Genomic DNA, 72,089 nt, shown 5'->3' with positions numbered 1-72,089 from the left:
TGGCTTTAATCATCATTTTAAGTATATGGTAGGGGAAAGTGTGCTTTGATTAAATATACATCATACCAGTGATGCTGCAAGGTTGAAAGTTACTAGTTTGTACATGACAAGACAGTAAGAGAAAAAAGCAATCCTTTGAAACAAAGTTTTAAAAATATATGTTCACAGTGGTTTGTATCAACAGTATGCATTTTATGACAATAACTTGTACAGATTGAGCACCCTAGGGCTCTCTTTATATCCTAAAGAAAACAAATTTGCATTATTCTTGGGTTGTACCGAATTTAAAATAGATCAAATGCACACTTACCCCCTAGACAGGATAAAACTGTCCTGGGGTTGTACTGCTTTAATACCATCCTTTGCTTTAATACCATTGTTTGCAAAGAAAACCCAGAGAATTAAAAAACAAACAAAACATTTTTTTTCTTGGGAGTGGAGAGTCTTTTATTTGCTGTTATAATTAGCAAATATCATTCATTAAGTCAAAAATGGAAAGAAGCATGCCCACAAACACTATTTGAGCAAAGCTGACCAATATACATTACGATTTAAAAAGTGAAAGACCGTATACTATATGTTACAAGTCCCAATTAAGCAGTGTCAAAATGACACCTGTTTCTTTGCTTGCTTTGTGATCATACCCCTTGGAGGTGTTAAAGGGGCTCCTGGCATTCCGCTTCTTTTTCTCTGCAGGCTTTAAAATCTGAAAAGAACAAATTAGTGCTTTGTCCACACTCAGCACGGCACCTCCATTGTCAAACTCTCCACAATAATCAGTTGCAGAAGACAGAGTGACCAACTGCCCCTTTGCAAAAAATTCATACCATTTTCAACCACCTGATGGGCTCTACATATAAGATCCAAATTATGCTGATGGAGAAATTTGGCAACCACTTCAGCACCAAATGTGAAGGACAACTCCTCTGTCATTTTCACCCCAGCCTAAGACATCTTTACCTGGGTCAGACACAAAAGATCACAAAGAAGACCTTGATCTGGTATATCAGTTGGCCCGCACAGTTCTCGGGATCTGCTCCATAGATTGAAGACATGGGGACAAACTTCCATGACAGCAGAATGTTTTCTCATCCACAACGGCTGCTAACAGTAAACAGTTAAAGCAGTCTATGAAAGTTTTCCGTAGTGTAATGTGTATCTTCTTTTACATTCATCATAAAAATCCATACATTGCTATTGATACTGACACACTCATGGTTTCCTCTGAGAAGAAAAAATTCTTGGGATATTTGATTTTCTTTAGCCAATAAGAGGCAGATATTCTCCAAAGACTGCTTCTCCCTGTCCCCAAGAAATAGATAATTGCTTTCTGGTGGGAAACCACCATACTCCAAAAGTCGAAGCAAATCATAGTATTACCTGTGGGTATCACCGCTATTTTTAGCGGTGCTTCAAGTTCTCGAAGGATGGGCTGACTGAGAAAGATTCTCTTGGGACTTTAAGCACAGTTCTCTGATTTCATTGTCTTGTAGCTGGACATTCCTTGCCTAGCTTGGACCCTCTAACTTCCAACAGCCATTGGATGAGGCTGTTGATGTTGAGTTTATTTGTATCTGCCATCGTTGTCCCACTGCCCACCTTCCCGTAGGTGTGGCCTTGCACCCAGGATTCACAATCTCCTTTCCCACAGCCAAGAGCACAGAGGCGGGCCCCGGCGGTGTAGCAGAAACTGTTGGTGGGTCCCCCCTAACCGCCCGCACCCCCCTGCTTCCTCTTTCTCTCCCCACTGGAACCATGAGGCAGAATTGTGTTTTTAAACCATAAAATAATATGCACAGTATGACAAAAGAAATTATAGTGGGAATATTGAAATACAGTTATCAAAATATTTTAAAATTATATGATTCAATAATCTATATACTTTTAAAATTAACACATCAAATAACAGTGTGTAAATGAAACCTGGGGGATTTCCCTGGAGATCCACTGGTTAAGACTCTGCACTTCCAATATAGTTCCATCCCTGGTAAGGGAACTAAGATCCCACATGCCGTCAGGCAGGGCCAAAAAAATAAAATAAAATAAAATGAAACCCAGCCTCCCTACTGTGGCCCACAAGGCCCTGCAGGATCTGGCTCAGGCTGCCCTCGCCAGCTGCATCTGGAACTGCTGTCCCTCAGACTCACAGTGTCCAGTCATCCCACCCTCAAGAACATTGGCCTTGATGTTCCCACTGCCTTGGAAATTTCCCCTCCACACATTCCCCACCCCATCATCACCCACAATTCCCAATTCACACGGACGGTCCCTTCCCGTCATTCACGTCTTGGTATAAAATTCTCCCGCTCTGAAAGTTTCCCTGGCCAGCCTGAGGTCCACTAGGTCCTGTCCTGCTCCACACGGTACCTCATTCTTTTCCTTTATAATACTTATAATTATACAATTTTATTTTGTGTAATTATAATTTGTGCAATTATAATTATTGCAAATTTATAATAATCTGTAGAATGTATTTTTATTTGTTTATTTACTTAGTGTGCATCTCCCCTCACGAAGGCATAGACCACATCCGTCCTTCTCTTGTGTACCTCGCACCTAGGACAGGGCTTACTACTTGGTAGGTGCATACATATTTTGTTAAATGAATGAATGCAGTGGTCCCACCCTGTGGATTAGAGAAGCTGGTTCCACGAGATAGGTAGGTACCTCAGAAAGAATCTATTGCATATGTAGGCATCAGCACAATACCTGGCACACAACAGGTGCATAACAAATGGTAGGTATGATTTTTATGTCTCTCTGAGTTTCCCCCTGCATGACCTTCTGCTTATTCTTCTCCATCCATAATCCACATCCTAAGTCTAGTTCCATCCAAAATGAAGGCATGGGTCTTGCCATGGACCTCCTGGACCCCTCCCATCCTGCCTGCCTAACCCACAAGGCCAATCTACCTCTTTCCTCCCAAAACTCACCTCAAGTAGTTCCCCTACTTGGTTTTCAAGGACCCCAGAAGCATGGGGGTGGAAACATTCTACTGAAATGCTGGAGACATTCCATCATGCAAGCATAAAAAAGCCTGGTGGAGTTCCTCAGGCCTGAGGGGAGGGGTCTTCATCACCCCTCAGGGGAGACATCATCTTTGCAATCAGGTGTGACTTTGGTGGCGTGGCCAAGGGGCAGGGCCAACCAGCCCCTTCTCCTCAGGAGGCCGAGAAGGAGGTGAGAGTCTCAGGAAGGAGGGATAGTGGTGGGGCTCCCCGGTCTCGGAGGGCAGAAGGAGGAGAGAAGTGTGCCTGAGTCTAGTGACGGGGCCCAGGAAGGGGCACACCTGGGTCATTGACATCAGTCCCACGTAAACTGACTGTTAATCGTGATTTGGGGATCCGTCATCTGAATGCAGGTGGGGTAGCTGTGTGAAGCCACATAGGAGGCAGTCAAATAAATGTGTGCTTGTTTCAACTCACGTCCCTCCCGACTGGTCTGTTCTCCCCTAATTAGGGAACTGCCGCAGCCTAGCAGGGACTTGGTGCCTAGCTTCACCCATCCAATGTTATCCCCCAACATGTACCACTGCTCCATCCAGACAGGTGCCCCCCATTTGAAGACAAGTCTCGTGAGTTCCCCAGCTGCTGGCCTTCTTTCACTCTGGCCACTGTTTTCCATTCACCCACTCTTTCCATTTTGTTGAGTTGTCTAGTCTGTGCCAGACACAGCTAGGCATTAAGGAGACAGATAGAATGTCTGCTCTTAAAGAGCTCAAAGTCTGTGTGGATAGATAAGAAAACTGACAATACAAACAAGGTAGTAAGTCCTGCAAGGGAGGCCAGAGGAATGAATGAATTAGTGAATTAGTGAGTAAGTCTGGGTACCTGGACGTACCTCAGTCTACTCAATCCTGTAGCCCCCGCGCATGGTGTGACGAGCCTTATGTCCACCTTATCAGTGGATAGGAGCAGACAGGTCTAGGACTGAATTCCCAAGGCCATGCCCCTCTCTTAAAAGGATACATGTGAGATGTCTAAGGCAGAGACCTGGGGAAAGTGGGATCCTTAAAAGGTTTCTCCTTTTCTATGAACAATAAGGAATTTTTCTCTTGATCAGTACAAACCCCTTTTCTTTCTTTAAACTAGCTTTTGAAAAATTCATCATTGATTGATTCAACAAATATTTATTAAGCATTTAGTATGCGCTAAGTACAAATCCAGGTGCTGGGGATAGAAACAAAAGGGACCAAAGCAAAGGTCCCTGTTCTTGTGGAGCTTATATTCTAGTGAGAGGAGACAGATAAAATAAGTCAAATTCTGGCTGAGATGAGATGGTGGTAAGTGCTATGAGAGAATACAAAGCAGGGAAGGAGGGGGCAGTGTTCCAGGTGGAAACTGCAGTTTTCAATAGGATGGTCAGGCAGGCTGAATGAAAAGCTGACACCTCTGTAAAGAGTTGAAGGAGGTAAAGGAGTGAGCCCAGAGGACATGGGGCAAGGGAGAGGAAGAGTGCTCCAGCCAGAGGGGAGCGGTGAGTGCAGGGACCCGGAAATCAGGGGCAAAGGGGGGCCAGGACTGTAAGAGCAGAAGGGGCAGAATGGCTGGAGGTGAGGGTGGAGAAGCAGGCAGGGGTCAGATAATATGGGTCCTTCTAGGCCCCTGTGGAGGATTCTGCATTTAGGCTAAAAGTGTTAGGAAGCCATTAGAAGGTTTCCAGCAGAGAATTGCTTTAACTCACGTTTAGCAACGTGATATACATTTTATGTGTCCACGTGACTGAATCTGGGCATGCCCAGATAGCTGGCTCAACATTTCTCAGTGCGTCTGGGAAGATGTTTCCAGATGAGATTAGCATTTGAATCAGTAGACTGAGTATAGCAGATTGCCCTCCCCAATGTGAATGGGTATCAACCAATCCAATGAGGGCCTGAATAGAGCAAAAATGCAGAAGAAGGGAGAATTCGGTTTCTGCATGACTGTCTAGGCTGGGACGTTGGTCTTCTGCGCTCAGGCTGGGAATCACACCATTGGCTCTCCTAGTTCTCAGACCTTCAGGCTGCGACCACACCATTGGCTTTCCTGGGTCTCAGCTTGCGGATAGCCGATCACGGGACTTCTAAGCCTTCATAACTGCATGAGTCAGTAGCCAATTCCATACCCTTATCATACATGCAGACGTACATACATACATACATATATACATACTGTTCTCTAGAGAAACCCTGACTAATACATCCGTCTGGAATGGTGTGTTGAGAATGGATTGAAGGGGTCCAAGGACAGGAGTAGGACAACAGTTATCGGGTGATTGCAATAATTCTAGTGAAAAAGGAGATCGCCTGCCCCAGAATGATAGCTGTGGAGGTGATGGAAGTGGTCAGATTCTGGATCTGTTTTGAAGAGAACCCATAGGATTTTGCTGACAGGTCAAATATAGGGTATGAAAGAAAGAGCAGTGTCGAGGATGAAAACGTCAAGGTTTTCTGCTGGAGGACCCGGAAGGAGGACTCGACATGAATCAGAACAAGCAGGCTTGGTGGGGGAAGGTCAGGAGCTCAGGCTTGATTAGGGCAAGTATGACATGCCGAGCGGAGATGTCAGGTAGGCAATGGGATGTGTGTCTGGAGTTCCGGGGAGAGTCCTGGCTGGAGAGAAAAGCTTGGGTCATCAGAACGTGGATGGAACCTAAACCCATGTGACTGGGTGAGTCAGCCAGGGAGTGAGTGGGGATAGAGAGAAGGAGAGGCGCATGACTAAGCCCTGGACCCACCAGTGTTCAGAGATCAGGTTAAGGGAAACCAGGAAGTGTGGGGATCCTGGGAGCCTCGTGGAGAAATGTTGAAAGGAAGAGGAAGAGATCAACTGCATCAAATTGTGGGAGAGGGCTTGATTGCATATACACAAAATATCCAGAGCAGGTAAATCAATAAAGGCAAAGAGGAGATTTGGTGGCTGCCAGGGATTAGGGGAGTGGGGAGTGGCTGTTGACTGGGTATAGGGTTTTCTTTTGGGGTGACGAAAATGTCTTGAAACTCGACAGAGATGGTGGTTGCACGACATTGCGAATGTGTTAAATGCCATTGAATTTTACTGTAAAATGATTATTTTATGTTATGTGAATTTCACATCAATAAAAAAAGTTCTGTGAGAGATCAAGTGTGCTCACATTGGGAAATGACTGGTGGATTTTAGAAGTGTGGAGGTCTTGGGTGGTCTAGACAGGAGTTATTTGGGGGGCTGTAGAGCAAAAACCTAAGGAGAGTAAATTAAAGGGAGAATGGACACGTGAGGGCTGCCAGAGGGCCACAGCACTCCCAGGAGATTTTTACCCCTCCACCCAGGGCCAAGGCAAGGATCGCGTTTTTTCCTTCTGTCCTTTTATTCATTAACCTCAAGGCTCCCTCCCCTCTGGAATCTGGTTTGACCTTGGCATCAGCAGATTCCTTATACTTTTTTTCTTTCCTGCTAACTCCTTCATGCATTTAAAATGATGGTTTTTTCCAGCTTCACAAATTCGGTGGGTATCCAGTGGTGCCTCACTGTGGTTTTTCATATGTAAACATATATTGTATGTGTACACCTTGATATTGTCAATACAAACTGTCACTTGCCATGGGCACTTGCCATCGAGCTCTACAAGGATTAAATCATGAGCTGCTGCAGCCACTGACTTTCAACACCTCTTGAAAGGGGTTTCAGGGTGGAGGCAGAGATGAGGCCCTCTGTGCTCTGGGAAGAACTAGCAGAACAGGTCTTCAGATAGTTAGATATTTTCAGGAGACAGTTTTATGAGCCCAATTCCTTGTATCTCCTCATATCTAGAAAAGCCACTAAAATCCTTCGTGGTGATGTCTGCTCCTCGTGACTAGCAGAAACCTTCCTTCCGCAAAAGTATGTGCTTGATTGCATGCACTCCACCTTCACCAGAATCACATATATACTGACCTTCCCTCCACCTCTTTGGAGCAGTTTCTCAGAGCTATCTGAAATGCTGTCTCCCGGGCTGTCGTCCTCATTTTGCCCCAAATAAAGCTTAACTCACGACTCTCACATTGTGCATTTTTTTAAGTTGGCAATATACATGTATGTAAATATGTATTTTATAAGTATATAATGTGTATATATAAAATGTATTTAAAAAATATTTTTATCTAGTGTTTTTTTTAGGTATTTTAATGTAGGAAGAGTTCAGGATATTTTATACACAACTTGCTTGGACACAAATTTCCCCTGCATTTTTTCAACCTACTTTTACAGTGAAATATAACACACGCAGAGGAGTGTACAAATACATATCACATACACTGTACAAAATGTGCTTGCGGTGCATCAGAGGTCCCTGAGTGTTCTTTCCTACCATAACCCTCTTCTCTCCTGAAGGTAACAACAATCCTGATTTTTATGGAGATCAGTTCCTTATTTTTACAGAGGTCTGAGATATTGTGATTTATAAGAAATATATATCTGGTCATTCAGATGACCAACATAATTTCTCCATATATAATTTTGTCTCTGTCCACAGTTTCTGGCTCGTAGCTCCTCAAACGCTTGGAATTTCCTAAGTGTGAGAGTGATGAAAAGTGTCTTGTGTTAGTGAAGTGACGGAAGCACTAAGGGTAGAGGCTGTTTGTCAGGAGAACCAACCAACTTTCATTCCCACCCTGTGGGGAGGGGAGAGGGGCTGGAGGTAGAATAAATGGAATGCATCACCAATTATCAATGATTTAATCAGTCATGCCTCTATAATAGAGCCACCGTACAAAACCTAAAAGGACAGAGTTTGGAGAGCTTCCTGGTTGGTGAATATGAGTGGATGGGAGGCAAATTGGCCAACAGAGGGCATGGAATCTCTGTGCCCCTTCCCACTTACCCTGTGCTTGAAAACCGAGTCCCCTAAGACAGAGTTCCCCTGATGAGTTCAGGATTAACCTCTCTACCCAAAACTTTATTCCCTTTCTTGTCCAACCCCTATTCCCCTCAGGATTGAGAACTATCAAAGAAAAGGGGGATTGAAATTGAGCAGGGCCCTGCAGGGCCTTCCTGGTTATAAAAGTCCCTCTGTGTCTCCTGCTTCTTGTTTGTGGAAAAAGGCTTTGGTTTCCTAGGCCTTCCTTGAGTTCCAAAGAGCAGACTCAAGCAGTTACTAATTAGGGAAGTGAGGCAATGCAGAAACAGAGGGAAAGCAGTCAAGAAACAATAGTTCAGCAACAAAACAGAGACTTAGTTCCTCCTCAAGGGATATATATATATAACAATCTGATGCATATCTTTGAGTTGTTCTGCAAAAATGAAGCTCCCACCCTGCCCCCTCTTCCCCTGCTCATCACAGTGATGACGACTACTTGCTGACCACAAGCATGTGGACCCCAGACTGGTTGGCACCAGGAGGTGGATGATTAAGATTCCTGAAACACCACCCTGTTACCTCACCTCCCACCCATCAGAAAAAGTCATGCATGCTGCAGCCCTCACCCCAAACGTTGCCTTTAAAAACCCTTCCCTGGGGCTTCCGTGGCACAAGAAGCAGCTAACACAGATAACAACCTGGCTTGTGACTGGCCTCTAAAGTGAGGGGCGGGGGGACCGAAGCCTTCACCTGTGGAGTCTGATGCTAACTCCAGGTAGACAGCGTCAGAATTGAGTTGAACTCTAGGACACCCAGTTGGTGTCTGAGAATCGTTTTTTAGTGTGGGGCACACCCCTCACCCCCACCATGTTGGTATAAAAAAAGGAACAAAGAATGTCACTCATCCTCCAGTTATACAAAGGGTTAAATCACTACCTAGGGCAGTTGTCCAGTGACTGTGCACCCTGAGGAGAATTCAGAATGGAAAAAACAGGTGAGGCATCCTGTGCTTTGGATGAACAGGATGAGGCCCCAGATAGTTAAGAACAGGCTCCTAGACAGCTAAGAGGCATATATCTCAGGAAGAATTTCAGTGAGCCCAGATTCTTGCATCTTCCCATACACAGAAGAGCACTAAACTCATCGACCCTGAGATACTGTTTGTGATCAGTGGTAACCTTTCACCAAGATGTATGCTTCGCTACATGTTTTCCTAGACAAAAACATTCATGTATATGCTGGTTCCTCCCCCACCTCTTCAGAGCAGCTTCTCAGAGTTACTGAGAGGCTGTTTCTCAGGCCATCATCCTCGGTAAGATCCTGAGTAAAACGCAACTCACAGCTCTTAGGTTGTGTGGCGTTTCTTTTCAGCAGGCACTGGAAATGGGTCTCAGACCACCAAAAAAAGGTCACTTACAAATTGGCACTTGCCATCTACCTCTATAAGTATTAAATCATGAGCTGTTGCAGCTGCTGACTTTCAACACCCCCTGAAAAGAATTCAGGGTGGAGAGCAGAAATGAGGCCCTCTGTGCTCTGGAAAAGCTAGCAGAACAGGTCTTCAGATAGTTCGATATTTTCAGGAGACAGTTTTATGAGCCCAATTCTTGTATTTCTTCATGTCTAGAAAAGCACTAAAATCCTTCATGGTGATGTCTGCTCCTCGTGACTAGCAGAAACCTTCCGCAAAAAATATGTGCTTGATTGCAAGCACTCCCCCTTCACCAGAATCACGTATATACTGACCTTCCCCTCTACCTCTTTGGAGCAGTTTCTCAGAGCTATCTGAAATGCTGTCTCCAGGGCTATAGTCCTCATTTTGCCCCAAATAAAGCTTAACTCACAACTCTCACATTGTGTATTTTTTTTAAGTCAGCACCCCTAATTTGCATAGCTATACCATCTAGTTAATTTCACCTGTTCATGAAATTTACGTACACGGAGTCCTTGTGTATGTTTTCTCCTGTGTCTGGCTATTTTGTCAATACTAGGTGGAATATTTAAACCACATTGTAGCATGAGGAATTTTCATTATTCTGTGGTATTCCATTATATCTATCTATCTATCTATCTATCTTATCTATCTATCTATCTATCATCTATCTATCTATCTGGAGAGAAAGAGAGAGAGAGGAATATGGGACCCTGGAAAGAGTGAGTCTGACCATTCCTCTAAGGAATTTTGTTGTAAAGGAAAAGAAAAATGGGCAGTTTCTAGAGGGGCTGATGGGGCCAAGAGAGGATTTTTTTCTTTCCCTGCTTTTCCTTTTTTTAAAGATTGGAGGAGAAACAGCATGGAAATCTCTCTTTCAAGAAAGATCCAAAAGAGAAAGAAAAACTGATAATGCAAGAGAAAAAGGGAAGCTGAAGCAATGCCTTTGAGTTGATGAGAGGGGATGGTACATATTGGGACATGTGTGGAGGGGATGCCTGAGCCAGGAACAAGAACAATTTGTCCATCTGTCAACTTAAAGAAAAACACACAATGTGAGTTAAGTTTTATTCAGGATTTACTAAGGATTATTAGCCTGGGAGATAGCATCTCCGATAGCTCTGAGAAACTGCTCCAAAGAGGCAGGGGGGAGGCTAGTTTATATGTGATTTTTGTTGTTGTTAGGGAATACTTGCAGTCAGAATACATCTTGGTAAAAGATTACTGCTTGGGCTTCCCTGGTGGCGCAGTGGTTGGGAGTCCACCTGCCGATGCAGGGGACACGGGTTCGTGCCCCGGTGCGGGAGAGGACCCCCCTTTCCTTGGGCCTGTGAGCCATGGCCGCTGAGCCTGCGCGTCCAGAGCCTGTTTTCCGCAACGGGAGAGGCCACAAAAGATTACTGCTCATCACAAAGAACAGGTATCTCAAGTTAATGGTATAGTGCTTTTCTACGTACGGAGGATGCAAAAAGCAGGGTCATTAAAATTCTTCTGAAATGCATCAAACTATCTAAGTACCTGTTTGTCCAAAGCACAGAACATCCTGTTACCACCTTTAATTTCCTCTGTCTGAAGCACAGAGGGCTTCATCCTGTTATTGCCATAATGTCTTTGTCTGAAGCACCAAGTGCGCTGTCAGCGGCCTGCAGCGGGTTAATCTTTGTAAACTTGGATGGATGAGTGAGATGCTCTTTGCTCTTTTGCCTTGCACATCCTTTCAGGGAGCAAAGCAGACTGTACAGTCATAGATGCAGGTAGAGTGGTGGATGCTCTGGGGGTGCTTGTAGAGGTTCTCTTCTGATTGATTGACTTGTCTCAGAAAAACAGGAAATGAGGTCACCAGCTGAAGATGAGGATTGGGGGGGAGGTCATGGGGTTTTAGGAGTGAGAAGATGTGAAAGTGCCACTTAGCAGACTGGGAAACGAAATTATAGGGAGAATATGGGTGATTTCTGGATAGCATCCAGGGCCCACTTCAAGCTGGGCCCTGAACTTACAGTGAGATGTATCAGCCTGGTTTCATGATCCCTGCAGTGGCGTTTCTGCCTCATAAGCCCTGGGCAAGCAGGGGGAGCAATGGATTAGCCAGGTTCAGCTAAGCAAGTCTGAGGAAATGAGAGAGCCCGTGAAAGTGCCATGGAATTTAAAGTGGGTTAAAGGGTGTGAGAGCATGAGGTAAGTGGCAGACAGCAAAGCACATTGGGTGAAATGGATTGTAGAGTCTGGAGGGTTACAAGGACTGTTAGGGCCGAGGTCCTGGAGAGAATGAAGTGGAAGGTAGGAAGAAGTGGTTGGAGAATGGGATGCTTGAAATTATGGAGGATTGGGGGTTCCTGGTTGCTATGGACTGAATTGTATCCCCTAACTCATGTATTGAAGCCCTTATCCCCAATGTGATTGTATTTGGGAGATAGGGCCTATAAGGAGGTAATTCAGGTTAATGAGGTCCCTAAGGGTGGGGCCCTGATGATATAGGATTAGTGTTCTTAAAAGAAACCAGAGAGTGCTCTTTCTTCGTCCCCATCCTCTCCTCCCCACCAAGGGGATGACACAGTGAGAAGGCCAAAAGCCAGAAAGAAAGCTTTCACTAGAAACCAAATCTTGATCTTGAACTTCTAGCCTCCAGAACTATGAGAAAATTAAATTCTATTGCTTAAACTACTCACTGTATGGTATTCTGTTATAGCAGCCTGAGGAGACTAATACACTGATAATGACATGGTCTGTTCTAGGATTATGACATGGGATTTGAGGCTCAGGGTGTTGCAAGGAATAGCTGTGGGTATATTGGAATCACTGAGAATAGTGACAGGCATTGTGCAGGAGAGAGTGACAATGATCCAGGAACAAGAAGCTTGTTCTTCAAGGAACAAGGATCTTTGTTCTGCTTATCAGTAACGACTGTAATGGGGAGAGGTGGTGGTTTGTAAGGTCTGAGACTCAAAGATGGATATTGCTAGGGAGGACACAAGGCGGAAAACGGAGGCTCTGAAGCCAAGTGGTAGAGTAGAAATCCCACCCAAAGCCTGGCCGAAATCCCAGTGCAGACCCAGCCTTGGCTCTCACTCCCTGGGCCCCCTGCCCTCCCAGGCTTATCGGAGGGGTGAGTGAGTCAGTGCTGGGAGAAAATTCTGAACATTGCTGAAGGGATCATAATCTTGGCTGAGGAGCCACTGAAGAGGCACTGAGCAAACAAGAGCCATTCTGTTCACCTTAAAAGGATCCAGTTTCACCCCTGGAATGTGATGACAGTGGATGCTTTGTAAAGTTACATGAAAATGCCCTTGGTGAAGGGAGCTTTCCAGGGAAAACTGTACTAGAGCCACAGGCTGCAAGCAGCCTCCATCAACAGCAGTGCCTGAGCTAATTTCATTGCCTCTTTCAAAGAGCGGGAGTGAGGTACAGCTTTCACTCCCACCTCAGGGCCTTTGCAGTTGTTCCCTCTGCCCGAAGATATTCACAGAGCTTGGTGCATTAATTCAGGCTCCTATCCTAACGGCCCAATAATAGAGCCTACCCTATCATTCACTATTCCCTTATTCTGTTGTCTTTTCCTTCATAGCATTTATCATCATTTGATGCTACTTTGTTTATTGCTGTGTCGACACTAAAAGGTAGGCCCATGGAAGGCAGGAAGTTTGCTTTCTTGTTCATTTCCAAATTCAAAAGCACCTGGAGCAGTGCTCAGTGAATTTTTTTTTTTGATATGAATGAGTAATCTTAATCTTGAGGAAAGTTATCTGGGTGGGGTCCTGAAGTCAAATTATTTTACAAAAATAATGCCCAGAGGGCTTCCCTGGTGGCGCAGTGGTTGAGAGTCCGTCTGCTGATGCAGGGGACACCGGTTCGTGCCCCTGTCTGGAAGATCCCATATGCCGCCAGAGCGGCTGGGCCCGTGAGCCATGGCCGCTGAGCCCGCGCGTCCGGAGCCTGTGCTCCGCAACGGGAGAGACCACAACAGTGAGAGGCCCGCGTACTGCAAAAAAAAAAAATAATGCCCAGATCAGATACAAATACAAAAGGAGGCATGCACAAGACTATTCACTGTAAACTATTTATGATAGGAAAAGACTGTAAACCACCCAAAGGGCCATCAATAGGGCTAGTTGAGTAAGTTGTGCTCCATCCTCAAAGTGGAAGAACAATGTACCCTGCCAAGATTCTCCATCATGAAGTTACTTGTTTTTCCTTTTGAGTTAATAAGTACTTTGTGGGGAGACATTTCAAGGCTATGTAAAATATCCTGTTCTCATCCAGCATTCATCTGCTGGACTTAACATCGTTGGCGTTGCTTGCCTGAATCATGATTGCTATGACGATTGCCAAATGATGATTTTCTGATCCCATCATTCCTACATTTATTAGTTAGCATTCTACTGCAAGTAAGTGCTTTCTTTTCTCCTCATTCATTTATTGATATCAAAGTAGACTCATAGATTCCTGTTTTACCCCATGGAATATAATCTGTTACTCTTTTTTTTAAAAAAAGGTTTATTTATTTAATTTATTTTTGGCTGCGTCACGTCTTAGTTGAGGCAGGTGGCATCTTTCCTTGCGGTGTGCGGGCTCTTCGTTGTGGCGCACGGGCTTCTCTCTAGTTGTGGCCTGCAGGTTTTCTCTCTTTAGTTGTGGCGCGCAGGCTCCAGGGTGCGTGGGCTCTGTAGTTTTGTAGCACACAAACTCTCTAGCTGAGGCGCGCGAACTCAGTGGTTGCGGTGCGTGGGCTTAGTTGCCCCATGGCATGTGGGATCTTAGTCCCCTGACCAGGGGTCGAACCGGCCCCCCCTGCATTGTAAGGTGGATTCTTTACCACTGGACCACCAGGGAAGTCCCTATAATCTGTAACGCTTATTAACTATTTGATGTTCAATTGTCCTAGAATCTGGCTTCTTTGTCCTTTGGACATGTCACAATCATTTTTAGAGCACTTCCTTTATTTCTGGGACCCACAAGAGGTTTTGGGCTCATCTTATACTTTCTGTGCCCTCCTAGAATCAGTAATTTCCCCAAGGATCCCTGGTTCATTTTGCTAGAGAAAAAAGTGTATTTAGAAACCAAGATTTGGGGGCTAAGTGTGTTCATTGTTACTTGCTGTTTACTTGTGCGTCTTTATATTTTGAGGACCATGAGTTTACACCAATACTTCCAATCCCAATCCACACCACAAGGTTCATTCCAGACTTGCCCTTTTCATATTTGTAACTCTCCTCTCTGACAGTGAGAAACCTGCTCTCTATTATCCATTATCCTCAATATATTTATGTATTTGCTCAATCCCACTTTATGTAACTAATCTCCCAACCTGCTTTGTCGCTGCCCAACTTGCTACTTTCTTTGCTGAGGACTCCACTGCCAGGGCACTGACCTGCTGGGCCAATAATCTTATATGAGCCCTGATTGCTATCGGGGTACCTCCAAACTTGGCAACGTTCCTCGCATGTACCTGCTCAATTACTTCTCAACTGGGTTACTAAGGTAAGGAAGAAGAAAAGGAAGGCAGGAAGCCCATATGAATATTTTCACATAAATAAAAACAAATTAAGTTTAAAAATAAATCCCCCATATCAAAAGAAAAGAATGAAATACATCTGTGCATTGAGTTGTAGCATAACGACACAAGGAGAAACGATTTCAATTCACTTTAACACAAAGTAATTTGACTGCACATTCCCACAGACATATATATTAAGAAGAAAAAGATGCTACAAGAGGGAATTCCCTGGTGGTCCAGTGGGTTGGGACTCTGTGCTCTCACTGCCGAGGGCCTGGGTTCAATCCCTGGTCGGGGAACTAAGATCCACAAGCCACATGGCCAAAGGAAAACAAAAAGCTACAAGAAAACTTAAATGAGTTTCAACAATAACCAGAAATTCCACTCCTTAGTATATATATGAGTAATAAAAACATATGTCTACACAAAAACTTGTACATGAATGTTCATAGCAGCGTTACACATAACGACACAAGTGGAAACAACCAAAATGTCCATCAACTGTTGAATGGATTTTAAAATGTGGCGTATCCATACAACTGGATATTATTCAGCCATAATAATGAATGCAGTGCTAATACATGTTATCGTGGATGAACCTTGAAAATATTATGCTAAGTGTTTAAAGAATCCAGACACAAAAGAACACATATTGCATGATTCCATTATATGATGTGTACAGAATAGGCAACTTTATAGAGACAGTAAGTAGATTAGTGGTTGCGGGGGGGCAGGCTGAGGAGAATGGGGAGTGACCACTAATGGGTATGGGACTTCTTTCTGGGATGATGAAAATATTCTGGAATTAGATAGTTGTGTTAGTTGCACAACTTTGTGAATATGATAAAAACCATGGAATGGAACTTTATGGTATGTGAATTATATCCAATAAAACTTATTTAAGAAAAGAGGGAGGTAACCAGGCATCAGGTGCTTCCTGACTGAAGTACACACCATCACCATACATAGCATTCTTGTCAAAAATTAGAATTGAATCTTATCAAGTCTTCAGAAAGGAACTATGTTAAAACACCACGGAGATATAATAGCTAAATCCACAATGAGGGAAACTCTACTGGACAAATAACCTGACTTCCTCAACAAATACATTGCAAGGTAGAAAAACAAACAAAAACTATAACAAAAAACAGAGAAAGAGAGTGAGAGAGAAAGGCGGGGCGGGGGTTGGGGGACGAGAGGAACCTATAGATTCCAACGTATGGATGTTACTTGGATATTGATTCCAACAAATGAAAACGAAAAAGCAAAATATAATATGAAACAATTGGGGATATTTGAACAATGACTGGATTTTGACAATATTAAGGAATTATATTTATTTAGTGTGACAATATATTGAGATTATGCTGTTTTAAAAATAGCTCTTTTGTGTTGATGAAATAGTTTCTGTATCTTGAATTCTTGATTGTGGTGGTGGTTACATGAATCTATACATGTGATAAAACTGCATAAAACTATAAACACACACATACAAATGAGTGTATGTAAAACCTGATGTAACTTGAATGAGGTCTGCCAGCATACAATGGTGAAGCAGGCATAGGGTAACTGGTATAGATTCTCATATTCAAAAATGGGGGACTAGGGCTTCCCTGGTGGCGCAGTGGTTGAGAGTCCGCCTGCCGATGCAGGGGACACGGGTTCGTGACCTGGTCCGGGTAGATCCCACATGCCACAGAGCGGGCCTGCGCTGGGCCTGCGCGTCCGGAGCCTGTGCTCCGCAATGGGAGAGGCCACAACAGTGAGAGGCCAGCGTACCGCAAAAAAAAAAAAAAAAAAAAAATGGGGACTAGGTGGCACACAAGAATCACTAGTCCATAGCAGTGGATTCTGAAATCCAGTAGGCACATGTTGTTAGTTCCTGATTAGGGCTCAAGGCTTGAGAAAGATTCACTATGGCTCCTGATTCCACCCTCTACATCATCTTTCCTTGTCCATGAAAGGTAGCCTGTCTTTACAACGAGGTAGTTTTCTTAAATTGTGTTCTGCCTACAGAATCTGGGGGGTCCAAAGATTTCTTAATTTCAGTCCAAACCGGTGGTGTTTCTCCTGATATAATTCTCTTTAAAATGTTGTAGATCCCTTATGAATCTTACCGGAGTTTACGTTATTAGGCAAATCAACACCCATGAATCTCTAAGATATTCCTCTTCTCTACTTGGGCTTTGCCTGAGACTGCCTAAGACAGTGTTCTTAAAATTCTTAGAATGTCCTATTGTTTGAACCATTATTTGAGGCACTGCCTTAGATCTTTCTAACATGTTAGTAAAATTTTATAGTCTACCCTTGGCTTCATCTTTTTTTTTAACTAATTAATTTAATTTATTTATTTTTGGCTGTGTTGGGTCTCCGTTGCTGCATGTGGACTTTCTCTAGTTGTGGCGAGCAGGGGGCTACTCTTTGCTGCGGTGCGTGGGCTTCTCATTGTGGTGGCTTCTCTTGTTGCAGAGCACATGCTCTAGGCACATGGGCTCAGTAGTTGTGGCTCATGGGCTCTAGAGCACAGACTCAGTAGTTGTGGTACACAGGCTTAGTTGCTTCACGCATGTGGATCTTCCCAGACCAGGGCTCGAATCCATTTCCCTGCATTGGCAGGTGAATTCTTAACCACTGTGCCACCAGGGAAGCCCTTGGCTTCATCTTTAAACCATGTTTTTATAACTTGTGTTCTGATTTTTTTCCCAGAAGTCATTTCTTAATTTTAGCATTGTTTGCTATCTATAGATTCTGGGAATTTTCAAATCTGGCAGGTCCTGAAAAATTTATGTTTTAGAGTTATTTCTTTAACATATGTCTTTCTTCTTGCATTTTACTATAGGCAGCAATAAGAAGTCAGGTGAATATTTAACCCTCTGCTTAAAAATTTTCTTAGATCACTCAATTAGATAGATTGTCTACTTTCCATGTTACTATGGATTACAATGTGGCTAAAAGTTCTGCCATTAAATACCAATAATTCCTTTGCTTCCAGTTTTTGATAATATTTTCTTCATTTTCCTTTAACCTTTCATGGTCAGCCCCCCTGGGGGCCATTAAGCTACTTCTTAACTGCCTCTTTGAGGCTCTTTAGGCTTTCATTAACACACTTCTCAAGGTACATCCAGTTTCCACCCCTTGCCTGATCTCAAAGCCAATCCCACATTTTTAGGTTTTTGTTAAGGCAGCACCTACTTCCAGGTATCAGTCTCGTGTTAGTTATCTACTGCTGCATAACAAATTAGCCCAAAACTTAGTAGCTTAAACAATATGGTGTTATATATTACCTCCCACAGTTTTGTGGACAGGGATTTGGGAGCAGGTTGGCTGGGCATTTCTGGATCAAATTGTCTTATGAGGGTCTTCCATGAGCTGCAGTCATCTGGAATCTTGACTGACACTGAAGGATCTGCTTCTCACCTGATTGGCAAGTCAGTGCTGTCTGTTGATGGGTGGCCTCTGTTTCTCTTCACATGGGCCTCTCTATAAGGATGCTTTAGTGTCCTCATGAAATGGCAGCTTGCTTCTGCCACCAGGGCTGGGACCATAGCGTGGGAAGTGAGTCACTTAGAGGGCAAAACTGAAGGAGGCACGCACTCTCAGGGTTATACAAGTGTAGGGTTGGCACCTGAGAGTAAATGTCTCCCTATATTTTGCATCCTAGGTGCCTCGCTTATGTCATCCTAGACCAGGGGTCCCCAATCCCCGGGCCAACGGACTGGTACCGGTCAGCGGCCTGTTAGGAACCAGGCGGCACAGCAGGAAGTGAGTGGTGGGGAGAGCGACCCCCCCCCATTGCTCGCATTACTGCCTGAGCCATCCCCCGGCCCTTCCCGTGGAAAAATTTCTTTCACGAAACCAGTACCTGGTGTCAAAAAGGTTGGGGACCGCTGTCCTAGACCCAGTTTTGCCCCCCACAGTGAGCAATCCAAGAGGCCAATGAGGAAACTGCAATACCTTATGACTCAGACTCAGAGATCAGAAACCAACACTTTTACCGAATTTTACAGGCTACCCAGACCATCCCGGATTCAGTGTAGGAGGGGGATAAACAAGGGCGTGAGTAAACCAGAGGTAAGGATCACTGGGGGTCATCTTGGGGGCTGACTACAACAGATAAGATATAATGTCTGGGATTTACTATAAAATAATGTGGATTTGGGGAATTTGGTGGGATTCAATACAAATCAATCAAGACTGACCATCGGTTGATCAACAATTGATAGGTAGGTACACGGCGGTCCACTATGCTGTGCTGTCTACTCTAGTAAACATTTGAGATTTTCCATAATAAAAAAATTAAACAAGAAAAGACAATGTGATATGAGGTAGGAATTCTGCTCAGCCAGCATGGAGCAAGAGTTGGAGCTCTTCACTGTTTTCACTGTGCCTCATGGAATGTTCGATACATACTTGCCTAGTTGATCAGAATTGCCTGGTTTTTTTTTTTGCGGTATGTGGGCCTCTTGCTGTTGTGGCCTCTCCCGTTGCGGAGCACAGGCTCCGGACGCGCCTAGTTGATCAGAATTGCCTGTTTTTATTTTAAAAATATGAGTGAGAAAAGAAGTTGCTGAAGGATGTTTATATGGTATAATAACATCTATTTAAAACTTTTAAATCTGTGAAATAATACTACGTAATTTTAAAAAATATTTATTTATTTAGGCTGTGCCAGGTCTTAGTTGTGGCACGCGGGATCTTCATTGCAGCATGCGGACTTCTCAGCTGTGGGATGGGCATGTGGGATCTAGTTCCCTGACCAGAGATCGAACCCGGGTCCCCCGCATTGGGAGCGTGGAGACTTACCCACTGGACCACCAGGGAAGTCCCAATACTATGTAATTTTTAAAAAGACTTTTCTCTTTTTTAGAGCAGTTTTAGGTTTACAGCAACATTGAGAGGAAGGCACAGAGATTTCCCGTGTACCCCTTGCTCCCACACATGTACAGCCTCCCCCATCATCAATATCACTCAGCAGAAGAGTACACTTTTTATCAAGGATGAACCTACACTGACACATCATAATCACCAAAAGCCCATAATTTACAATAAGGTTCACTTTTTGTGTTGTATATTCTATGGGTTCAGACAAAAGTATAATGACATATAGCCATCATATTACAATATCATAGTGTATTTTCACTGCCCTAAAAATCCTCTATGCTCTGCCTTTTCATCTCTCCCTGCCCCGTCCCTAGCATCCACTGATATTTGTATTGTCTCCATACCTTTGCCTTTTCCAGAATATCATACAGTTGGAATCCTATAGTATGTGGCCTTTTCAGTTGGCGTCTTTCTTAATAATATGCATTAAGTTTCCTCCATTCCTTTAATTGTACTATATACTCTTTTTTTAAAATTAATTTTAATTGGAGAATGGTTGCTTTACAATGTTGCGTTAGCCTCCACTATACAACAAAATGAATCAGCCATACATATACAGATATCTCCTACTATATACTTTTTATGGGTGTATGCATGCCTAGTAAGAGTATAAAAACTTACAGGAATAATAAACATTAAGTTATGACAGTAGTTACTTCTGGGCTGAGGAAGCAGGGACAGAGGGGCCTTCAGATGTAAGTTTTTTCAGGGTCAGAACAAAATGACATGATGTTATCACTTGATAAGGCTGGAATGTGGGTATATGGACATTTGTTATTCTATAGGCTTGTCTTACATTTGAAATATTTCAAAATAACAAAGTAAATTATTTTTTAAAAGCCAGGATTAGCACTGCTGTTCACCATTGTACTAAAAGTCCCAGTCAATGGAATGAAATAAGAAAAAGAAATAAAACATTAAAAATTTGGCAAGATCCAAATACCGCCACAGTGCTTGAAATAAAGAGATCTTTTAGAGGACCTGGGTAAAGAAATTTTGGGGAGGGGATAACAAAAGAGCATTTGTTCAGGGGTAGGAATAGTATGAAGACATCAGGGGTCCTTCCCTTAATGATATAAAGGAAGGTAAGAAGTCCTGGGAGTTTATTAGCATAAAGCATCCCTAAGAAGACGAGTGTTGAATCTATTCATACACTCTGCATAACTTTTCATAGGTTCAGGGTCGGTTCACTCATTTATGGAAGCATAACGTTGTCTGGGAGTCCTTTATTGAGTACAAACTTTGTTAGCCATTTACCGCTTCCCGTTTTGATTTTTTTATTTCCTCAGTCAGCCATTTCACTTTTAACCAAGTGCTTCGTTACAGAGAAAGAAGAAAAAAGAGGAACGTAGGTCTATTTTTTTTTTTTTAGGTCTACTTTTGTTCAACTTTGGTTAACTATTTTTACTTTTGAAATCATGTTAATTACTATCTGTGTGTTCTGCTAAACGTCACAAGGCAGGCTCGCTATGCAATTCATCCCTAGTTTGGGGAAGTCACGGGTTCTGGGATACCAGCCAAAGATAACAGTGGATTTTGCCAATATCTTTTCATGCTCATTGAGGCTGTAGAAAGAAGATGCAAAAGAAATAATACTGATAGCATTTCTTTGATTTACTGAACGCTAAAATTGAAAAAGAAGTTTTATTTGGGAAAGGAAGGATAAGAAAATGAGACAACTTGATACCAGGAACTTGATTCAACAAGTGGTTTTCAGGGCATGACCAGAGATCAGCCCAGATTCACCTCAAAATCTTAGACTCTTTGATGTGTAGCAACACCTAGAGAGGCATCTGGGCTGGAAACCAGAAGAGCCATGTTCAAGTCCTGCTTTGCAGCTGACTTGTTGTATGATCTTAGCTGTCGTGTTTCCTTCAGCATCTCCGTTTCTTTATTTGCAAAATTAGGGTCCTGGGCTATATCATCTCCAAAGTTATTCTACATCCAAAAGTCAGAAAGGGACTTCATTTACTCTAGAAAGAATGTCACCAGAAGTAGGAACCACAGTGTTGTTCTGGTCAACTCTCGCACATTCATTTGGTATTCAGCCAACATTTGCAAAGTGCTTACCATGTTTTGAGGGACTGGATGAAAACACATAACAGCTAGTTGTCCCTGGACCAAGCAGTGATTTCTGAGCAAGATGTGGTAGAGGGAACCAGATCTGCCAAGAAATTTTTGGTAGAACATCACCGTCTTCTTCAGCTAGGAGACTGGGCCAAGCCTTCTTAAAAATAATTCTCTAGGGGCTTCCCTGTTGGCGCAGTGGTTGAGAGTCCGCCTGCCGATGCAGGGGACGTGGGTTAGTGCCCCGGTCCGGGAAGATCCCACATGCCGCGGAGCGGCTGCGCCCGTGCGCCCGTGTGCCCGTGCGCCCGTGCGCCCGTGAGCCATGGCCGCTGAGCCTGCGCCTCTGGAGCCTGTGCTCCGCAATAGGAGAGTCCACAACAGTGAGAGGCCCGCGTACCGCAAAAAAATAAATAAATAAAAAATAAATAATTCTCCAAGGATGGGACTTCAAACTTTTATCTTCACTCTAGGGGTAACCTGGTCTAAAGAACTTTGAGGTTTTAATAGAGTTGATGGGAGGAAGAAAATATTTTTTGAAAGGTTTAAGGAAATTTTTGGTTTCACCTCTGTTCCTTTGTTCTGGGAAGGCAATGTGAATAATGATAAAAGTAAATGATTCTGTATATGCCATATGCCAGGTATTGTACTAAGTCCTATTCATTCAGTCCTCATAACAGACTGCAAGAAAGGTATTATTATTAACTCCATTTTACAGATGGGGAAACTGAGGAACAGAAAAGTTAAGAAAACTTACTCAAGATCACATACAGTAAGTAGTAGAGTTGGATTCTGAACCCATACATCTAGCAAATTGTGCTCTTAATTCCAACCACTGATGTCTCCCTAAATGGTTCTGTTAGTGATGTAAAAGTAGAGCTAGGATTAGCTTATGACCCAGTGTATTCGTTTCCCATGGCTGCTGTAACAAATTACCACTAACTTTGTAGCTTAAAACCACATAAATAGGGGCTTACCCGGTGGCGCAGTGGTTGAGAGTCCGCCTGCCGATGCATGGGACGCGGGTTCGTGCTCCGGTCCGGAGGACCCCACATGCCGCGGAGCGGCTACGCCCGTGAGCCATGGCCGCTCAGCCTGCGTGCCCGGAGCCTGTGCTCCGCGGCGGGAGAGGCCACAACAGTGAGAGGCTCACGTACCGCAAAAAAAAACAAACAAAAAAAACACATAAATGCATTCTCTTATAGTCCTTGTGGTCAGAAGTCCAAACGGGTCTCACTAGTCTAAAATCAAGGTGTTGGCAGGGCTACATTCCTTCTGGAGGCTCTATGGGGGAATCTGCTTCCTTGATTTTTCAGAGGCTGCCTGCATTTCTTGGGTTATGGACTCCTCCATCTTCAACGTTAGCAATGGCCAGTTGAGTCTTTCTTATGCTACACCACTCTGACACTCTCTTTTGCCTCCCTCTTTTCTCTATAATGACCTTGTGATTATATTGGGCCCGCTTTGATAATCCAAGATAATTTCCCCATCTCAAGATCCTTAATCACCTCTGCAGTCTCTTCTGCCACATAAGGAAACATGCTCAGAGGTTCCAGGGATTAGGACATAGACATCTTTAGAGGGCCCAGTAATTCCACTTGTAGGTATTGGGCCAGCCAAAACGTTTGTTCTGTTCTAAGTAAAAATATAAGACCCTTTCCTCATTTTCACGAAGAACTTTATTAGCCGAACGAACTTTTTGGCCAACCCAATATATGCCCAAGAGAATTGAAAACATATCCACACAAAAACTCATATACGAACGTTCATAGCAGAATTATTTACAATAGCTAACAAGTGAAAACAACCCAAATGTCCATCAAGTGATAAATGGATAAACAAAGTGTGGTATACATCTTTACAATGAAATATTACTGAGCCAAAACAAAACAATGGAGTACTCATACACGGACACATGGATGGACTTTTATAATATTATGCTAAATGAAAGAAGCCAGACACAAAAGGCTACATAATGCATGATTCCATTGTATGAAATATTCAGAAAAGGCAAATCTATAGAGACAGAAAGTAGATTTGTGGTAACTGGGACCTGGTGGTGGGAACAGAGAGTGACTGCAGATGGGCATAAGGGGTCTTTTGGGAATGATGGAAATGTTCTAAAATTAGATTGTGGGAATGGTTGCCCGACTCTATACATTTACTGCAAATTATTGAATTGCATACTTAAAATGATTGAATTGTATGACATGTAGATATCTCAATAAAGCTGTTTCTTAAAATGAGAAGGACAGAATGCATACAGAGTGCACATGCTGAAGTTGCCAACCCCTTTTCTTAACAAGGACTGTCTTTTATTCTGAGATTATTTCCTTCCCGTTTTTTAAAGTTAATATATCCTTTCTTCCTAGAAGTGATGTGATAGAAAATGGCAGTAATAGTAGTTGGTTTTTTAGTGTCCTTTCTTGAAAAGTAAACACCCTGTGTCATTTATGGAAGGTTTGTGGGAACTGTGTAATGATCTGTGAAATCCAAGAGTTCAGAAGCCCTACACCAGCTAATCTGTAGAGCCGAAAGGGGTCTTAGGGATCGCTGAGTTCAACCCTCTCATTTTCAAGACGAGAAAGGGCTGGAGGCCCATGGCAGTGGAGCCATTCATCTAAGGTCGCTTAGCAAGTCTCTGGATAGTTCATTTTCTTTCCACTCTCACTGCCTCCTCCAAGGCACCTTCTGATTCCAGGAAGCTAAGAATTGTTCTATTTGCCTATCAGCGTACACTAAGGTATGACAATTCTAGGCAGGTCAAAATGTTAGAGGTTTCAACCAGGACACAGTTCTAGGGGAAATGCCTGGCTCTACTGACCTCAGTTAATCTGGATAAGTCACCTGACCCAGGCCAGCCCACACTGTCACATGACAGTCAAAGGCAGTGAAGTGCATCTGTCAAATGACTAAGAAGGGCTTACTGGCCAAAGGAGATGTTGACCATTTGTGTTGTTAACTAAGTGTACTTCCCTAAGACTCAGCAGAATGAACGTGTGACTTGTAACCCCTGGGGCTGGACCTCATCACCACATTCTCCGCTTCACTCTTGCTGCTGAAAATATACTGCAAAGGCACCTGTGAAAATTTCCAGACCCCCAAAGATGAATCAGGCATTCTGTCTTTTTTCTTTTTGGTTTTATTAATTTTTTTTTCGCTGCACCACATAGCATGAAGGATCTTAGTTCCTTGACCAGGGATTGAACCTATGCCCCCTGCAGTGGAAGTGCAGATTCTTAACCACTGGACCACCAGGGAAGTCCCAGGCATTCTGTCTTTATTTATTTACATCTAGTTTTAATTCCAGAAAGGACTGAAGGCAGCTTTCAAGGATGCATAAAATACAGAGAGTGTAAATTAAAAAGGACAGTGTTATGAAAGCAACCAAAGTGTCCATCAGCAGATGAATGGATAAAGAAGACATGGTATACACACACACACACACACACACACACACTCTCACACAGTGGAATACTACTCAGCCATAAAAAAGAATGAAATTTTGCCATTTGCAATAACATGGATGGACTTGGAGGGCATCATGTTAAGTGAAATAAGTCAGACAGAGAAAGACAGATACTGTATGATATCATTTATATGTGGAATCTAAAAAACACAATAAACTAGTGAATATAACAAAAAAGAAACAGACTCACAGATACAGAGAACAAACTAGTGGTTACCAGTGGAGAGAGGGAAGGTGGGAGGGGCAATAAGGTGGGAAGGGGATTAAAAGGTACAAACTATTTTGTATGAAATAAGCTACAAGGATCTACTGTACAACACAGGGAATATAGCCAATATTTTATAATAACTATAAATGGAGTATAACCTTTACAAATTGTGAATCACTATACTGTACACCTGTAATTTATATAACATTGTACAGCAACTATACTTCAATTTTAAAAAAGTTTAAAAAGAGGGAGAGTGATACTAAAGTTATGTAAATATGGAAGTCATGTTCTGACCTGAAACCCAACTTTTTATTTAAAATGTCTATAAAAATATTCAATTAAAATGTTTATACCTCTTAGCTCTAAAGCACAAATTTTAAAAAACTTTATTATGATATAATTCACATACTATAAAATTCACTCTTTTAAAGTGTACAATTCAGTGGTTTTTTCTTTTTTTTTTTTTTTTTAGCGGTACGCAGGCCTCTCACTGTTGTGGCCTCTCCCGTTGCGGAGCACAGGCTCCGGATGCGCAGGCTCAGCGGCCATGGCTCACGGGCCCAGCCGCTCCGCGGCATGTGGGATCTTCCCGGACCGGGGCACGAACCCGTGTCCCTTGCATCAGCAAGTGGACTCCCAACCACTGCGCCACCAGGGAAGTCCCCAGTGGGGTTTTTTGTTCTTCTTTTAGGTCACGCTGCATGGCTTGCAGGATCCTAGTTCCGCGACCAGGGATCAAACCCACGCCCTTGGCAGTGAAAATGTGGAGTCCTAACCACTGGACCACCAGGGAATTTGCAAAATTAGATTTCTTTTTTTTGGTCATACCACGCAGCATGCAGGATCTTAGTTCCCCAGCCAGGGATGGAACCCGTAGCCCCTGCAGTGGAAGCGCAGAATCCTAACCACTGGACCACTAGGGAATTCCCGCAATGGTTTTTAATATATTCACTGTTCTGCACCCATCACCAATATCTAATTTAAGAACATTTTCACCACCCCAAAGAGAAAACTCTGTACCTGTTAGCAGTCACTCCCCATTCTATCCCAGTCCCTTGCTGGGAAAAAATATGTTGCAAAAGACATATTTGATAAAGGACTATTATCCTGTATATATATATACATTATATATATATATATATATATATATATAACTCTTAAAGCTCAACAATGAGAAAATTAACAACCCAATTTTAAAATGGGCAAAAGACCTGAACAGACACCTCACCAAAGAGGATATAGAAATGACATAAATATATAAAAAGATGCTCAACATCGTATGCTATTAGGGAATAGCAAATTAAAACAACGATGAGATACCACTACTCACGTATTAGAATGGCCAACATGCCAAACACTGAAGACACCAAATGCTAGTGAGAATGTAGAATAAGAACTCTTGTTCATTGCTGGGGAGAATGCAAAATGGTACAGGTATAGCCACTTTGGAAGACAGTTTGGCATTTTTTTATAGAACTAAACATACTCTTTCCATGTGATGCTGCAGTTGGGCTCCTTGGTATTTCTCCAAGTGAGTGAAAACTCATGTCCACACAAATCTGCACATGGATGTCTATGGAAGCTTTATTCATAATTACCAAAACTTGGAAACAACTAAAGTGTCCTTCAGTAGATGAACAGATAAATAAACTGTGGTACATCCAGACAATGGAATATTATTCAGTGCTAAGAAGAAATGAACTCTCAAGCCATGAAAAGATATGGAAAAAACTTAAATGCATATTACTAAGTGAAAGAAACCAATGTGAGAAAGCTACATACTGTAGGATTCCAAACAGGTGACATTCTAGAAAAGAAAAATCTATGGACACAGTTAAAAGATCAGTGGTTGCCAGGGGTTTGGGGGAGGGAGGGATGAACAGGCAGAGCACAGAGGATTTTTAGGGCAGTGAAACTATTCTGTATGATACTGTAATGGTGGGTCAATATCATCATCCATTTGTCAAAATCCATAGACTGTACAACACCAAGAGTGAACCCTAATGTAAGTTATGGATTTGGGGTGATAATGATCTGTCAGTGTAGATTCATTGGTTATCATAAAAGCATTACTCTGGTAATCATAAGAGCATTACTCTGATTGTTTGGGAGGCTGTGTGTATATCGGGTAGGGGGGTGGGGCGGTATATGGAATTCTCTGTACTTTCTGCTCAATTTTGCTGTGAACCTAAAACTACTCTAAAAAATAAAGTCTATTAAAATTAACCCAAATAAATAAGTAACCAGAACACCACACCAAGAATCTATCATATATATTCGACTTTAGTCTCACGCTTAAGTTGTGATGGTCCGAGTGTAGTGGATGCTCTTGGTGCCCTCTGCCCAGGATCCCTTCACTGGGCCAGCGAACTACCAGGTGTTGGCTGCTAAGAGCTCACTCTGCACCTTTCTTAGGTTGGTTCCCACCCTGCTTTTGGCTAAGGGAAGCTGGCCCCCACCAGGAGATGCCCTGGAGGTTACACTTCCTCTTCATGGCCAATGACTGGCCAAGGTGGGGGGAACAACCTCTATGATACAAGGTGTGCTTCAGAGCTCCTCGTGGGATTAGGCTGAGGTCCACTTCTTCCTGAATCCATATCTCTTCAGCGTTCCTTCTTTTGCCCTGTCCCTTTCCCCCACTCCCCTCTAGGCTTCTCCTGAGAACATGCCCTCAACAACTCACTTGCACAAGGATCACCTCTCAGGCTTTGTTTCTAGGGAACTGATCCATGACAGTTCCTATGGACTGTCCCTGTCTTCCAAGTATATCCTGATTTATTTTGCAAAATATTACATGGAAGGTCACCTTAAAAGGGTCAGGTGACTCATTGTCCACAGTATTGCCCTGATGCAAACAAACAAAAGAACTTTAAGTATTTTTTTCTGCCTTGGTGGTCTGAGACACACAGCTCTGCAACTGAGCCCGACTCCAAGCCAAAACCAAGACTTTTCCTCCAAGCACATGTTTTTACATTAAAAGAGTGACTTTGGAGGAAAAAAAAGTGGAAGTAAAAGAAGAAAGGACTGTGGTGGTGACATACAATGTGGCCAGAAATGAGTCTGAAAAACTGTGGGTTTCCCTTGGATGGGCCACAGATTTCAGATTTCACAATAAGACCTGTGTTTACACACACACACACATACACACACACACACACGTTCATTTATACAACTCAGTGTCTCTCCTTCAAGAACTAACTATATTAAGACCAGTCAGAATTTCTACCTTGGTCCTTCTGAAAAGCATACCCCACTAGGTAATGAAGACAACCTTGACAGTATCCTTGGAGGAGAAAAGCCCCCACCCAGCTTGATGCCTGACCCCTGCTCTCCAGGCTAAACTCCCTTACAGACTTTGGGCCATTTATTTAATTTCTCTGAGCCTTCACTTTTTCATTTGTAAAATGGGAATAGTAATAGCCCCTACTTCATAGACTTTATTAGTTAATTACTCCTTTAAAGAGGACTAAATGATAAAATAATACTCTGCTAACAGGTCCTGAGTGAGCTTTAAAAAACATGACAGATTTTTTTTTAAAAGAAGATGTTGGGGGTAGGAGTTTATTAATTAATTTATTTATTTTTGCTGTGTTGGGTCTTCGTTTCTGTGCGAGGGCTTTCTCTAGTTGCGGCGAGCGGGGGCCCCTCTTCATCGCGGCGCGCGGGCCTCTCACTCTCGCGGCCTCTCTTGTTGCGGAGCACAGGCTCCAGACGTGCAGGCTCAGTAGTTGTGGCTCACGGGCCTAGTTGCTCCGCGGCATGTGGGATCCTCCCAGACCAGGGCTCGAACCCGTGTCCCCTGCATTAGCAGGCGGATTCTCAAGCACTGCGCAACCAGGGAAGCCCCGGCAGCTTTAATACTAAAGGGAAAAAAGACATTTTAAAATTGGCTCCTGAGGTCCTTGACTTCAGGCCTGTCTCTGATTACCCCACAACCTCCTCCTCTTCTGTCGTCACCTGGAATTTACTGAGCGCTCACGGAACCTCTGCAGAAGGCTCACACTCCTCTCGCTAGATCTGCTTTGTGGTGCCGGTGCTTGTCGGCAGTGGAACTCCCTTCTCCCTCTCCCGAGGGTGAGGTGCAGACCTGCCTGGCTGTTCTGGAACAGAGCTGGACTACAAAGCTTACCTAGTTCTGTTTTCTTTCTTCATAGGGTTAAAAATTTACACAGGCCCCTCAGGTGTGCAGAAAATATTGTGTTCCTCTACTTCCTTTGACTGGATCTTGCAGGGTAAAAGGGCAGGGGCAGGAAGACAGCTTAAAGGGGGAAGGAAGATGGCTTCAAGTTGCCAATGAGAGGCTCCTCAGGTTCTTCTGGTTTAAATCACTTTCCTTCAGATCTGGGGGGAAAACCTATTAGTCTTTCGGGCTGTCTTCTTGGTGGCAGAAATGGCTGGATAGCCCCAAATACCCATTCTCTCTTGTTTCCTTTAATAACAGAACCCCTGAGTTTTAGCTGGGTCCATGGCTGCCCAACTAAAGGCTGCATTTCCGAGCCTCCCTTGAAGCCAGGTATGGCTATGTGCCTCAGTTCTGGCCAGCAGGATGTAATATACATGTACATTTTCCAGCTGGCTGCCTGCAACGTGACATGGTGTGGAGCCATCTTGGACCAGATAAAGCCAACGATCTAGGAATGGGAGAGCTCAAGACAGAAGGAATCTGGGTCCCCGACACCAGGGAGCTTCTCTATCAGCCCTGGACTGCTAACACTTGAAGTGTTTCATAAGAGAGAAACCCATCTTGTTTGTGTCACTGTCACTTTGGTTTTTGTCATAGCAACTGACTCTGCATTCTAACTAATATACTTTCTGTTCCCTCCTCTTTTCCAAATGGCATCTGGAGACAGGGTAGACTTATGTAGCCTCGTGGCCATCAGAGGTGAACTCAATTTGGTTCTCCACTTAGGGTCTCACAGGCTGAAATCCAGGTGTTGGCCAGTCTGGGTGTCTACCTGGATGCTCTGGAGAAGAATCCACTTCCAAGCTTATTCAGCTGGTTGGCAGAATTATATTCCTTGAGTTTGTAGGACTGATGTCCCCATTTCTTTGCTGGTTGTCAGCTGGAGTCCTCACTTAGCTCCTTAAGCTGCCTGCATGTCTGTGGCCCCTCTATCTTCAAACCAGCAATGACTCTCTCTAGCACTAGCCAGAGAAAATTCTGCTTTTAAAGGGCTCATACAATTAGAGTAGGCTCACCTGCCCAGATAATCTCCCTTTTGCCATATAACATAATCACAGGAATGATATCTCATCATCTTCAGAGGTTTCACCCATACTGAAAGAGGAGCAGATTATACATGAGTGAGGGTTATGGGGGTCATTCTTCGACTACTGCCTACCACAGAGGTAAATAAATGCTTATTGATTGACTGGAAATCCTTAATAAACAACCAAGAAGAGATGTTGCCCCCGCTGAGTACAGGAGCACAGCAAACAGCACTTACCTGTATCATGCCATTTAATTCAATTGTTACCTACTTAGTGAGCACCTACTATATGACAGCTACACTTTTAGGCACTGTGAATTTAGAAATAAGTAAGATAGACTGGGTCTTGCTCTCAAGCAGTTTAACTTTTAGTGGATCCCCAGGAAATGAACTAACAAAAAATAAATGAGATCATAAAGCTAGGTAAAAGGCTAGAGAATGATCACAAAGCTAGGTAAAAAGCTAACTAGAAAGGCTAGAGGTTTGTGTGCTATTTTAGGTTGGCTGGCCCAGGGCAGCCTCTCTGAGGAGGTGGTGCCATTTGGGCAGGATCTAGTTATGTGTCTGGAAGGGGAAGGGCATTCCAGGAAGAGAGAGCTGCATACACAAAGGCAAGAAAGCCATCAGGCTGGAGTGGAGTGAGTCATGTGGCAGGAAATGAGGTCATGGGGTTAGGCAGGCTATGTGAGCCAGGCAGAATTTTATTCTGGAAGGATGGGATGGTTTTTGAGCTGGAAATCACGATGAAAAGTTTCAGAAATAGAGAGTAGTGATGGTTGCCCAGCAATGTGAATGTAATTAATGCTATTGAAGTGCACATATAAAAATGGTTAAAATGGCAAATTTTATGTTATATGTTTTACTACAATAAAAAAAGAATAAGTAGTACTTGGTCAGAATGAAAACAAAGGGACTTGGGAGCCGCAGGGAACAGTGTAGTTAAATGCTCAGGGGAAGGGAGGGTATGGAACATTAAAAAAAAAAAAAAAGAAGCTTCTGGGATGCTGGCCAGGCTCAGTCTTTCATCTGGGTGCTGGTTACCTGGACGTGTTTGCTTTGTGAAAGTGTATTGAGCTGTACATTTATAATTTGTGCATTTTCCTCTACATACATTATACTTCCATTGAAATATTTAAATTTAAAAATAAGATCAGTCTGTCTGCGGTGGGAGGAATTAACTGTAGGGACCCTCAGGGCTGAGGCTAGGGTCCAGCACTTACCATGCTCTCAGTGAATAGCTGACACTTGGCTGGACACTGAACTAAGTTTTTCATTACATGTATTATTTTATTTGGTCTACAACCCTATGAAGCACAGAGAAGCTTCATAACAACCCTATGAAGCACAGAGAAGTGAAATGATTGCCCAGGGTCACACAACCAGGAAGTGTAGCAGAGGTGGAATTGAAACCCAGGTGGTCTGGAACCACAGTTCAGGCCTTTAACCATCACATCAAATGGAGTGAATGAAATGCATGAATGAATGATATATTCAACTATCTCTTTCTCTCTAAACCAGAGGTTCTCAACATGGGGGAAAACTTTTGGCAAAGTCTGGAGATATTTTTGGCTGCCACAACTTGGGAGAGGGGTGCTGCTAGCATCAGATAGGTAGTGGCTAGGGATGCTGTTAAACATCCTAAAATGTACAGGACAGGCCCCCACCTTCCCACCAACAAAGAATTACTGGGCCCCAAATGTAGTAGTGCTGAGAAGTGTTGAGAAACCCGTTCTAAACCTAACCAATTTCTTTCACACTCTCACCAACTCTTGTTGCTTTATAATCTTCATCTCTCACTTAATCTCCCACCATTAGATAAGAAAAGGGTCTGAATCTGACATGGCTCCTCAGGGCTCTTATCTCTGGTGAGAGTTATCGGCCACATCCATATCCAGCTGAGCCTCATTACCCTCTGATTGCATAGAATGGTGGCAAGAGTCCCAGACTGTGACTTTTCTTGTGAGAATTCTGCCAGGGGCATTTGATGGGGAGGTCCCCGTGCCTGTATGTCCACGGGGAACCTGCCACCTTCCTGCCACCTGTGTGCTGTTTTGGTGCCAACCTCCCTGCTCCTGGTGCTTCCTATTAGCACATACCTTGCTGCCATCCCATGAGTGGGTACCAGGAGCCCAGGCAGTGCCCAAAGTCAGATCCCCATCTTCTTTCCTTCTTTCTTCTTTTTTTTTTTTTTGCGGTACGCGGGCCTCTCACTGCTGCGGCCTCTCCCGTAGTAGAGCACAGGCTCCGGACGCGCAGGCTCAGCGGCCATGGCTCACGGGGCCAAGCCGCTCCGCGGCATGTGGGATCCTCCCGGACCAGGGCACGAACCCGTGTCCGCAGCATTGGCAGGCGGATTCCCAACCACTGCGCCACCAGGGAAGCCCAGATCCCCATCTTCTTTTCCTAATTGGGATTCTTAATTTATAGCCCAGCAGCCAAAGATACTATTAACACAGGGAGTAGCTAATATTTATAGGGCACTTACTTGGTGCTAAGTACTGTGTTAACAGATTTTATCCTCAGAGAGACCTTATGAAGGAGGTGCCGTTTTTTCCATTCAACAGTTGAGGAAACCCAGGCACTGAGAAGCTAAGCAACTTGCTCAGGCCACACAGCTTGGAAGTAGTAAAACTGGGACTTGGATTCAGGTAGCTTGATGGCCCACCACCTACAAGTTCCCCTTCCAGGCCTCTCGCGTCTCAGCCTCCTCCCCGTGGCTGGCCTAGGCTAGACACCTTACAGCCTTTTCTGAAGCTTACCTGACCTTCACCATGGTAACCCCCAGCCACGCCCCTCCCCATGGTCCTCAACTTTCAGCCACCTTCTCTTGTCCCAACTCTGAGCTCTCAGCCCACAGTGATGCTGAGGGAGACTGAGGGGGCTGCCCCTGGCCCTTTGGTTGCCTAAACATGCCTGGCACCAGGCCACTATTTTTATTCCATTTCAGTTGTGAAAGCCTCACCAGCCAGAGGTCGCCATTTATTCTGGGTGAATCGAGGGAGTGGTTAAGGACACTCTGCCTCTCTTACTAGACAGTAAGTTTTCAAGGGTAAGGGACAGAATCCTAATTCTCTCCATGTTCAGTTACACCTGGCATATAATGTTAATGTTCCCCATTGAGGAAGACTGTGAAAGCATAGTGGTCATGAGAATTGACCTTGGGCTAGGATAGACCTGAGCTTGAAGCCCACGTTCACTCCGGAGCTGTGACCTTGGGCCAGCTGCTTAACTCAGGGTGGGTGAGCTTTTTCTGTAAATGGTCAGACAGTATATATATTCTTTTGTGGGCCATATAGTCTCTCCTATAAATACTCATCTCCGCCTTGTTCCCCAAGACAGCCACACCTAAACCAATGGGTGTGGCTGTGTTCTTTTTTTTTCGGCGGCACCAGCGGCTTGTGGTATCTTACTTAGTTCTGAACCAGACCCCAGCTGTGAAAGCGTGGAGTCCTAACTGCTGGACTGCCAGGGAATTACCGAGGCTGTGCTCTTATAGACTTTTATTCACAAAATAGGCAGTAGGTCCAGGGTAGTATGCTGACCCATGATTTACTGTAAAAGATTATAAAAGAAGATCAGGGAATTCCCTGGCGGTACAGTGGTTACACCTCTGTGCTTTTACTGCCAAGGGCCTGGGTTCAATCCCTAGTCAGGGAACTAAGATCCCATAAGCTGCCCCGCCAAAAAAAAAAAAAGACAACCCATGAATGTAGTCCTATATCTTGCACTTGACGTCTTGATGTTCTTGGACAAAACTGGACTTATTCCCTCACAATAATTCAACTCAACTTTCTGTGCTCCACAACATGGCACTTTGTATGTACAGTATTTCATTTTTCTCTCCCTGTGAGATAATACCAACCGTCTGACAAGCAGCATTGCATATGGATTAAAAGCACGGGATTCTGCAACTAGACTACCTGGCTCCGCATTCTGGCTCTGCCACTTCAGAGGTGTGTGACCTTCAGAAAATTAACCTCCCTGACAAAACTTCCCTCCGTTGCCTTATGTGTACGCTAATAGTTCCTCCCTCTCGTAGGGTTGTTACGAGGATGAAACGGATCTGCACATCGAATCTCCTGGGGCTCTTTAAAGATTCCAAAAGCCAGGCCACACGCAGACCAATGAACTCACAGTCTCTAGGGTAAGACGGAGGCATCAGTGTCTCTGAAGCTACTCTAGGTGTTTCCAAACATGTGCACAAGTTTGGAAACTGAGGGTTAAAGTGCTCCGCGCGCTGGCTTTGATCCTTGGGTGGAATCACTGCGACCCCTGTTCCCACGCACTCCAGGGCCCCCGTCCCCACCCACCCAGCCCTAGTTCACTGCGTACCCGCCTCCCTGGGTTTCTTTAGCCTCGGAGCTCAGAAGGCCCCGCGGGTGCACGCTGGGACTCGTAGTCCCTGCGACTCTCCGGCCGCTTTCCCGCTTCCCATTGGCTTTCTAAGACGCCCCGCCCCGAAGCTCCGCCAATCACCACGGCGCAGCAGACCCTCAAAGCGGGGAGCGAGGACGCTGCTCTGCAATCACTGCAGGGCTACCGTCGGAAGGTGGCTGTTTGGAGGCGGCGCGTTGCGAGGAGTTCCCACGGTCCCACCGCAGGTAACCGTGATTCCTGGCAGGGGACTGCGGCCGGGTCCCAAGCCCCGGACCAGGGTCGCCCATCTGCCGCAGCTCTTGGCTTCAAGGCAGGGATTTTCAGTTTCTCCGGCCTTTTCTGAGTAATCCATTTCTCACCCAGCGAAAGGGAGTTTCTGCAAACGATGAATCCCGAGGGAAACGCAGCGACCTCTCAGCCTGCCATGCTGTGGGGTTGTTGGTTGGCAGGGTGGGGCTCCTTCTGTTACGCGTGCTCTGGCTGGAGACCCAGGCCCCTCCGAGCTCAGAGAGAAACAGACCCGAGACGAGAGCACATTTACTAAGGTCTCATAGCCAGAGACTGCCGGGAGGTGTCTGGGGCCTGGTTCCCATCTTCACAGTCTAGAAACAGGTCAAGCTGTTGAAGCTCGTAATGCAGAGGATTGCACCAGTTTCCAGTTAGTTCTCAGTAGTCCAAGGGGGAAGGGGTTATGTTAACCACCACAACTAATATACCCAAACGTATAAAAACATTCTTCCTGAGAAATCAGGAAAGCTCTACTTCTCAGAGGCGTGAGATGGTGGGAGTTACAGGACGATTCACATCAACAATGGAAGTGAAAGTTACCTGGATTTGGTCCCCTCTCCTAACTCTTAGCGTTGAGGTTATACCCACATGTGTTATTCAGTGCCAAGAACTGCAGAATCTGGGGGCTGGGAGAAGGAACTTTGTGTCATATGCTTCGTTTGAGAGGTGAAAATAAATGCCTAGGTTTTGAGAGTTGCCCTGTGGTATGTAGTGAGTGGAGTAGCCCCGCTTTCTTTACTCCAGGGCTGCATTAGTTAGCAAACATATATTGAGCCTTACTAAGCTTTTTGAGCAGGGATTATTTCGTAAAGGGGAGAGGCAGTCTACCATGAACCATTCCAGTGTTCAAGGGGCAGCATCTAACCCTGACTTGTGGGAAGAGATAGAACTTTGCCGAGAAGGGAATGATTGAATGGAGCTTGAGGGACGGGCAGGAGCTAATGAGATGTAGGAGAAGAGCGTTTCGCCTGGGAAACAGCATGATGAAGACAGGGAAAGAGCACCAATTTTGGACCTGGAGTCCCGGAGCCTGGTTGGAGCAAGGGATTTCATGTGGATAGTGGAGAACAGAGAGGCACGTCTTGGCAGGACCTCCTGTGCTGCTGTAAGAGATTTGGATTTTGTCCTGAAAGCCCTGGAAGCCGAATTTAGTAGATGTGTATCTTAGATACACTCTAATATGGAAAGGTGTTGGAGAGAGGCCACACCAGGGAGCTCATTGCAGTAATTCCCAGGAGAATTGCTGAGGGTTTTAAAGACAGTTGCAGCGGGAAGGGAGAGAAGATGAAAAAAGGGTTGTGAACTGTTAAGGAGGTGAACACCATACCCAGTATTGTTCAGTAAAAATATACTGAAGCGAATGCTGTCTCTTGAGTTTTCCACCTATGACTATCTTTTTAGGAAATTACTCGCATTTTTTTCCCCCTTTAAACTGCAGACATTGCTTTGTAGACCAAAATTCGAATCCCAGTTTAGGATGGGGAAATTATCACATATGTCGAGGATGTTGAAATCTGAATGGTTAAACATATAAGACTTGAATTTTCCTGTAATCCAGCAGACACAAATTAAACCCCATAATTAGATCACTTTATATCTATCAGATTAGGAATTATGAAGTTTGATACTCTCGAGAGATGATAGAAATTTGGAAGAGTATCTTAGAACAGTACAGCTGCTAGCAAAATAGGTATATCTTTTTTTTTTTTTAATTTTATTTTGGCTGCGTTGGGTTTTCATTGCTGCATGTGGGCTTTCTCTAGTTGCGGCGAGCGGAGGCTTCTCTTCATTGCGGTGAGCGGGCTTCTCATTGCGGTGGCTTCTCTTGTGTGGAGCACGGGCTCTAGGTGCACAGGCTTCAGTAGTTGCAGCATGCAGGCTCGATAGTTGTGGCTCACGGGCTCTAGAGTGCAGGCTTAGTAGTTGTGGCGCACAAACTTAGTTGCTCCGCGGCATGTGGGATCTTCCCGGACCAGGGCTCGAACTTGTGTCTCCTGAATTGGCAGGCAGATTCTTAGCCAGTGCACCACCAGGGAAGCCCCCAAATAGGTATATCTTAAGACTCAGTGGTTCTACTCCTAAAGTACCTTAGAGAAAGAGACATTTGTATACAAGGAGATGAGTATAAGAATGTTTTTGCAACATTGTAATAGTAAAAAAATTGAAACAGCCTAAATGTCTGTTAGTAGGGGAATGTTTATAAAGTGGATATATATATTTTAAAGTATAATAAATTGATTGGAATGAAATAACTTACGGTAGTGGTTACCTTGTGGTATGGGGAGAATGGGACAGGACATGGGGGACTATTTTTTCTGTAATGTTTTGTTTACGGGGAAAGAGGGTTAACGGATTTACAGAATATTAACAGTTGATGATCTGGATGATGGTAACAGGTATTTTATGTTATACTTTGTACATTTCTGTAGCTTAATGTGTATCCTTCAATTTTGTAAAATATAAATTATAGCAAAATTAAACTTAATAATTAACATCTGGCTATAAAAGTCATGTTCATTGATTTTGGGAAAAGACTACAAACTATTATTAATCCCAGGTTTCAAAATATAGTAATTTGGAAGAAATTCAAAAAAAGGAATTCAAGTGCCAATAAAAGCAGTGAAAATAAAACTGTGGAAAAACCATTAACCATTGGTCAAATTTAACTTTGCTAGATTCCTAATTCTAATCATTAGTAGATTTAAAAAATGTAGGGAGGAGGAAGGGTAAACTGGGATGAAGTGAGAGAGTGGCATTGACATATATACACTACCAAAGGTAAAATAGTTAGCTAGTGGGAAGCAGCAGCATAGCACAGGGAGATCATCAGCTCTGTGCTTTGTGACCACCTAGAGGGGTGGGATAGGGAGGGTGGGAGGGAGACGCAAGAGGGAGGGCATAGGGGGATATATGTATACGGTTAGCTGATTCACTTTGTTATACAGCAGAAACTAACACAACATTGTAAAGCAATTATACTCCAATAAAGATGTCAAAAAAAAAATCTTTGATGTAAAAAATTAAAAAAAAAAATAAATAATGCTTTCTTGACTATATTTTGAAATATGATATAGCTGCTAGTACCTTTTGTAATGTTAAAATATAAATTTTAAAAAGTAAAGTCATAATTTTATACAGATATAAAAATGAACAAGTGTTAAAAATTGTATTTAACTTATTAATGAGGAGATTCAGTGAGGTATTCCAACCAGTTCAAAGGAGATTCCAAAGTACATTTATAGATTAGAAATATTGAAATGTGCATTGTGAAGCCTGGCTTCTTTCTTTCACTAAGGGAGTCACTTGAACCTTCACTTGATAGAATTCATTTGCATGTCTTTAGACATGAATTACTAGCATTGCTAGTATCCATGGTTTACAGAGTTGTGAAAAAAATTTCCATAGAATCAGAATTAGATAACCTTGAAGGACATGCTCTAATCTAGAATCTGCTTTGCCACTGAATCAGAAATTTTCCCTATGGAAAAAAGTTTCATTAACTAACTTGAACAAAATCCATATTTTGTTTGAGATTTGACATAAGACCTATTTGGATTATTATTTTTTTATTTCACTCTTGAAACAGGAAATCAAAGGATTTGAGAACTTAATGGGCCCTTAATAGTTTAGTTCTACCGTCTCATTTCACAGATGAACGATTAAGGCCCAGAGAGGGTCTCCCTTGACTTGGTAACTACCTGTCCGATAATAAAGAGTAATTGCGCCTGACATTTGTTAAAAAATGGCAAGATGGGTTTTATTCCAGCGGTTGCATTAGAAGAGAGAGACTTCAGTATAGAACTGAGTTCAACTCCAAATACATCAAGGACAGCTGAGACTTATCACCAATAGGCAGAGTGGGAGGGTCAGTGGCTGAAAAATTACTAAGAGGAGCTTGATTAGATGTCAAAGATGGGAGGTTCTTGCAGGATTCTTGCTAAACCTGGGCTCAGCAGGCCAAGGTCTAGTCGGGAAGAGGGCTCAGAGGAGCTTGATTTAAGTTTGGTGAAGGAGGGGTCCTTGTCATCTGTCCTTGTCTCTCTTGCATGTTGTCAGCCAGGGACCACTTGCATGATGATTTTGTTGTAAGCCCCCAGGGAACAGAGAGCAGAATCAAAAACCTGTAGGTTTGGAAGGCTCTTCACATATACCATTGTCTGTCCAGCTGCTTCTCCTGGCTTTGATGTTTCGCTGTCTCTAACCCAGAGCAAGTAGCAAGTACAGGGCTGATGGTGGGAGGTCATAATGGTGGTTAAGGTGCGGGCTTTGGTGTCAGACATGGAGCTGAACTTGATGCTGCTATTTAGATGGTCCTCTAACTTGCATTGCTGGTACCAGTTGATCTAGAATGGGCATTCTGTCCCAAACCTCCCAAACGGATAAACCCCACTTGATGGTACACTTCCTGAAGTCAAGTGGAGTCCTTCAATTGAATCTCTGACCTCATGTAGCCCTGTAGCCTGAGACGGTCGCAGGACCAGTGGAACCAGTGAGGACCTGTCCTTGGAGGCTGCTGAAATTCATTTGTAAAGGCTTGTCCGTTGACTTTGACTTTGTGTGTTTCAGGTTCTCCTTTGACGGGTTCTTCTTCTAAGAGCTCTTTATAACCGATTACCAACAAGCGCTTTAAAATAGGGTGGTGAAGAATACTGTGGGTATCCTGCTACTGGGGGAAACTTGGAGGCCCTGGGGTGTGGGGTGTAGCACTCCCATCTGTGGTTGCAGGGTCTCCCAGATGTTCACATAAACAGTGCTTTTTTGTGACAAGCGAGGTGGTGTAGTGGAAGAAGCAATCTTTGGAATGAGATCTGTGTGTCACCCAGCAGTGCCACTTTCTACCTAGTTTCTCCACCTCTGCGAGTCCGTCTCAGCTGAAGGGAGTAACGAGACTGCTCACAGGCTGTTGTGAAGATGGTAAAGTGCCTCACACACTGCATGGCTCATAGACACATACATATCCCACTCTCCCACCGTGTGTAGCAACACAGCACTCTTGGGGAAACTTCCGTCCCGCCCCTGGTTAGAGCAAAAACTACCTGGGTCATTTTCTCCCTGCAAACAGTTAGCAGACTGAACACATACCCCTAACCATCCCCTTGGAGGTCTTTCCACGCTTGGCACGTTAAAAACTGCCTTCCTCTTTTAAAGGCGTCACTGTATCCCATTATAAGGATGTATCATAATTGATTTAACTAGGCAGGCTCCTGTAGATGACCATTTATGTTGCTTCCAGGGTTTTGCTGCTACACACAGGCGGGCTCCCTTACCTTCTTAAAATCTCCCCCGGGCTTCCCTGGTGGCGCAGTGGTTGAGAGTCTGCCTGCCGATGCAGGGGACACGGGTTCGTGCCCGGGTCTGGGAAGATCCCACATGCCGCGGAGCAGCTGGGCCCGTGAGCCATGGCCGCTGAGCCTGCGCGTCCGGAGCCTGTGCTCCGCAACGGGAGAGGCCACAACAGTGAGAGGCCTGCATACAGCAAAAAAAAAAAAAAAAAACTCCCCCTTTTGAAAATGATACCTGCCACTCCCACTGGGACTGCCTCCCCTGCCTTTATTTCTTCCCCAGCCCTCATCACCACTGGACAACCTCTGCGTTTGAATGGTCTGTCTCTTCCTGCTAGAATGTCAGCTCTGCGAAGGGTTTCATCTGTTTGGCGCCCTGTTCAGTGCCTGTGAGCACCTGGTGGGTGCTCAGGCCATGTTTGTTGGATGGGTGGGTGGGTAGACAGGAAGAAGTAGATGACAACGCCTGTGTGACTGGTGCCATGGAAGACCACGAGCAAAGGGCAGTCACCAAGGGCTCGTTTGGCAGGGATCATTTACTTTTTCCTCATGAACTTTTCACTCTGATGAAACAAGAATAATAGGTATGCTGCAAGATTATGACTTTGTTTTCATGTTTTGACTTTGTCAAGAATATTGCTGACCAGGAAGTTGCTGTCTGAGACCTGCTGCTTTGAGACTATTCATTGCTGAGGGCAATGGAAGGATTATATTACTTTCATATCTTTCCTTTGCCCCAGGCCCTGATATGTTTTCCAGAATAGCATTAGTATGTTTTTTTAAGTTGCATTTCCCAATCAGTGTCACACTGTGAGGCTTTTATTTATTTTAAAAATTTATTTTATTGATTTATTTTTGGCTGCGTTGGGTCTTCGATGCTGCACTCAGGCTTTCTCCAGTTGCGGCAAGCGGGGGGCTACTCTTCGTTACGGTGCGTGGGATTCTCATTGCGGTGGCTTCTCTTGTTGGAGCGCAGGCTCTAGGCGTGCGGGCTCAGTAGTTGTGGTGTGTGCGCTCTAGGGCACAGGCTCAGTAGTTGTGGCGCACGGGCTTAGTTGCTCTGCGACATGTGGGATCTTCCCTGACCAGGGCTCGAACTCGTGTCCCCTGCATTGGCAGGCGGATTCTTAACCACTGCGCCACCAGCGAAGTCCCTGTGAGGCTTTTAGCTTGGCATTGTGTTCAAGGAACCACAACTCTGTGTTTATAAAAAGAAGAAAAGAAAGAAGATAGACAGGAACCATAGCCAAATGTTAACCATGAAAATATCACTTGTGTATGGATAAGGTACTTTGCCTCACCGAGGAGGAACTTGCTAGTATTTTAGTAGAAGAATGGAAGGTAAGCTGGAACTTGTAAAACTAACCTGGTGGTGTTTTCTGTTTGCTAATTTAGGCATTTGAGCTGGTGATGTCTATTCTGTTGTTCACAGTCAGGCAACCATTCAATTTTAGTATTTTATTTCAGTATGAAGGGGGAGGACTTCCCTCGTGGTCCAGTGGGTAAGGATCCATGCTTCCACTGCAGGGGCCACGAGTTCGATCCCTGGTCAGGGGAACTAAGATCCTGCATGCTGTGAGGCAGAGGAAAAAAAAAAAAGAGGGGGAAAGGTCACATACCAGCGTCTCCAGAGGAATGAGCCCCTCCGGGATTAAGTCGCATGATCAGAACTCAGAAGAGAATCGTGTGCAAACCAGAGAGCCTGTTTCGTGATTGTCGATGCAAGGTGATGAAAACCCCCAGGCTGTACCAGTCATGTGGGCTGAGAGCACATTCTGGCTCCCTGTTGTTTCAGTTTTACCGGAACGTAGCCACGTCTACTGGTTTCCGTATTGTCTCCGGCTGCTTTCGTGATACAGTGGGAACTGAAGAGTTGTGATGGAAATGATGTGACCTGCAAAACTGAAAATACTTACTTTCCGACCCTTTACAGAAAGAGTTTGCCGACCCCTACCGCATGGGACGGCTTCCTGGGAGGCTTGGCTGCAGCCGGGAGGCTGCTGGTTGGAGGACCTCGGCAGTCACTGGCACACCTCCCCTCCCGTTTGGAGGCCACTGCAGAGCTCTGGGGACGGGAGTTTGGCTGTCTCTTGCCTGACCTCACTGCTGCTGCTTCATACATTTGTATAACTTCACCTTTGATTGCCCCATGGTGAGCCCCGGGCAGGTCGAGTGGACTTGGGAGAGCATCCTCGGATACACGCTAACGTATTAACAGACCAGCAGGTTCCAGTGTTGGGGCAGCCTGGGCGGTCCACTGCCCTCATCTGTTACGTACCTTGACCGTTTCAAGACTATCTTGAAAACAAACCTGGGGCATGTTATTGTAGTTACCCGTGCATCCATGACCTTGCAGTGGAGCTAAAGAAACCTGGATCTAGCACCAACTCAGATTCTTATTCTTACACATTAAGAACTGAGTTCTTGGGAGAAGTTATCCAGGGGATAGAGTAGTGTGGTTTCTTGACGGGGATGCCAGGCTTCTGGGCGGAGCCGACTAGAGCCTGCCAGGGTTAAGGAAGAGGCCTGCTGTGAGTCCAAGTGTTGTCCTGGGCATCACCCAGATCTTGTCAGAAATGCAGAGTCTCAGGCCCTGCCCAGGCCTACTGAATCAGAATCGGCCTTCTAACAAGCCCCCCAGGTGATCTCGGCGGACAGTCAAGTTGGAGAAGTGCTGGCCCAAGGTGCTTTTACTTCTTTAAACTTTTACCAGACTCAGGGCTTCCTGTTCCTTCACTTGGGGGGAAATCCATCATTTTGAGTTTCAGCACAGAGTCAGGCACAGATGCTGAGGATGGTTTCTTAGGCTTAGACGTGGTTCATGCCTTAGCTGGCTGTGCGATCCGTGAGGACAGAGGCTTTGTCCTGTCCCTGCTGCGTTCCTGGCACCCAGCACTTTGTTTGGCAGGGTTGGAGTTCAGGAGACTCTGGCCCAATGGGTGAATGAATGAGTGAATAAATTAGTGAACGAGTGAATGAGCGCTGTTTCGTCAAAAGGCGGCGGAGGCAGGGGTTAGCCTCCTAGACTTTGCTCTGCTCTGAGTTTCTATATCTCAGAGCAGACTGAGATGCTCAAAGACTGTTTTTCCTCTTGTCTCAGAGTGAGAGGCCTGGCTTCTGTCATAGGAAGGCTGTTTTTTAAAATAACGTAGTCAGGACACAGGGCGGTAAGATAACATACTTGTCTGAGTAATGCAAAGTGGCCTCAGTCTTGCCTTTTGTGCTTTAAAGCCCTTCAGAGTTTTGGCAATGAAGTATAAAATTGGGCATGTACTTCATTAAGAAAGTCTTGAGGTGCAGAACCATGTAGCAGAAAGGCTGGACCAGGAATTCAGAAGGCATTTGTTCTGATCTCTGCCCAGAGCTAGCTGACTGTAGATATTGGGCAAGTCACTTCTCTCGTGCTTCAACCTCCCCATCCTGTAAAACAAGGATTAAAATATTTGCCCTGCCTCTTGTACAGAATAATGTAAATGGATTGTGTTATGCAAAGACATTCATTTGGGCTGCCAGTGTTAGACTGTAGCTTATCCAGATAACTCACAAACGCAAATTGCCCCACCCCCCGTGTTTATATTGAACGTATGTTGAATTTTTACAAACTTTATTGTATAATTAATATATATTAATTGTAGTAAAGGAGACAAAAATAAAGATCATCCTTAATTCCACCTACCAAGAATAACTGCTATTAAATTTTGTCTGCCTTCCACATTTTGCTATGCACACATATGTCTGTTTTCTTACAAATAGTTCATAGTATGTGGTAGGCGTTTTTCCAACACAGTTAAGTTTGTTGATGAATTTTGTCTGCCATATTCCAAGTTGTCACAAAAACTTTAAAAGGTTGCCCCAAGAGCTTTCTCAATATTCTTTGGTTTATACTCATAACTTCAACCCACAGTGAAGGTTGGGAGCTATGGGCAGGCCCGTGCTCCACCCGGGGGAAAGGGCCGCAGAGCTAAGAATAAAATTCTGCTCTGTCATCATTTTTATCCTCAGCTTGTTGTGTCTGACGACTAAGTCGTCTTATCTTTTTGACCCATTTGCTGTGATCTTTGCCTAGGGGCCAGTCATGTTCTTCTGTTCATGTCATTCCTTTCTTGCTTGACTCAGGCTTTTTCTTCCCAGATTTCTACAGTGGAACTCCAAGGCGCAGAATGATTTGGGAAGTCGCTGTGTTGCTCCTCTTGGCCCTGGGAGCTGGTGCTATTCCCGTGGACGATCCTGAGGACGGAGGCAAGCACTGGGTGGTGATCGTCGCGGGATCAAATGGCTGGTATAATTACAGGCACCAGGTAAGAAAATGACTAATCGTTTCCTTTATGACGCTGGCATTCTGTAAACAATCCTGGACATTGTTACTAGAACAGACTTTTTAAAAAGCCAGTTTATGTTCCTATTAGGTTGGCAAAAATAAGTGCGTTGGTGAGGATATGGAGAAATGGGAACCCTCCCACGTTGCTGGGTGGATTATAAAATGGTGCAGCCATTTTGGAAAACATTTTGTCAGTTTCTCAAAGTGGCCCGTCTGGGGTCACCTCAGTCTGATGCAGGGTTTCTCAACCTTGGCACTATTGACACTTGGGTCCAGGTAATTCTTTATTGTTGGGGGGCTGTCCTGCACATTGCAGGATGTTTACCGGCATCCTTGACCTCTGCCCTCTAGATACCAGGAGCATCACCCAACCCACTGTCATGACCAAAGTTGTCTCCAGCCTGTGCCAAATGTCCCCAGTTGAGACCCACTGGTCTAATGCCTTCATTTTATAAATAAGGAAACTGAGACTTGAAGAGAGGAGGTGGCTCGCCCGAGGCCACGCAGCAAGTTGAGGTGCAGACGGGACTCTGGTCAAAGCATCGCAAGGCCTCTTTGCCCTCCACGCCTCTGCCCTGCTGCTGTGCCCTTACCCCTTTCTCCTCATCTTTCCTGGCATTCCCAGCAAATCAGCCTGGCAGAAATCAGAGCGGAAAGGATTTATATTCGTAAATACATTAGAAATGCAGCCTCCAGGTGAGGACGCAAAATGGTGCAGCTGCTTCGGAAAACAGTCTGGCAGTTCTTCGACCATATGACCCAGCATTTCACTCTTTAGGTATATACTAAAATAAATAAATAAACACATATGTCCCCCCTAATAAAACTTGTACTTACATGATGAGAGCAGTTTTGTTCACGTTAACCAAAAAGTGAAAACAGTCCAAGTGTCCATCAACTGATAAATGGATAAACAAAATGTAGTCCATCCATACATTTGGCCACAAAAAACAGCAAGGTACTGTATACATGCTTCAACATGGCTGAACCGTAAAACATTATGCTAAGTGAGAGAAGCCAGTCACAAAGGACCGTAGGATTCCATTTATATATGAAAGGCTAGCATAGGGAAATCTAGAGAAACAGAATGTAGATTAGTAGTTGCCAAGGTCTGGGCAGAGGGAATGACTGCTAATGGGTATGGGTCTCTTTTGGGGGTGATGAAAATGTTCTGGAATTTGATAGTGGTGATGGTTGCATGAGTTTCTGAACATACTAGAAACCACTGAATTGTATATTTTAAAAGGTTGACTTTTATGGTATGTGAATTATACCTTAATAAAGTTGTTATTTAAAAAGTCATTGAGGGGGCTTCCCTGGTGGCGCAGTGGTTGAGAATCTGCCTGCTAATGCAGGGGACACGGGTTCGAGCCCTGGTCTGGGAAGATCCCACATGCCGCGGAGCAACTAGGCCCGTGAGCCACAACTACTGAGCCTGCGCATCTGGAGCCTGTGCTCCTCAACAAGAGAGGCCGCGACAGTGAGAGGCCCGCGCACCGCGATGAAGAGTGGCCCCCACTCGCCGCAATTGGAGAAAGCCCTCGCACAGAAACGAAGACCCAACACAGCCAAAAATAAATAAATAAATTTATAAAAAAAAAAAAAAAAAAAAAAAGTCATTGAGGGAATTCCCTGGTGGTTTGGTGGTGAGGACTGCACGCTTTCACTGCTGAGGATCCGGGTTCAATCCCTGGTTGGGGAACTAAGATCCTGCAAGCTGTGCGGTGCAGCAAAAATAAATAAATAATTTTAGGGACTTCCCTGGTGGTGCGGTGGATAAGGTTCCATGCTCCCAATGCAGGGGGCCCGGGTTTGATCCCTGCTCAGGGAACTAGATCCCACATGCATGCCACAACTAAGAGTTCACATGCCACAACTAAGGAGCCCACGTGCTACAACTAAGGAGCACATTGCTGCAACTAAGGAGCTGGCGAGCCACAACTAAGGAACCCACCTGCCACAACTAAGACCCGGCGCAACCAAATAAATAAATATTAAAAAAAATTTTTTTTTTCGTGGTACGCGGGCCTCTCCCGTTGCGGAGCACAGGCTCCGGATGTGCAGGTTCAGCGGCCATGGCTCGTGGGCCCAGCCGCTCCGCGGCATGTGGGATCTTCCTGGACCGGGGCACGAACCCGTGTCCCCTGCATCGGCAGGCGGACTCTCAACCACTGCGCCACCAGGGAAGCCCTAAAAATTTTTTTTAATTAAAAAAATTTTTTTTAAAGAGTAAGAAAATTTTAAAAAAAAGAAAAAGAAAAAAAAGTCATTGAATTTTTCAGTTCTCAGAGACAAGATGCACAGATGATCATGGTTGGTGCTGGGCTTGCATCTAAGAGCCCTTTACACAAATGAAATCATTTAACCGTTGTGGGGTTACATGCAGTAGGTCTGGTTGTTGTTCCCTTTTTACGGATGCATGGACTGAGGCTTTGAAAAGGTCAGTACTTCAACCCAACGTGGCCCAGATGGCAAGTGGTTGAGCCAGGATTCAAACCCAGACTGACTAGCTCCAGAGCAGCGCCGTCCAACAGGAGAGCCACCTGTGTCGTGGCAAATTTTCTAGTAGCCATATTTTTGGGTTTTTTTAAACTAAAAAGAAACAGGTGAAATTAACTTTCATATGTCCTCTTTAACCCAATATAGCCAAACTATCATCATTTCATTTGTAATCAATATAAAAAGTTACTAATGAGATACTTTACGTTTTTTAAAAAAATACTAAGTCATCAAAATCATTTCATTTGTAAACAATATAAAAAGTTACTAATGAGATACCTTACGTTTTTTAAAAATATACTAAGTCATCAAAATCCAGTGCACGTTTACCTTCACGTTACATTCAGTTTGGACTGGTCATATTTGAAGTGCTCAGTCACCAAGTGTGGCCAGCGGCTGCTGTATTAGACAGCACGGACCAAGCATCTGTGTTCCTGATGGCTTAGCAGGGCTGCCTCACGTGCGTTTCCCTCCCAGGGTGTCAGTTTCATATCTGCTAAATAGGGGTTGGTTTAGATGAACTTCCTACCGGCTCTATAATTTGATGATTATTGAATGACTTATTTCTTGAATGCTTTTTGTATGTTAGCTGAATAGGAAATTTGGCTTGATTGAAAAATTATTATGGCGAAATGATCCCTTTTCTTTTTAATGCTTAGCCCAGACCTGACCCAGTTAAAGAGGAGCAACCCGAGTACTAACTGCCCAGCTCAGTTTTCTCTTCCCTCTCTAACCATGAGTCAGAAAGATGCAGTGTTAAATATGGGTCATTGATAGTGGATAGGCTGCTTCATTAGCCACCCTGGTTTTTATACAACCAACTTAGAAAAGCATGTATTGGTTAAATATTATTAAGTATAGGTATCCGATTAACCTTTGCCCCAGAAAACATTTTTTTTTTTTTTTTTTTTTTTTTTTTTTTTTTTAGATTATCTTTTATTTCTGTAAGGTATAATTTTATTTATTTATTTATTTATTTATTTATTTGCGGTATGCGGGCCTCTCACCGCTGCGGCCTCTCCCGCTGCGGAGCACAGGCTCCGGACGTGCAGGCTCAGCGGCCATGGCTCACGGGCCCAGCCCCTCCGCGGCATGTGGGATTCTCCCGGACCGGGGCAGGAACCCGTGTCCCCTGCATCTGCAGGCGGACTCTCAACCACGGCGCCACCAGGGAAGCCCCAGAAAACATTTTTAAGTGTTGCTAGTTTCCCTGGGTAAAATATTCCATATCAAAATGGAATGGGGCAAGCAAGGCAAAAAGAAGTGGCCACAGACTGAAATTTTCATCCCTAAATGAGGGAGGATGCTGGCACTGAGGCTGTGAAGAGGAGACATGGGTGCTGAATCATCTCTGGCCTCAGCCCATATACCGGCCGGACGGGTTCTCTGCCAACATTTGCCGTCTCAACTTTGGAGGCCAAGCACTAAAATAGCATTTGAAAGAACTTTTCCCCTAGAACCTACACAGACATTTTTTTCTACACAGACTTTTTTAAAAAAATAAATTTATTTATTTTTGTCTGTGTTGGGTCTTCATTGCTGTGCGTGGGCTTTCTCTAGTTGCAGCAAGTGGGGACTTCTCACTGCGGTGGCTTCTCGTTGTGGAGCACGGGCACTAGGTGCGTGGGCTTCAGTAGTTGTAGCACGTGGGCTCAGTAGTTGTGGTGCATAGGCTGAGTTGCTCCACGGAATGTGGGATCTTCCCGGAACAGGGATCGAACCCGTGTTCCTTGCATTGGCAGGGGGATTCTTAACCACTGCGCCACCAGGGAAGCCCCTCTACACAGACCTTTAAACTTACATTTTTATAGAGGTTTATATTTTCCTTGAGTGAACACAACACTCATTATCACAAATTTCTTTTGTTTAGGGAAGATTTATACACCAGGCACAATTAAATCACCTCAGAGAGCTTTTCTGTGCTTTCTGATGGTTATTTAACCTATGTTGGTTAAACTGAATTTCTCTGTTTTCCATTTTTGGCTGGGATAATGGGATGACAGAGAGGGAGTTGGTTGGTCTGCGGTGATGCTGGTGGGGCGTGCGGCCTCTTGAGTGTTGGGGGGAGGGTCTTGGGAGGACAGGCTCCTGCAGTGGCAGAAGCAGAAGCCAGGCTGCTGTGCATGGAGGACAGAGAGAGAGGCCCCGCAGTGCAAGCTAAGCTGCACACGGGGACAGCGGTACCATCTATTCTTCCGACAGGCTTGTAAGGGGGAAAAAGAAGTATGTAGGTCACCAGAGGAGGTACAGGACTGGAGGAGGGTTTCTTTTAGGGCAGAGATTTGAGCACGCCGAGAAGGAAAGTATAAGGTCCAGTGTGGGCAGCGGGGGGTGGTGTTAAGTAGATTGAAGGTGAAGTTCACCCTTGCCCAGGCCAACAGGAGGACGCTGAGGTTGGTGGGAGTTGGGAGGACAGGCAGATGGGAGCCAGGTGTCACTAGGAGAAGGGGGCTTGGGGGGCGGTTTGAGGTCACTGCTGGGCAGTGGGGCACCGAAGGAGGAGATCTGGCGTGTTGGCAGTAGGACAGGAGTGGTTTGAGAACAGCAGGAGGGGTGAGGGGCTGGGAGAATGCTGGTGCCTCTTCCCCTCTGCTGGTCTCGAGCTGGGGGCTGGCGCGGTAAGGAAGGGAGCTCCACCTCATCCGCGAAGGCTTTGAGAACATCCACATCCTGGGGCCAGGAGGAAGCAGGGAGGGAGAGGGAGAAGTCTAGAACTCACACACGTCGGAGTCGGGAGGAGAAGATATGATGATGGAGGGTCAAGGGCAGAGTCATTACATTTCTGAGAGACCGCCTTTCATTTTATATACTTTTAAAGTGTGTACAATTACCACTTTTTAGAAACAGCTTTATTGCAGAGGTATACGTTTACACGTCATACAATTCACCTCTCCTATAGCTTCGTGATCTTTAGTAAATTCATACAGTCATGCAAGCATTACCACAGTCCGGTTTTAGGACCCTTCCATCATTCTAGAAAGTTCCCCATGCCTGTGTGCATCCCAGCCCCATGCAACCAAGGATTTGCCTTCTGTCTTTATTGTTTTTCCTTCTCCAGAAAGTTCATATAAGTGGAGTCATACAATATGCAGTCTTCGTGGTGTCTGGCTTCTTTCACTCAGCATAATGTGTTTGAGGTTAATCCACCTTGTTGCAAAATATCACGTATATTTTAAAAACAGAAACATGGATGGAGAGCAGAGCGGAGTAGGACTGACTTGGGGGAATGCAGTTAGCCCAGGAGGGCTGTCCTTGTACAAGCCAGAGGCTGGGCAGGGTCGTGGGGAATGTGGGCCGTGGACTTACACAGACCCCGGGTATAATTCCTGCTCTCCGCTCACCTGCTGTATTAGTTTGAACAAATTACGTAGTCTCGCTCTAAACCTCTGATTCTCCTCTGGAAAATTTGAGGTGGTGGTGAGCTCAGTGAGGCATCCCCGCAAAGCCCAGACCCAGGGCTTAGCCTCTGCAGTGCTCAGAGCACGTGTCGGGAAGTGGTCATATACACGCAGTGGTAATATAGCCTCAAGTGGTAATATCCTCTCACTGAGCAGCCTGTGAGAACCACTTCCCAGCCCCTACCTGGTTTGAAAGTGGACCCCTTGGCAGTGACTAGAACACGCCAAGTATTTAGCCTTTGCTCCAAGCCGGTTATCCTTATTTGGTTACAGTTGGCCTGAGGTAAGGCAGCACAGTCAGTGTCCAGACAGTGGCCTGCACCAGGACATCACGGGATGCATTAGTAAGCCCCGTCCGAACTCCTTACGCAGGCCATGAAACAAGCTGAGTCGGCAGTCTCTGTTCAGTAGTCCAGAGGGCTCTGCCCTTTCTTTAAAGCCTTGCTCAATACCCTCCTCTCACATGGCATCTCGTATGGCTTTTCTGTTTTAAGGGGAAAAAATGCATAGAGATCAGATATGTTCCAGGGAATCCATTCAAGTAACCTTTAACACCATCTCCAAGTCATTTGACTTGGCCTAACCCTACCTTTTATCTCTCTTGGGTACCAGTAAATGCTTGACTCCAACCAAAAACCCTTCTGAATTAAGAAAGTTAGAGGCAACCAAGTAACTCCAAGGACCCAAGAGAGAATCGCCGCTTGGCTCTGAGACCACTGTGTGTGGAGGCAGGGCGTAGGGCATGGTCGGGGGCAGGAGATCTGGGTTGGAAGCCATGAGCCCTTCCTGAGCTTGTCCGCATCTGTGAAATGGGCGTAAAAGCACCTGCCTGTCAAGGTGGTGGTGAGGAGCCAGACAGTGTAGGGGAGCACTGACAGGACAGGCTGAATATATTTTCTAAAATATATGGTCTTATTGAAGCATATTTTACAGAGCATGTATAATCCACCCATTTCAAGTGCTCAAGTCAATGATTTTTTTAGTACAGTTACCAAATTGTGCAAACATCACCATAAACCAGTTTTAGAACATTTGCATCTCCCCAGTAAGATCCCTTGGGCCAATTTCCCTACCTCCAGGCCCAGGCAGCCACTAATACACTTTCTGTCTCTGTAAGTTTGCCCTTTCTCAACATTTCATGCAAGTGGAGCCCTGCAACGTGGTGTTTTGTGTATGGCTTCTCTTAGGGTAATGTTTTTGTGGTTTATCTGTGTTGTAGCATGTATCAGTACTTCATTCCTTTTCTTGCCAAATAGTGTTCCATTGTATGGATAAACCACATTTTTTTCTGTTGACCAGTTGATGGACATTTGGGTTGTGTCCATTTTTTTGTCTATTTGAATCATACTGCCAAGAACATTTGTGTGCAGGTCTTTGTATATACGGACAAATGTTTTTGTTTCTCTCGTGCAGACACCTAAGAGTAGAATTTACTGGGTCATATGGTAAATTTATACTTAACTTTTGAAGAAACTGCTAAACAATTTTCCAAAGTGGCTGCATCATTTTACATTCCCACAAGTAGTAGATGAAGGTTCCTGGTTTATACTCACCAACACTTGTTACTGTCTGTCTGGCTGTGAAGTGGTATCTCATTGTGGTTTTAATTTGCGTTTCCCTAATAACTAATGATCGTGGACATCATCTTTTTATGGGCTTATTAGTATATCTAGTTAAGTGAAATGTTTATTTAAATCTTTTATCTATTTTTGATTGGACTGATTGTTTTATTGAGGTATAAGAGTTCTCTGCGTATTCTAGGTACAAGTCCTCTATCAGATATGTGTTTTGCAGACATTTTCCTCTTACTCTGCTGTTTGTCTTTTCATTTTCTTACTGGTGTTTTTTGAAGCACTCGTTTCTAATCTTGATGACGTCCAGTTTGTCAGTTTTATCCTTTTATAGACCATGCTTTCGGTATCATATCTATGACATATTTGCAGTTATAACTCAAGGTTCCAAAGATTTTCTCCTAGGTTATCTTCTAAAAGTTCTATTATTTTAGCCCTTACATTTAAGTCTACCATCCACTTCGAGTTAATTTTTGTATATGGTGTGAAGTGAGGGTCTAAGTTCATCATTTTGCTTATGGATATCCAAATTGTCCCAGCACCATTTGTTGAAAAGACTCTTCTTCCCCAGTGTAGTTTTGAAAACAGGAAGTGAAAGTCCTCCAACTTTCTTTTTTTTCAATATTTTTTTTCACTATTCTAGGTCTTTTGCAGTTCTGTACAAATTTTAGGATAATCTTGTCAATTTCTGCAGAAATCCCTACTGATCGGTTTTTAAAAATTTTAAGGGTAGTAAGTCTTCTGATCCATGAACATGAGATGTTCCTCTATTTAGAGCTTCTTTAATTTCCCTCAGCACTGTTTTATAATTTTCAGTGTACAGGTCTTGCACTTCTTTTTTTTTTTTTCCTTCGGTACGCGGGCCTCTCACTGTTGTGGCCTCTCCCGCTGCGGAGCACAGGCTCCAGACGCGCAGGCTCAGCAGCCATGGCTCACGGGCCCAGCCGCTCCGCGGCATGTGGGATCTTCCCGGACTGGGGCACGAAACCGTGTCCCCTGCATCGACAGGCGGACTCTCAGCCACTGTGCCACCAGGGAAGCCTCCTTGCACTTCTTTTGTTAAATTTATTCCTAAGTTCTTTTTGGTTTTTGATGAACCTGCCTTTTAATATCTGGCAGGAGAGATAAATGATAGTATGACTTGCACTGCGGTGAGTGGGGGGTATGCCTGCTCACTCCAGTTTCATCATAGGGAAGGTTAAATCTGATATAATATTGGTTTGATTTTTTTTCTTATGAAATAGAAATCAAATGTCTATATACCATGCGTGCAGTTTAAAGATTAATAATAAAATGAACACCCGTGTACCTTGTACCCAACTAAAGCAAAAGAAGATTACTAGTACCTTGTTCCCTGTGTGATCCAATCCCCCTCCCTTCCTGCCAGAGGGCAAGTTCCTGAGTTTTCTTTTGCTTTGCTTTAGACTTTATCATATATGTATTTAACTAAACCACATAATGTTTACTTTAGTCTGTTTTGACCTTTATATAATGTGAACTGTGGTGGGTAGTTTTTTCTATGACTTCTTTTTGTCATTATGTTCCTGAGGTTCATGTATCTTGAGGCATGGGTTGTATTTCATTCAATTTTAGGTAGTCCATTTCTGTGAGCTTCCTGATGCTCCATTATATGAACATAGGGCAGTTTATTTTTCCAGCTATTGATGGTGCTTTGGATTTTTTTTTTTTTTTTTTTTGCGGTACGCTGGCCTCTCACTGTTGTGGCCTCTCCCGTTGCGGAGCACAGGCTCCAGACGCGCAGGCTCAGCAGCCATGGCTTACGGGCCCAGCCGCTCCGCGGCATGTGGGATCCTCCCGGACCGGGGCACAAACCCGTGTCCCCTGCATCGGCAGGCGGACTCTCAACCACTGCGCCACCAGGGAAGCCCTGGATTATTTCTTGATTTTTACTGTTGCAGTGACGCTGTGAGCACTCTCCCATTACACATAGTCTGGGGCAGCGGTCCCCAACCTTTTTGGCACCAGGGACTGGTTTCTTGGAAGACATTTTTCCTGCGGAACTGGGGTGGGGGTGGGGGATGGTTCAGGCGCTAATGCGCGCGATGGGGAGCCATGGGGAGTGGCAGATGAAGCTTCGCTCGCTTGCCGGCCACTCACCTCCTGCTGTGCGGCCCAGCTCCTAACAGGCCGCAGACCAGTAGTGGTCTGCGGCCCTGGGGGTTGGGGACCCCTGGCCTAGGGTATAGCTTGGAGTAGAATTGCTGGGTTGGAGGGTACATGCTTCAGTCTGATCCGATAATGTCAAGATGTTTTCCGGAGCCCAGTGCCAATGACACTATACTTGCACCATCACTGTTTTAGTTTCCTATTGTTGTTGTTACAAATTACTACAAACTTAGTGGTTTGAAACAATACAAATTTATTATGTTACAGCTCGAGGTGAGAAATCTGAAATGCGTCTCACTAGGTTAAATCAAAGTGTCCAAAGGGCTGCTTTCCTTTCTGGTGATTCTTGAAGAGGTCCATTTTCTTACCTTCTCCAGCTTTTAAAGGCTGCCCATATTCCTTGGCTTGTGGCATCTTCCTCCATCTTCAAAGCCAGCAGTGGCAATCCAGTCTTTCTTACATTATATGCCTCTGACACCAACTTGCCTGCTTCCTTCTTCCACAAATAAGGACCCCTGTGATTACATTTGGCCTGCTGGAATAATCCAGGATTAGCAATCTTAAATCCATCTGCTATCTTAATTCCCTTTTGCCATGAAGTGTAACATATTCACAGGTTCTGGGGATTAGGATTTGGACATCTTTGGGGGGCTGTTATTCATCCTACGGCAGTTGGTATTTGAGGGTCCTTGTTATTTTATAGAAATGGGGACTTAAACATTTTAATGTGTGTGTGTGTGTGTGTGTGTAATATTTAGTAGCTTTTTTAAAATCATCTATGTTTAGATTTTCAGCCCCCTACTCTTCCTGGGCCTTTACAGTTTTAATGATTTCTTGATTGTCCCTGTCTGAAACGATATCGCGTTCTGGAGTCAGAATGCCTGGGATCTTTCACTGTGAGCTGTGTGACTTGGACAGGTCACCTCCCCCCACTAAGCTTTGATTCCCTCATCTATGAAATGGGAATAATGATCACATCGAGTTGTTAAGAGAATTAAATGAGATCGTGCATAGAAAGTCTGGGCATAGTGCCTGGCAAATAGAAGAAAGTCAATAAATGTATGCGTTCTCATATTCAGTCATCTGTCCATCTCACAGCTCTTGAACGCCAGGTCTTAAACTCACCCACTCAACATTTCGCAGCTGTATTTTGAGCACCCATTTTTTGCTGTAAGGTCCATTTGTGTGGGGCATCTACAGGCAAAATGCTGAGTTTGGTGGTGGGTGAGCTTTATTTTATCTTTTAATTACTTTTTATTGGAGTATAGTTGCTTTACAATGTTGTGTTTCTGCTGTACAGCAAAGTGAATCAGTTATACATATACATATACATATACCCCCTCTTTTTCAGGTTTCCTTCCCATTTAGGTAACCACAGAGCATTGAGTAGAGTTCCCCGTGCTATATAGGAGGTTCTCATTAGTTATCTATTTTATACATAGTAGTGTATGTATGTCAATCCCAATCTCCCAATTCATCCGACCCCCTCTTCCCCCCTTGGGATCCATTAGTTTGTTCTCTACATCTGTGTCTCTGTTTCTGCTTTGCATATAAATTCACCTGTACCATTTTTCTAGATTCCACATATGAGTGATATTATATGATATTTGTTTTTCTCTTTCTGACTTACTTCACTCTGTATGACAGTCCCTAGGTCCATCCACATTGGGCAAGCTTTATTTTAATTGATGTGCTAAGAGCTGTGTAGAATATGATCTGTGGGGGTCCAGTTCCTAAAGCCCTTTTCCTTAGAGAGGCAAGTAGCTGGGCAAACTGTTTCTTTTATGTTTTGTCCTAGGAAAGACATAATTAAATAAAAGCAGAAAGTTAGGTGACATATTTCCCTTCTGTTCTCAAATGATTTCCATGTCACGGAGTGTAGTATGTGTCATCTGAAAAAGGAAGCAAAGAATGTCTTCACCCTTTTATGGACAAGGATCACATTAGCAAAGTTTTTCTTTTACCCTTAATATGGTCACCCTTGTTGTTATTTATTTTTTTTAATTAATTAATTTAGTTTTGGCTGTGTTGGGTCTTTTTTGGGTCTTCTAACTTATTTTGGGCTGTGTTGCTGCACACGGGCTTTCTCTAGTTGTGGCGAGCAGGGGCTACTCTTCATTGCGGTGCACGGGCTTCTCACTGTGGTGGCTTCTCTTGTTGTGGAGCATGGGCTCTAGGTGCGTGGGCTTCAGTAGTTGTGGCATGCGGGCGTCAGTAGTTGTGGCTCGCTCTGGAGTTCAGGCTCGTAGTTGTGGTGCACGGGCTTAGCTGCTCCGTAGCATATGGGAATCCTCCCGGAGCAGGGCTCGAACCTGTGTCCCCTGCGTTGGCAGGCGGATTCTTCTCCACTGTGCCACCAGGGAAGTCCCAACCCTTGTTATCTTTTTAAACTAAAAAGCACATCCCTCATTTCAATTCCTGAGCTGAACTTTTGAGTTTTCACTCAGTTCTCTGAACAGCAACTATGGCAGTTAAAGTTACTGGAACCAGAAGAATCCTGTGTGATACAGAACTAGCCGCTAAGCTTTTAATCTGCTGGTTCATCATTCTAAGTCATTCTGTTCTTCAGACCTAAATCAGTGCTTTCAGGAGACTTTTCTATGGTGTGGAAAATGAAAATAACTTATTCAGGACTTTCAAAGGCCCTTGTTGCCTGTAGATGTGATGGTGGTGGTGGTGGTGGTGGTGGTGGTGGTGGTGGTGGTGGTGGTGGTGGTGGTGGTGGTGTGTGTGTGTGTGTGTGTGTTTGTAATTCACATATACGCTAACTGCCTGATGAATGAAAGTTTCATGGGGGTGGTGGCTTTTTAAAAATTGAATTGAAAAAGGTAAATGAGTGTGTTTTAAAATAATTTAAATACCTGCCCAGTAGGGAGCGGTTCACAGCACATCTTCCATGAGATGGAACATGTTGCTCATTAGAACACCAAAATTGGCTTCCTTCCGGGAAAAAGCTAACACTTGACAAAACCACTTCTCCCAGGCCGATGCGTGCCACGCCTACCAGATTGTTCACCGAAATGGGATTCCTGATGAGCAGATCATCGTGATGATGTATGATGACATCGCTAACTCTGAAGAGTGAGTAGGGTGTGCTTTGAACTTGATGGTGAGGAACTTCAGGGTATTTTATTTTTATTTTATTTATTTATTTTTTTTTTGCGGTACGCGGGCCTCTCACTGTTGTGGCCTCTCCCATCGCGGAGCGCAGGCTCCGGATGCGCAGGCCCAGCGGCCATGGCTCACGGGCCCAGCCGCTCCGCGGCATGTGGGATCCTCCCGGACCGGGGCACGAACCCGTGTCCCCTGCATCGGCAGGCGGACCTCCAACCACTGCGCCACCAGGGAAGCCCCAGGGCATTTAAAAAAATGCACACAGACCCTCAGGAATCCTTAGATCAGCGGCTTAACATTAGAATATAAACAGACTCCCGGATGAAGTTCCACATGGTGCTGCATCTAGAGCTTTGACCATATCTTGGTGGGACCCAGCAATGGCGGGGACATAGGAAATGGTGGTGAAGGTCCTTCGGCTGGGGCTTTGGAAGGATTTAAAGCATGAGTTCCCTCTCAGCTTGGGGAACTGACTCATCATTGGGTTCTGTGGTGCTTGTTCCTAAGCTCTGAGCGGGGACGCTTCAGAGGCCCTGTACACAGAAGGCTCAATTGTATCTTAGAATACATTAGAACATCTAACCCACTCTAGTCTCCCAGCTCCTTGTATGGGTACTAACCCTAACCCTATCCAGTCTCCCAGCTCCTTGGTTCCCAGACTATGGCCCTGTACTGTGATCACGTTAACAGCTCATAATCCATCCTGAGCTTTAACGCCTAAGCTCTTGTATTAAAGCCTTGTTTTCTGTTCTGTCTTTTTCTGAAAGTAGTTTTGCTCTGAGAGGTCTCTTGATGACATCTTGCCCCCAAGATGCAATCTGGTGTCCAGCAGGAAGCCAGGCACCCAGGGGCCTGGGTCCCTGTCCTCGGTTTGCAGAGCTCAGTCCTTCGCTGCCCCTGCCAGGAACTCAGGAGTTGTGGGACGCCGAGACCCCCAGCTGCTAAAATCACTAACATGTTGGTGACCTCAGAGGCAATGAGGAACGTCTGTGACAACCACGGTCGTTTAGTATTTTAAAGCGTAACAGGGGCGTATTCACGAAGACATAGATTTCAGAGATACGTCAAATTGTGTGCTTCACTCGTGTCCTTTGATTTTCAGCAATCCCACCCCAGGAATTGTGATCAACAGGCCCAACGGCTCAGACGTGTACGAGGGGGTTCTAAAGGACTACACGGGCGAGGTGAGGCGCGTCACGGGGTCGGAGCCAGCGGGGTCTGCTGCTTCATTTCAGGGATGATTTTTCCCTCTTTCTTGTACTTCTGGGATCAGAACCTCGTTAGACTGATTTCTGGTTAATGTTTCGTGTTTGTATTAAGATTTGTGCTTGAGGTGTAATTTCTGAGAATTTTGAAAGAAAGCAGAGGGGAAAAGACGTTAGTTGTAGTCTACTGATCCTTAGTTTCTAATCTTGTTGTACTTTAAGCCTCATAATAGATTTCCTTCCATAATACCTGATTTTCTTAGGGTATTGCCAGTGATCTGATTATAGATTATCCGTGCCCTTTGCTGAAAATCAGTTTTCTCAGCATCAGCCCTAGTACAATATGTATATATCTCTCTCTCTATATCTCTCTATATCTATCTATATATCTATATCTATATCTATATATATCTCTAAATTTTGTAAGATAGTTTTTCATTAATTATTATAGTATATGACTTCCAGAACATTACATGCTTCCCAGTCGATTGAGGCTGTATACATTGACACGTTTTTAAAAACACCATTATGACTTCAGCCTCATGGATTTCAGAGTCTCTTTTTCGTAATGTCAGAGGGATCAAAACTAATATTCCTTGTGACAGAGAAAGTCTGAAGTTTAGCAGTTCTTTCAGTTTTATTTTTCTCTTTTAAATTCAAGAACATTTAAATCAGACACATCATACGTGTCGTATAGATGATTCCATTTTTATAAAATTGTTCCTATATAGTTATATAGGGAAACATTTGGAATTTAGGTGGTGGGATTTTTGATGGTTTTTTTTTCCTTGTGCTTTTCTGTATTACATTTTTTTAACGATTGCATATCCATTTTACAAAATCCCCTTTAAGGACGTTGAGTGTCCTTGGGAACTGGCCTTTTAGGAGGCAAACTGGTTGCAAAGGTCGGCGCTGATGTTTCTGTCGCCTGCTTTGCTGTCTCTCTGAGGCAGTGTGCTCTTCTCTGCTCTTTGCCCCTGCCTACCGACATCTTTGGGTTTCTCCACATGAACTTTATAGCGATCAAGAAGGAATGGCAGGCTTGCTGAGTTGGCATCAGCCAAAGACAAGATGATACTTGAGACGAGGTCATGCACATGCCTAGGAAACACTGGATCTTTCTTGGTTGCAAAGTGTTTGCCCTTAAACCTTAAGCCTTGGAGGTATGTGGACGGTGGCCTGGGCCCTCTGCGACAGACTCAGCAAACGCACTGATTTGGAGTGACAGCTGCATCTGATTTCAACTCCCCATTCTTTGTAGGATGTCACCCCGCAAAACTTCCTTGCTGTGTTGAGAGGTGATGCAAAGGCAGTGAAGGGCAAAGGATCTGGAAAGGTCTTGAAGAGGTAATGTCTGTTTTATGGCTGTCACACTTTTCTGAATGACGTGGTACTCCAGAACTGAGAATTCAAACAGGCCTTGCCCTTTGTTCCCGGACTATTTACCTGTGAGAGATGGCAGCGTGGGGACCTTTGCCCTGACAGGCTGCACAGACCTGGTGGCTTCTTTTGGCAGCCCATTTCTGTAACGAATTAACCCTGTGATCCAGGGTCCCAGGTTAGTCTTAGTGAAATGTTCCCCATCACTTAAACCTGCTGTGTTTGTTGTCTGGATCCTGGTGCTGGTCGGTTCCACTACCAGGGGAACACGCCAAGATAGGCGTGAGGCTCTGTGGCCAATCAGGTTGTAGGGCCCCTGCCCCGCCTCCTGCCGACCCTGTGCTCTGATGGCGGGTCAGCCCAGTGGGAGGAGGACATTTGTAAGTTCAGAGCAAACCTCTGTGTGGGAGAAAACTCATCCCATTGCTTGCCCTGTTGGCTGTGGGTTAGAGATGTCTTGTTTAGCATCTCTTTATTCAGCATTTTGACGTGATGTCAGGGGCCTTAGGAGCATGACTTCAGACAGTCTCAGGTACTTGGCAAATGGTGCTGTTTCCCTTATGCCCGAGGGGAGGCCTGGGCACAAGTAGCTTGTGTGAGTTAGAGCAGAGACGGACATCTGCGCGGGATGAACCAGATTGCCTCCGAGTGAGTTACTGCGTCTCTGCAACCTTGAAGCAGGGCCCTCTGAGTGGAAGCCTGGTGAGGGGGCGCAGGTGGGCGTCCCAGGCCGTGTGCAGGCCGAGGGGCCCGGAGGGGCAGTCGGAGCTGCAGGACCGTGCTTGGCGGTGTGTCCTGGCTCCCTTACTCATTTCGGAGAGATCTGGTGGCACAGCGTGGCCGCCCGGGATGAGGCCCTGTTGCCAGAGGCCTTGCTGTCCAGATCACCCTGGGCTGTCTGCCGAGCACCCTCCCGGCCGTGATTGAGACCCTCCAGGCTCTGGGACGCGCCTCGTGGTTCAGAACAGCACCCAGCGGGAACAGAGGGAACAGGCTGGACGGCGGGCTCCTGGGCGCCTCCTCCCACCTGGCTGGGAGACTGTAACCTCAGACCTCTCCTGAGTTTTTTGATTGGGGTGGCATTTCAGCCCAAATGGTCCACTTGGACCCTCATGCTCGTGTGCGTGTCTCTTGGCAGTGGCCCCCGGGACCACGTGTTCGTTTACTTCACTGATCACGGAGCCACTGGAATACTGGTGTTTCCTAATGACGATGTGAGTTTTTCTTAATGTTTTAAAGACAAGCTGGGGGGAACTCTGGCGGTCCAGTGGTTAGGACTCCACACTGTCGCTACCGAGGGCCCGGGTTCAATTCCTGGTCGGGGGACCCACAAGCCATGTGGTACGGCCAAAAAAAAAAATCAAGCTGGGAGAATGGGAAACAAAACCTCAGTGTTGGCAGGCCGCCTGTGACGTGTGTCTCTGACATCCTACAGTGTAGGTTCGTATGTGGCCGCTGAGGGTGAGGTCACATTTCGCAGCTTGCAATCTATCCAGAGGCACCTCTTCCGGCAGGTTTTCCCTGCGTGTCTCCTGACATCACAGCATGAGTCGCTGTCCCTGAACTTGGGTGCAGTCATAGAACACAGTCCCCGAATGCTCCGGACAAAGTGATGAGGAAGCACATCTGCTTCCCCTTTTTATTATGTGATTAAAGCCCTCGATGATGTTCTGGGGTAATGCTGTTCACCACGATTATTTAGAAATCTCTCAGGATTTCTAAATAAGAATTTATAAAGCATCATTAAGACTTGATTAGTGGGTTATCCGGCAAATGGTTTCTCTTGATGTGTTTGGTCTGAAAGTCCATATTCTTACCTTTCAGCTTCACGTCAAGGACCTGAATGAGACCATCCATTACATGCACAAACACAAGAAGTACCAAAAGGTAATGTCAGTGCTTGGGGTGGCCTTGGGGGAGGAATGTGAGGGATGCAGTGGAAGCAAGCCCATGGTTCTTCGACAGGCCTCCTAACTCTGGATTGGCTGTTTTTTGGAAAGGGTGTCCTTTCAATCAGTCTTGACCTCTGGTCTCCCAGGATTAACTTTTTGTGATTCTACAGCTTCAGCTGTTAGATCAGAATCACTGGCGATCTTGTTAAAGTACAGTGTGGGCCCCAGCCCCAGAATTTGGCTCAGTTGTTCTGGGGAGAGGCCTGCGGGTTTGCCTTTCTGAGTTTTCAGGTGATACTGATGCTCCTGGACTAGGGACCACACTTTGAGGACTACTGTTTCTAGGGCTGTCACCAATCTGGGGCAGCTGGGGAGGAAAATACCACCTTCTTATTTTCCCTTTGGTCCTCTCTGGCCACCCCCCCCTTTTTTTTTTTTGCGGTACGCGGGCCTCTCACTGCTGTGGCCTCTCCCGTTGCAGAGCAAAGGCTCCGGACGTGCAGGCTCAGCGGCCATGGCTCACGGGCCCAGCCGCTCCGCGGCATGTGGGATCTTCCCGGACTGGGGCATGAACCCGTGTCCCCTGCATCGGCAGGCGGACTCTCAACCACTGCGCCACCAGGGAAGCCCTCTCTGGCCCCTTTTGCACCCTGTGTGGAACCTGTGTAGCTCAGGCGTGTATGTGTTAGTAACGTGTTTTGCTCTTGGACACTGCTCCCTGCGTTGGATGGCAGATCAGTTTTCCTTAGCATCACCTATGGCTCCACATTTTTCTGCATTATTTCAGCTAATAGGTCATTTTATTCTATTAGCCATGCATAAATTTGGGTCCTTCTGGTTTGTATGACAACAGCTTCTGTAGCCTCTGCTTCTTACAGCAGAGATGCCTCCCAAAAGCAAAAGTGAAAGACTCTTAAGAAACACGTCACCCCAATAAAGATGTTAAAAAAAAAAAAAATCTATTTCACCCTTCCAAAAAAAAAAAAAAAAATCAAAGAAACATGTCCAGAGAGTGCGCAAAGTCAAAGTAGCATTTGCGAGAGGCCTGTGCCTGGGCAGGGTGAGTTCACCTGTCTCGTTCACCTCCCAGATGGTGTTCTACATTGAAGCCTGCGAGTCTGGGTCCATGATGAGCCACCTGCCCCCCAACATCGATGGTAGGTGGTGGGAACACTGGCCTCTGAGCTGGGCTGGGTGAGCACCTTGCGACATGGTGCAATTGGACATTCTCTGAATCTGCCCATGGGAAGAACCAAGTGTCTTACGTAAGCCAGGCCTAGGCCAGCCTAGTGCTTGGAAGTAGGGGGATACCTGTGGGCAGCTCTGAGCTGCTTCTTCTCCTGGAGGATTAGTGGTCAGGGGATGAAGGGATGGAAGCTCTGGATGTGAACTCTGTAGTGCTCTGCCGGGTTCTAGTAGGGCTACTTAAGACCAAGATCACAGTCTTTGGACCGACCTCTGTCCTTTGAGATGTGTTGCTTGCTGGCTCTCTGATCTTGGGCAGGTGACTTACCCTCTTGGACCCTCAGATTTACTCATCTGTAAAATGGGGATAAAGATAGTGTCTGTTAGGAGAGTTACGTTTTAAGCGATGACATCTGTCCAGCATAGTTCTGAGCCCATGGTAGCTAGGTAGTAAATGGTAGGTATTTCATATGTTCAGTCCATCTAAGCGTTTCTTTAATAAATGTTCACTTTCTGTGGAAATGAAATGAGGTCCATATCCTTCAAGATTCCAGAGCTACTCAAATCTGTTAGCACTGTCTAACAGTGTCTATCAGCTGGCTTCTCTTTTTCCACATTTAGTTTTAGATGAGTTACTGAAACTCAGTGATCAGGGCTGGATACAAGGAGGTCTCCCTGCCCTCCCTGAGCTGATCATAGGTGACCTGCTTTGATTGCACTAGGAAAGGAGGAGGAACTCAAGCCTCAAGCGGAATCCACAGACAGCCGAGAATAAAACACGACTGAAATGTGTCTTTAATTCCTCGTAGTTTATGCAACTACTGCTGCCAACCCCAGGGAGTCGTCCTATGCGTGTTACTACGATGAGGCGAGGTCCACGTTCCTGGGGGACTGGTATAGTGTCAACTGGATGGAAGACTCGGACGTGGTGAGCCATCTGGGGGCCGGCTGCTTAGCTGAGGCTTAGCTGTCAGCTGTGATCATCAAAGGATTCGACTGTTTTCATTTTCGCAGGAGGATCTGACCAGAGAGACCCTCCACAAGCAGTACCAGCTGGTGAAGTCCCACACCAACACCAGCCACGTCATGCAGTATGGAAACAAGGTGAGGACGGGAGCCTCGCACTTCTGATGATGCCTCAAGTCTCAGGCTGACTCACCGGGGACGTTTCCCTCTCGGTGAAGAGAAACAGGATCCATCCGGGTGAGGAACGGCTGAGGCAGGGCTGGCTGTGCCTCTCATGGCCGCTCCATCCTGGAGATCCCGCCTGTGCTTTGGAATCAGACTTAGGTTCAAACTCACAAAGTTGTGAGACTTTGGGCAACCTACCTGACCTCTCTGAAACCTCTGTGTTTCCTCCTTGGTCAAAGCCCTAGCGCACAAGGTGATAAGGAGCAAAAACGAGGGGGTCCACCACGTGCACAAAGCACACAGTGAGAGGTCCTGTGAGTTCTGTGGCTTTGCCCTGTAGAACCCCACACCCTGAATCCTCTGGGGTCCAGCCTTCCTGCAGTTGCAGGATGTTATCTTGACCCTTTGGCTATAAATTCGAGACTTTTACCGCCCCTACCCCCCACCCCCACCCCCCCCCCCCAGCTATGTTCAGAAGGGACCTAGGTGGTAAAATAGGTCAGTCCATCAGGGCTGTCCAGACAGAGGTCATAGCAGGTGGCTGCTGAAGGCTTGGGCCTTGGGTGCCACCCCTGGGGCTAGCCCTCGGGATGTGTGCAGGGCTTCCAGTAGTCTGTACGACCAGACATCATCCCCCAGGTGGCCTGCCACCAGCTGAGAGCTCACCAGCTGAGTTCTGTTCCTTTGATGTGAGCACTGGCCTTCTAGAAGACCTTGTGAGCAGTCAGTCCAGCTATTTCCTTCAGCGCTTCTCTGGCAGAGTGTCGATTGGAGGGCCCGGGAGCCAGCAGGGCAGTCACAGGCCACAAGAAGTGCACTCAGGAGGCCGTGGGCTTGGCCAGGCTTTTGAGGGGGGGGTAGTGGGGAGGTAGAGCAGCGAGGAGGCCAGGGAAAGGTAATTCAGAGGGGGCTGGGTCAAAGGTGGCGCTGCCCCAGCTTTGTCGGGGGATTGGAGGGGGGGGAGGGTACCGGCAACAACTCTTCTGCCCTGAGCTTTCTGTTCTCTTTACAATTTCCTCAGCATTAGCCACGCCTGCTCTTGGTTGAGGAGGTATGAAGGATTCTTTTCTAAGCGTTATGTTTCTATATACGTGTGCGTATATTTTATTTTTTGTTTTAGAACTGTTTTTAGATTAGCGTCGCTTGGTTTAGGAACATGACTGCTTGTAGCATTTCTTTCCCTCTGAATCGGGCTCCAGTCTGCAGTGACCCCTGCAGGCAAACACAGCCAGGCAGTCGGGCCCGTTTGTTAGGCCCTGATGCCAGGTCGGCCCCGCCCCTCGGTGGCTTTAGCTCTGCCCATCTCAGTGGACCCAGACCTCAGCTCTGACCTGGACAGGTGCTCTGCACCTTCCTTCTGCTGGTCACTAGGGGCAGGCGGGTGAGCGTGGAGGGGTGAGCACAACCCAGGGTCACCCCTGGCTGAAACGACTCTGGTGCGAGCGTGGCGGAACTGGGTAGCGGTTCTGCAGAGGATGCCAGGCAGCTTCGAAGTTCATCATCGGTGGATTTCAGGTGGTCAAATGCGTTGCCTCGCCCACTGCTGAGGACCAAGCGCGTGCTTTCAGGCTGCGATTGTGACCCTTCAGTGGTCCTGAAACCACGTGCGGGGAGCTGTGGACTCCAGGACCCAAGGGACGTTTGGCACATCTGCCCCTCCCACTCAAACTGACTCTCTCTCTCTCTCTCTCTCCCTCTCCCTCTCCCCATCCCTCCCCAGTCCATCTCTGCCATGAAGTTGATGCAGTTTCAGGGTCTGAAACACAAAGCTAGTTCTCCCATCTCCCTGCCCCCAGTCAAACACCTTGACCTCACTCCAAGCCCCGAGGTGCCCCTCACCATCATGAAAAGGAAACTGATGGGCACCAATGATCTGCACGAGGCCAGGCGTCTTGTCAAGAAGATCGACGGGCAGCTGGAGGTAAGTGGTGGCGAAGCTGCGGCTCCCAGCCTTGCCGGGCAGCGTGTGCGAGTCCTGTCTCTGCCTCCTGACCATAAATCCGTGTTGGTGGGAGCCGAGTGACAGAGCTCTGGGGTCACCCTCCTGCCACACTGCGGGTACATGGGAAAGGAGACCAGGCCTTGTACTCGCTGTAAAATGGACATGAGTGAGCAGGGCAGTGGCCAGCTTCATTCTTCATCAGTAAACTGGCCTTGACCTCTTTGGAAGCAGGAAGCAAAGAGAGGGAGCCTGTTTCCTGCCAAGAAGCCACGGCATATGGGCATATGGGTGTTTCCTCTTTTACACCTAGTTGCTTACAAGACATTTTTATTTTGCTGCTTGGTGAGTTAGTAGCTAAGCATATTTAAAAACAAAAATCCAGTCCACAAAAAATTTCTGCTGCCTTAGGAAATCACAGTCACGGCCCCCAAATTCTTTCCTAAAATGCTTGAGCAATCTTTTACGATGACTGGCTTTGTTTTTCAGCAGCTCATCAGTTTGTTTGCAACTGGCCGAATTTCTTTTCAAATTCTAGCTGTGTGGCTAGAACCACCAGGCGTGTACTCACGAGATGCTGGGCGAAGAGACTGTCCGTTCAACAAGGCCAGCTGTGTAGACTCTATCCCCTCATCAGCACAGCACAGGGATTGATGTGCTGGGATACAGCCTGAATTTTCTAGGAAAGAAAAAAAAAAAAATCTGTGTGATCTGTCTTAAAGTCATATATCTCATAATCCTGACAGCTGGCAATCCTACACGTGGTACATTAACCAGGATGGGGGGTTTTGTGGTAGTTGTTGGTACCACAGTGTAATACAACAGTTCTCATATTTCTTTGCTCTCGGACCTCTTTACGCTCTTAAAATTATTGATCCCAAAGAGCTTTCGTTGGTGTGGGTTATATCAATATTTACTGCGTTAGAAATGAACACTGAGATTTTTAAAATAGTAACTCACTTAGAAATAGTAATAAACCCATTTTGTGTTAATATATTTTTTATGAAAAAGAATTACTTTCTAAAATAAAAACAATTTGGGTGAGAAGAGTGGCATCACTACACTTTTGCAGATCTGTTTTCTGCCTGGCGTTGTGGAAGACAGCTGGGGCATCGTACCTGCGTCTGTATTCACTGTCGGGCTCTTTTGTTCTGGTTGAAATGTATAAAGAAAATGTAACCTTACACAGATACATAGTTGGGAAAGGGAGGACATTATGGAGCCCCCAAGAAGCCTGGGGGGACCCCCGTGGTCCTGGACCACATGTTGAGACCCGCTGGTCTGGCGCACAGTGGGCAGGGAGCATTCGGGCATGAATGGAACAAACCCTGGCTGGGGAGCGGGAGGGTCAGGGGACTCGATTGAAAGTTTTGGTTGACATGGAAGCAGCTTTCTCCTTAATGATGCTGGTTTTCATTATCTGGGAAGAAAATGATGTCCACCCTTTGCATCCTTCCTGTCTAAGCCTCTGATGGTCTCCACAATGGACAAAGGTGCCTGTGAACACGTAGCACCGCTTACGGGACAACGGTCTGCTTTGGGGCACACTTTCTACATGCCCTCCCGCACCCCCCACTTCCTTAGCCTGGGCCATACCTGCTCTTCAGGTATTCAGATTAAATGCTTCCATCATGACCGAAGATCCCTAAAAGGCAAGGTATTCTGAAGGGCTCTAGCTGTAACAGAAGCCTTACGTGTGCGCCTTTGGCCGCAGAAAGCATCTGTTGGCATCTCTTTCAACTTGCTGGGGTGGAGGCTCTATGAAAGAAGCATCTAACTGGTCCAGGGGTTCCAGGAGAGACTACGTTAAGTAAGATACATTTGGAAAAGATGTGTTTCTTCACAGGCCAGAAATGTCATTGAGAAGTCAGTGCGGAAGATGGTCGCCTTGATCTCAGGGTCCGATGCCGAGGTAGATAGGCTCCTGTCCCAGAGAGCCCCGCTCACGGCGCCACGACTGCTACCAGGCAGCCGTGTCGCACTTCCGCACGCACTGCTTCAACTGGCCACAACCCCACGGTAAGTCCGGACCCTGGGGCTGCCGGCCTCTGCATCCTGCCTTCCGTGGGCCAACTTAGCTTGGCCTTCCTCTGCATCTTAAACCCCAAACCTGAGTTAGTACTGTCCACGGGAGTCACATCAGGTGCATTGCCTTGTAGAAGGTTCCATCTTGTAGAAGAAGCAACAGGCCTCGTTCAGGGGCCTTTGGTGGGGGATGCGAGAAGGAGAAAAGTCATCCAAAATCACTGACCCTAAATCTTGGCCCCAGACACTCTGAACTGTCCCAGTGGCTGGGAGAGCTTACCAGTCATAGACCATTCAACTGCCATTTCCATTGGCCTTTGAAGGGGACTTCCTTCCTTCACACTGTACTGTCCCTGCCAAACCCCACCCCTCCCGCCCTGCCCCTCACACCAGCCACGCAGGTTTCTCCCTTCTGGGTCTGTTCCGACCTCTTCCCCAGATTTGTTGTTGAAGCAGGCCCTGGCCCACGGAGGAGAAGAAAGGACCTAGTTTCTGCTGCAAGATTGTCGAATGTCAGGGTTGGAAGGTACCTAAAAAGCCTCCTTTCTGGCCAGTACTTAAATGATGCTTGGCTCCTTATAGGGAAGGGTTTAGCAAACTGTGGCCCGCAGGCCCATTCCTGCCCACAGCCTGTTGGGTTTTTCCCCCCCCACAGTCTGTTTTTATAAATAAAGTTTTATCAAAACACAGCCACCCTCAGTCACATAGCTTTCACCCTTTAGCAGAGTTGAGTAGTTCACGCAGCCTACAAAGCCTCAAATATTTATTGTCTCGCCCTTGACAGAAAAGTTTGCCAAGTCCTGCTTTAGACCCATGCTCTTTGATAACAGTAGTCACTAGCCTCACGTGGCTCCTTAAACTTGAATTTAAATTGGTTAGGGATTGACATATACACACTACAATATAGAGAATAGGTAACTAAAAGAACCTACTAAATAGCACAGGGAACGCTACTCAATACTCTGTAATGACCTATATGGGAGAAGAATCTGAAAAAGAGTGGATCTATGTGTATGTGTAACTGACTCACTTTGCTGTACGGCAGAAACTAGCACAACGTTATAAAGCAACTCTACTCCAGTAGAAAAAAACTAATTTAAAATAAAGAAATAAATGGGTTAAAATGAAACCAAACGTAAAAGTCAGTTCCTTAGCTGCAGTAGCTACATTTCCCGTGTTCAGGAGCCACGTGTGGTGAGGCATCTCAATTGAGAACGTTATAGAACATTTTCATTGTTGCAGAAAGTCCTCTCTGGGCTGTGCCGTGCAGACCATGGTCATCCTCAGGTACTTCTGAGGATGGAGTGCTGGGCACTTGGGAGATAGCTCTCCATTATTAAGAGGCTCTTAATTTTTCATTTATTTAACAAAGCATTCTCTTTGTTTAATGACTTTTTAAAATTCCTGTTTATTTAACAAATACTTAATCCTCTGGTGTTACATTTTTTGCCTGCTGGAATCACAGAAAGTGAATCTCTCCTTTCTTCCTCTTGTGAGTTCTCAGGTTCCCTTGAAGTGTTTTTCAAGGTAAACACCCCCAGTTATTTCCATCTTAGTTGCTATCTGTTTGGCAATCACTTACCATCTGTCTCCCTCACCACTGTGTCCCAGACTAAAAGCCAGGCTGCCAGGTGGAGGTCCGGGCTAACAGAGGGGAGCAGGGCCAGGGGGTTCTCGTCCAGGAGTCCTTACCTGGGCTTGAGGGTGCTGCCAATCCCCTGCACATGTGCATTTTTTTTTACATCTTATTGGAGTATAATTGGTTTACAATGGTGTGTTAGTTTCTGCTTTATAACAAAGTGAATCAGTTATACATATACATATGTTCCCATATCTCTTCCCTCTTGCGTCTCCCTCCCTCCCACCCTCCCTATTTCACCCCTCCAGGTGGTCACAAAGCACCGAGCTGATCTCCCTGTGCTATGCGGCTGCTTCCCACTAGCTAGTTATCTTACGTTTGGTAGTGTATATATGTCCATGCCACTCTCTCACTTTGTCACAGCTTACCCTTCCCCCTCCCTACATCCTCAAGTCCACTCTCTAGTAGGTCTGTGTCTTTATTCCTGTCTTACTCCTAGGTTCTTCATGACATTTTTTCCCTTAAATTCCAGATATATGTGTTAGCATACGGTATTTGTCTTTCTCTTTCTGACTGACTTCACTCCGTATGACAGACTCTAGGTCCATCCACCTCATTACAAATAGCTCAATTTCGTTCCTTTTTATGGCTGAGTAATATTCCATTGTATATATGTGCCACATCTTCTTTATCCATTCATCCGATGATGGGCACTTAGGTGGTTTCCATCTCCTGGCTATTGTAAATAGAGCTGCAATGAACATTGTGGTACATGACTCTTGCATTTTTCTTACGAGATGGTCCATAAGTCTCACCAGATAATCTAAAGGTGGGAGGGGACCCCTGACTCAGTAAAGGTGAAGAACCGTTGGTGTAAATCTTTTTCTTTTTTATGGCTGCACCAGGCGGCTTGTGGGATCTCAGCTCCCCAACCAGGTATCGAATCTGGGCCCTCAGCAGTGAAAGTGTGCAGTCCTAACCACTGGACTGCCAGGGAATTCTCAGGAAACACTGGTCTAGATGCTCTACCTGTTCCCATGTTAGGAGCTGATCGTGTTATAAAATGATGATGTTTGATCGTGCTTTTTGGTTTGTTTTCCTCCAGTACGAGTATGCTTTGAGACATTTGTACGTGTTGGTCAACCTTTGTGAAAACCCTTATCCGATTGACAGGTAACCCTGCACCTGGCATTTAAAGGGTCAGTGTCCTTCTGAAAGCAGAAGGGCACATGTAGCACTGCTGTCCTCTTCTGTACCTGGGCACTTTGCTTCTGCCAGCTTCTGCTGGCTTCTACCTCTCACTGTGGACGAATTCCAAATAGATGCATCCCCAGGGTTGCTGGGTTGGTGGGTCTGTCATACATGTTCCGTGGTGGGTTCTGTTCGTCTTCATTTCTTCAGAGTTGACCAACTTCGGGTTCAACAACTTCTTCTTCCCGTTTCTTACAGAATAAAATTGTCCATGAACAAGGTATGCCTTGGTTACTACTGAAATGCTGTCGACGCTTTTTTGAACGTGAACACGTCCCTTAGAATGTGTGCTGATCAGAGACAGAAGAGCTGGGGCCAGAGGGAGGCTCCCCCCGCGGCTGCAGGCCCTCCCGGGGATGTGATCAGGCCACGCGGGGCCGCACTCCAGGCCTCCCCCAGGATGGCTTGCTCACCTTTACCTACTTCCCCAGCTCCTACAGGTCCTGTGTGATCCTCTGAAAACCCACAGATTTGGGAGGCTAAATCTCTGCACTGAGAAAGGTGCATTTGCTTTTAAGAGGGTTTTTTTTGCCCATGGCTTTTACGGAGCGACACGTTCACTGGGGCTTCTGCAGCCAGTGAAACGGTCTTCGAGGAATTTGAAGTCAGAACCTCTTAAGTCTTTACGGTGATTTTATGGAAGAGCGACATAAACCCCAAATGGAAAACTATTTTTAGAAAACAGTATAATTTTTGATTGCTTTTGTATTTTATTTGTCAATGATGGACAAGTCTGAAAAATAAAGATTTATAACTGAATCCGTGTATTAATTTCAGGTCCCCGACTTTGTAGTCTGTGCTCCTGGCCCCTCCTGGTGGGGTCCGCTCCCCATCTGTGTCTTCCAGCCTCCCCTCGCCCGCACCGCCACCTGCCTCTTTGTTCTCCCTGCTCCCCCGACGGCCTGGACTCTTCAGCCTCCTGTGCCTTGTGCCCTGGGGTGCCTTTCCCTCCATCTGACCCATCCTCAAGGTGTAG

At 45.4% G+C, this 72,089-nt stretch overlaps 1 protein-coding gene and 1 pseudogene across 1 annotated transcript; one reads left to right on the top strand and one right to left on the bottom strand.

The window, feature by feature from the left end:
• The window catches only part of LOC116749528, a 2,224-nt pseudogene extending 643 nt beyond the window's left edge, over positions 1 to 1,581 (bottom strand).
• A 33,427-nt stretch (positions 1,582 to 35,008) lies between these two features.
• LGMN (legumain) lies at positions 35,009 to 71,872 on the top strand. Its single transcript, XM_032621925.1, is given in 16 exon segments — positions 35,009 to 35,153; positions 44,631 to 44,797; positions 57,396 to 57,493; positions 58,629 to 58,710; positions 59,993 to 60,078; positions 61,250 to 61,325; positions 61,936 to 61,998; positions 63,094 to 63,160; positions 63,998 to 64,116; positions 64,203 to 64,292; positions 66,040 to 66,240; positions 68,105 to 68,206; positions 68,208 to 68,264; positions 68,266 to 68,277; positions 70,968 to 71,035; positions 71,312 to 71,872. Coding segments are annotated over 15 exon segments (1,302 nt in total). The 5' UTR covers positions 35,009 to 35,153; positions 44,631 to 44,659; the 3' UTR covers positions 71,355 to 71,872.
• The last annotated feature ends 217 nt before the right edge of the window (positions 71,873 to 72,089 follow it).

Source organism: Phocoena sinus, chromosome 2, assembly GCF_008692025.1.
Source record: "Phocoena sinus isolate mPhoSin1 chromosome 2, mPhoSin1.pri, whole genome shotgun sequence".
Classification (NCBI taxonomy): Eukaryota; Metazoa; Chordata; class Mammalia; order Artiodactyla; family Phocoenidae; genus Phocoena; species Phocoena sinus.
This window is presented reverse-complemented; position numbering and strand designations above follow the sequence as displayed.